This window comes from Nuphar pumila, chromosome 15, assembly GCF_984573655.1.
Source record: "Nuphar pumila chromosome 15, dmNupPumi1.hap1.1, whole genome shotgun sequence".
Classification (NCBI taxonomy): domain Eukaryota; kingdom Viridiplantae; phylum Streptophyta; class Magnoliopsida; order Nymphaeales; family Nymphaeaceae; genus Nuphar; species Nuphar pumila.
This window is the reverse complement of record NC_143263.1, coordinates 72,356,715-72,428,803: the sequence shown is the minus strand read 5'-3', so window position 1 is coordinate 72,428,803 and position 72,089 is coordinate 72,356,715. Positions and strand designations below refer to the sequence as shown.

The 72,089-nt window shown below is 37.0% G+C and overlaps 2 protein-coding genes across 2 annotated transcripts; both read left to right on the top strand.

Annotated features, from left to right (window-relative positions):
- Positions 1–8,915: 8,915 nt before the first annotated feature.
- LOC149815575 (uncharacterized) lies at positions 8,916–11,304 on the top strand. The gene has a single exon (XM_089988721.1). It carries the CDS (start codon positions 8,920–8,922, stop codon positions 10,318–10,320), a length of 1,401 nt encoding a protein of 466 aa, XP_089844847.1. The 5' UTR covers positions 8,916–8,919; the 3' UTR covers positions 10,321–11,304.
- A 24,193-nt stretch (positions 11,305–35,497) lies between these two features.
- LOC149815574 (phosphoenolpyruvate/phosphate translocator 2, chloroplastic-like) lies at positions 35,498–54,179 on the top strand. The gene is made up of 9 exons (XM_089990576.1): positions 35,498–35,875; positions 38,406–38,528; positions 38,645–38,797; positions 50,557–50,642; positions 50,938–51,022; positions 51,173–51,292; positions 51,382–51,450; positions 52,507–52,636; positions 54,097–54,179. Exons 1-9 carry the CDS (start codon positions 35,498–35,500, stop codon positions 54,177–54,179), a joined length of 1,227 nt encoding a protein of 408 aa, XP_089846702.1.
- Positions 54,180–72,089: the final 17,910 nt, after the last annotated feature.

The window sequence follows — 72,089 nt, the reverse complement described above, 5'->3', positions numbered from 1 at the left end:
TGTTCAATGGAGACAAAAGATGACAAATTTCTAGAGAGTGATGAAGAGCAGCTGATTCGAACCACCAACTGCAAATCACAATCAATGATGATTTTAGGCAAGAGGTCGTTCACCCAAGAACACTTTGATGAGAGCCGCTTAGTTACAAAAATGATCTGCTATGGCAAAGCAATGGACGTCACTATGTGTATATCCTCAACAAAAAATGGATTGCTGCAAGCATAATTGACCGATGTCCTTTCAGTGGATGACAAGGAGACAACTACCCTATGCCATAAGGTAGTTGCTAGTGGGAGAATAACACTGTTCTTGTGCACACCTGCATACAAATTAGTTTTGCAAATTTATTTGGCAGCTAACCCACTTGGATTTTATGAGACATTCAAGAACAACCTGACCATTGAAAAATAAAAAAATGACAAGAGGATGCTAGGTTGCAGTATGCCTATTTCAACAACTTCAACTAAGAATAGAGCAATAAAAGCGTTGGGGACACAAGTAGTAGCTAGAAGCAGCTGTGAGTTAGCAATATAGAGTTTATGGTCAATTGCATATCAGTCTGCTGAATCAGCAACAAGGTATGCAACAGAGCAAGTTGAAATATGCAAACAGAAAAGAGTCACAACAAGTTCGACCAGAACTGAATATGCCCAAACCAAATTGGTCCAAGATACAAAAAGAAGGTATTGGCGATTGCGAGAGTGCAGTCGCTTCAGATATCAAGGGTGAGTGCCCATGTGCATGACTTGCCACTGCACAAACAAACGTTGCATCTCAGTCTACAAGCACCCATAACTTGGGACCCGGTTGGACCAAAAGACCCTCAACTCCATCCCATTGCCCACATCGATATTGACATAGCCACTCCTACATTTGCCTTAAGGTCAAGAAAAATTTCAAGAGGATGGGATTGATACCATACTATTTTTCTTGGCATGTAATTGAGTGTTATTTTGGGTTCCCCCATGTAATGTTTTATGCCCATAGTCACAGATATCGATGATATTTTCAAAATATTGTGATATTATCGCTGTAAATTTAGCAGGTGATAATATAGGTAAAATAGTGTGATATTTTGAAAATATCACCAATTTGATAATATCACAATATTATCAATTAGTTTTATTGTTTTTATCAGAAGCAAAAGCGAGAAACAATGCATTTTAAAATGTATAGGAAGCGGAAAGTGAGGAATAAAATAAAAAAAACAATATAAGAATTGAAATGGAACATAAATAAAACCTAAAATAAAAGTGACTATTCTTATATTTCATGATTTTTTAGTGTAAGAATTAAAATTTTAAATAATGATTGCCAATTTAGAGAAAGCACAGAGAAGTGGGTGAGAAGCATGGGAGGAAACATATAAAAAAAATGAAAAGTAGAGTGAGAAAACATATAAGAAGAACAAATGAAGCATGTGGAAAGCATAGGAAAAGCATGGAGAATCGAGTTTCTCATTAAGTTTTGGAAGCGACGAGTATCGTGCTTCCAAAGCGAGTTTTCAAGAAGTGGGTTTCCCCTCTATCTAAGAAGCTTTCGGTAAGCAAAAGTGAGAAAATGAGAAACCTTTAGGCATCCAATAATGAAAGCCAGCGTAATACAAAAGGTTGCAATTTATAAATTAATTAAATCTTCGTTAGATGATCCCAACAATCTAACCATTATTGTTTAACGTTTACCTGTCCAAAGCTGGAGGGCATGGAACTTAAATTTACATTTGCCACGCTCCTTGATTCTCTTGGCCATAGATGGTGTAATATCCATTTTTTTTAATATTAAATAAATTCTAAAAACCAAGCCTTTATGAATCATGAACCAATGTAGATATGATTCGAATAATTATTGGATTCAAATATTGATTTGAACTCGTATCTGAACTTTTGACGAATCTGGATATTATCCAAACAAATATTTTTTAATAGATCTGGATATTTATCTAGGTCCATATTTTTGGGATACATTAGTAAATAATTAAATTATCAAGGGTAAAATAGTAATTTGCCACCCTAGTGGAATATTCAGGTAAATTCCCCAACCACAAAGGGATAAAAAGATAATTTTCATAACCTAAGTAGCAACCTGGTTATATAGAATCAAATCAGTGCTAGTTTAGTAAAAATAAATAGGATTAAAAGTATTTAATAAACAAAATAATAATAAATAATAATAAAATAATCCAAAATCATAAAATTTGATGGTTTTGGCCAATAGTTTTGGAGGTGGGCCTATCAAAACCATCAAAATTAATGGTTTTGACCCACAAATTTGGGAGTGAGCCCAACTTGGAGGAGATAAACTCCCCCTCTCCCTCTTTCTTTAGATAACACAACATATGAATGGATTAGCGCTATTGGCAAAATCTTTGAGATCCTAGAGGTTACCACAGATAGACGAGTTACTTTTAGCACTTACTATCTAAAGTGAGATGCCAATAGTTGGTGAGAGACCATGCGGGAGGTAAAATACATGTCAGCCCAATGACAGGCGCAGTTCTCAGAGGTGTTCATAGGCACCTACTTTCCACAATATGCGAGGGATCACAAGATGCAAAAGTTTTTAGCTCTCCAGCAAGGTAGCAGAAAGGTGGAAGAGTATACCACCTTGTTCAGACACCTGGAGAAGTATTGTCTGAACACCTATACTATTGACGAGGCCCTCATCAAGAAGTATATCTACAAGCTATGAGACAGGTTAAGGGCCCAAGTTCTGATGAGTCGCTCACATAATCTAAACCAGGCCATCGAGATGGCTACAATACTTCAGGTGGGAAAAATAAAATGTTTAGATTAATCCTATGATAACCCTATCAAATCGTAATGAGTACGTATGCATCATAGGCTAATTAAGAGTCTTCCAAGAAGACTCAATCTAAGTGGCTCGATAAGCCAGGAAGCAATGGAAACAGGTCCCAGAAACCCACTATACGAAGAAGAAAGGCACTGCCTGCTAAAAAGCCTAGAGTGCAACAAAGTAGAGCCGTCCGTCCATAGCCGACTACCAGAGTGTGTTTGAAGTGAAAGAGGTAGCATAAGGGCGTCTGCTATGGAGACATAGGAGCTTGCCTATACTGTGGTGAGATAGGACATTTCATCAGGGAGTGTCCCAAGAGGTTGGCACTAGGAGGAGCAAACATGGCACTTTGAGGACAACAATAGGCTCAACAACATCGATTATAGCAGCCCTAGCAGCAGCGGCAACAATAGTCTCAGCAATAGGGACATAAGAGAGCCATCAACCAACCTATGTTGAATATTATCTTTGATTGAGGATTTGATGAGTCTGACTGTAATATATCATACAATACTGAGTAGAAGGAAGATCCTTGCAATGACAGGACGTTGTGGCGGGCCTAGAGCCAAGTCTTTCATTTCCTGCAGAATTTTGAATTTTGAAATTTATTGATATTTGAACATTTATAACTCTTATCTTATTTTAAAACTATAGGACTAAATTTAATTAATTATGTGATTGTTAAATTCAATTTAGTACAGTAAATGATTTGATAAATATGTAACATGTCTAATCTATTTATCTGATTTTTATTATAAATAATTTTTGTTATGATTTTTAAACTATTTTATTATAAAAAAATCACCATGATCGTTGAGGAAGGAGTTTGGGAATTTAGATCAAGGCGAGGGTAGGGGTGGCAGCAATTTGCCCTGCAGTTTGAATCTGAAGTCGTGTTCTAATAATGCTTAGAAATCTGCCATATGTAGTGAAGATGGGATGAAAGGCAGGGATGGATTGGTAGGTGGTGGCGAATCAAATTGGGATTGGTTCCAGGCCCTGATTGCAGCAGCTCACTCGACGGTGGAGACTGCAGAGAATTAGTGCCAGAAACAGCGGCCAAGGAAGATCTCATAAGCTTGGTTATATATATATATATATATATATATATATATATATATATATATATATATATTATGTTTTAGATAAATTGAGAAAATTAGGAATGGGAGAGACGAAACAGAAAAAGGGTAGAGGTAGTAAAAGGATGATCTCTCTCTCTCTCTCTCTCTCTCTCTCTCTCTCTCTCTCTCTCCGTGGCAATGGTAACTGGTAAAGGTCGTGGAAATCTGACCCTCTAAAATCCCAATAAAAATATTTTCTTTAGATATTATAGATTATTGATGAGTTGGGAAAACAAAGTCAATGGGGGTTACAATATTCTCAGAAGACTGGAGGTCGTCATGTAAGAGAATTAATTAAAAAGAGAAGGGATAAAAAACAAAAAAATATGGCACATGGGTTGTCGTCTTCGAAAATGCCTTGTGCCTCGCTTTTTTTTCTACATGAAGCACAACCGATAATAGCATGACACGTATTGAGCTTGACCCTATAACATAAATATTTTTTATTATGAACCGACAAAACACAACTAAAGAACAATAGCCCGACGCCTGCCTACCTGCACCGACCGCTCACAGTGGGGTTTCTGCTTGACCCCGGCTATAGAGCTGCACCGAAAGTTGGTCCTTTCAGCTAACCTTCTGTCTCGGGCTTCTTCCACCACTTAGTGGTCCCGAAATCAGAAACAAAAAGGTAAAATCATGACTGTCCGAAACACTCTCTTGGCTCAAACTCAGAATAAAACTCCAGCGTCTTACTCTTCCATCGTCCTTAGATCCTTCTCCCCGTTCTCGAGTCCTAGCTTGGTTAATTTTGTATGATAGGATCCAGACCCACAGTAATTTAAAGAAGTGAGACATTCAACTCCCGAGTTGGTGTATGCTTTGTCAAACTGCAGAAAAATCTACGTTTCACTTGTTCTGGTCTTGCCCAATATTTGTGAAACTCTTTAGAAGGACCTGGAGGCATCCGAAAGTGTTTGTTAAGGAGGAGTCTTTTGCGATAAATCTGATCTTTGGCCCGGTTTGTATTAGGCGCAGCACAAGGTGGAGGTTCATCTGGCGAACATGGTTGCTTACTTCTTGGTGGTTTGTTTGGATGGCACGAAACGATGCTCATTTTTTGCCAAATTTCGGTTAACATTCAAAACCTGATGCATAAAATCTTGGTAGATGTTTATGCAATCTTGCGTATGCATCTTAGTGATCTTCTGCTCCCTCCTATTGACGCTACCTCTCTTTTGCTGCAATCTGGGCAAGCGGCTCTGACGTGAGCCCGTTTTATTTGTCTGATGTTCTTTTTCTCTTTTGTTTTTTTTATTTGTTTTGACTTTGCTCTTGTTCAGTTCATGGGTTCAACATTTGGTTGATCTTCATGAGTGGTAATGTTGAATTTCTTTCGGCTCAATCATCCTTAGAGAATCACCAAGCTTCGACTAGTCAAACGGTGAGGCCCTATGGCAATACTTTAAACTCCTTGGGTCACTCTCTCTCTCTCTCTCTATATATATATATATATATATATATATATATATATATATATATATATATATATATATATATATATATATATATATATATATATATATATCCTTTGACGCTTAAGAATGCAGATCTCATACATCCAGGAGCTAATTGAGTAATTTAATCCGTTAGTCCACAATAACGATGATGAAAAAGGTGGGAGGGAGGTTGGATGCAGCCCACACTTATCTGATTGCCTTATCTTGTGCTATTAATTAATTAGACAGACTCAATTATATCATAAACTGATCTCCACCAAGGCAATGCACTCCTTATTACTAAATTATGCACTTCGAGTTGACACTTATCTCTAATGCTCCATAGAAAGAGGGTTCAAGGTTTCATACTGCTTGAAACATCATTTTTTAGTAAAATAATGTAAGCTCTACGTGTTGAGGGAGTCAAACAACATGAGCTCAATACAAAAGCAATATGAGCTCAATACAAAGAGTGTTGATGTGGAATGAGGAAGTGGGAGATATTCATAAAAGAACACCTATGCAAAATCCAAATGCCTAGAGGATGTGAAACCAATGTTGTCAGTATCGGTACAGGCCCTGAATAGTTGCGCCACCGATTCAGCTGTATCGGCTGATACCGATACTCATGTGAATAGTTCGGTAAGGGCAAGAAAATAAATTTTTTTTTATTTTTTAGTATTTTTTGCATTTATTTTAAAAAATAGCTGATTCAGGGTGAAGTGTATCGATTTACGCACAGATACTGATAACATTGAGGTAGGGATGGCAGTGAAACCTGGGAAAAGCCTCGCCCCGTTTGGACCGAGGATAGAGGTTAAAATCAAAACCTGTGTGGGAATGGAGGCGGGGATAAACTTACTCTTTTTCCTGCCCCACCTTGCCCGCCCTGCCCTATCCCATCCCCGATTCCCATTAATAAAATGCTAAAATACTCTTTAGAGATGACAGTGGACGAGAGAAAAACGCCCCACCTCGCCCCATTTAGACGGAGGATGAAGGACATGAAATGGGATGAAGGTTAAAATCAAAACCCGTGTGGGGATGAAGACAGGAATGGAGGGCAGAATTTTGAGATGAGGCGGGGGTGGAGACCTTGTCCCCTGCCCCGGTCCACTGCCATGCCTAAGCTGAAGCGAGTCATAATGCCAAAAAAAAAAGAGAGGCAATAATTAGCATAGATGGCCTCACTTTTATTATAAATAATATTACCAACCAAAAGCTAGAAAATATAACAAACATAGCTTATTTCTTGTCCCCTGAAAATTTAGGAGGGGCGCCTGATTTTTTCTAAGTTATAATCTACATGTCACCTGATTTTTCCATACGAATACTTACATGTAGGGGTGGCAATCGTGTCGGGTTGGGGGGTCGACCCGACCGGTTGGCGGGTCAGCATACCTCAACCCGAACCCGACCCGTTTATTAAACGGGTCGGCTGTGGCAAACACGAACCCGACCCGTTTAATAAACGGGTAACCCGACACGACCCGCCAACCCATTTAATAAATGGGTTGGGTCGGGTAAACGGGTTCTCAGGTTCGCGGGTCAGGTTGACGGGTCGGGTTGATAGGTTGACGGGTCGGGTTGGTGGGTTGGGTTGGCGGGTTGACGGGTCGGGTTGGCGGGTTGACCCACCCGCCTAACCCGTTTATTAAACGGGTCAGCCGGGTTGGCATACCCCCAACCCGAACGCGGGTCGACCCGTTTATTAAACGGGTTGGCTGAAGCCCAATCCGAACCCGCCTAAGAGGCGGGTTGGCGGGTCGTGTCAGAAATTGCCACCCCTACTTACATGGCGTCTAATTTTTTCAGGTGACAACATAGACAAGTGGCTTGATCAAGGTGTCCATTATTTTAGGCGACGAAATGGTAAAACTGTCAAGAAAAAAAAAATCAAGTGGTCATTAACATATTTTGAGTAGTGAATTGGCCACGTTTAACATATTTCTCTAGTGTCAGCCAAAACAAGGTATATAAAAAAAATCACTAGAATCATTAAGCGTGAAGCATTTAAGAAGAACAAGGGTTAGCAAAAAATTAACATCAATGAAATGAGTAGACACTACACAATATTTTATTTTAAACACATAGATTTTACAATAAAAACATATAATTCTTTTTAACATTAGAAAGACATTATTTATATTTAATTTTTAAATTGAAAAACTGACAATGACACCATGCTTTGGCCGAGACTAAAAAATATATATCAAACATTGTCAATTCACTACTCAAAATATCACAAATCTAACTACTTGAAAAAATCAAGCACCATATAAGTTGCCACTAGCAAAAAACAGGTGCCATACGACCTGCCTAAGTTGTTCTAAGTGTCACTTGAAAAAATCAAGCGCCATGTAAGTTTGTCTCTAAAAATCAAACGCCATGTTAGTTTGTCTCTTAAAAAAAAAATCAAACGCCATGATTCAACCAAACAAAAGGGCAAATCTGTTAAAAAACAATAAAATGACAATGTTTATTATATTTTCTAATATGTGATCAATTGCAGTATTTGTAATAAAAATTAATGCCATTTATGACATTGTCTGTTAAAAAATCAAGGTTCTCATAAAGCATCCAAAGCATAAAAATCATTTTATGCTTTAGAAGCGCGCTTCCAAGGTTCTAATAAGGTTTTTTTAACTATAGAAGATACACTTTAAAGCAGCCAAACATTTATCTCGTGATTTATACCCTTAGTCCACAAACATTCAGACATTCCAAGCCTCACACAGACAAATGAACAACAAAGAATGAAGCTTATATAAAAAGTTAAGCTACCAAGTATAAATAGGGGTGTTAACTGGTTGGGTTTGGTTCGGACTCAGGTGGAACCAGACCTAGCTCTGATTTTCGGGTATGATATCGAGTCTGGAGTCAGGTCTAATTGGACCCACCATAAAAGAAACCATACCTGGATCCGATAAGAACTACATGAACTAAGACTCGGGTCGTACTCGGTAGAATCATATTTTTTATTAAAAAAATTGTGGGTCTTAATCGAAACTCATATCGAATTCGAGTATGGTATAAAATTTCACAAACTATACTTGGCTTCATGTATTCATGGGACCTTCGGATTTAGAACCAAATCTTCTTATTTATCACCATACTCGGACCCATAGTGTTTGGTATGGGTCGGGTAAATCCAACCCGTTAACACCCCTAAGTATAAATCACTGATTTCCAATTCAAGCTTTGACAATGTGAAAACGACGTGTTGATGTAAACAACAACAAAATTGGAGATAGAAAAAACACAAGGAGGAGAGTGGAATCGGGAACAGGGGAGGTGGGGGGCGGTGTTGCGGGGCCCGTATGGGTGGCGCAACATCATGGTTTAGTTGTGGGCAGTAGTTGGAGTGAAGCCAAAGTCATTAGACAATCAAACACAAAATACCGTGTGGGAGCCACACCACATCTTTTGCTGCCTATATATCTCCTCACGCTTCCTCCTTCACACGGCCACCCTCCTTTTGATACGATCCTTGATTGGTTGGGATCTTTCCTCCCCAAAAAAAGATCTAAAAGGCCTTCCCCAACTTACACATGGAGAGATTGATGGAGATGGAGAGGGAGTTGGGAGATGAAGACAAGACAGAGGAGAGCGCGACGGGTAAGTGTCATTCCAGGCCGCTCTTGAGCGAAGCATCAGAAGCCATGAGACCTCTTAAGAAGATTCGAAGTCCGGAAAGAAAGGGGAAGGCCGGGAAGGGAAGGGATCTCTCTCGTTCGCCCTCCTCCTCCTCATCGTCGTCGTCTCCTTTTCCTTCGCAGCATTCGACGACTAATTTCGTGACCGCGAGTAGTGGCTTGTTTCCTTTCGCTCTGCATGAGGATCCAAATCATATGGTTGCCGCTGTGTTGCCCACTTCCGCTTCTTTTTGTCCTCCTTGTCCCACGACGACCCCACATCTCCAGCAGCAGCAGCAGCCGCAAAAGATGATCTCTTTCGGCAATCGATCAGGGAACCAGAGCCCGTCTTCTTCTCCTGCTCCGGCAGTGGTGATGGCAATGACCAACATGCAGCGGGACCAGCAATATCAGCCGTTCCAGCATCAATACAACCGTTACCAGGAGCAACTCCTTCGTTACTGGAGCGACGCGCTGAATCTCAGCCCCTGCGGCGGCGGTGGTGGCGGTCAGCAGCAGCAGCAGCAACCGATGAGGATGACCAAGCTGTACAGGGGAGTTAGGCAGCGTCACTGGGGCAAATGGGTGGCGGAGATCAGGCTCCCGCGCAACCGCAACCGCCTCTGGTTGGGCACCTTCGACACCGCCGAGCACGCGGCACTCGCATACGATCGCGAGGCCTTCAAGCTCAGAGGGCAGAATGCTCGCCTCAATTTCCCCGACCTCTTCCTTGGAAAGAAGGACAATTCCTCCTCCTCATCGTCGCCTTCATCTTCCCAAACCCACAACCTACCGAAACACTCCCCCTCCTCTTCTGCCTCGTCCTCTACCCAACAATACCAGCACCATCAGCAAGTGCTTGTGCTCTCCAAAAAGGAAGGGACAGAGCCTTCCCTTGTTCCCAATGAGACTCTTGCTCTTCGGGATAAAGAAGAGGAGGAGGAAGAAGAAGACGATGGCAGAGAAGAGGTTGCGAAGAGCGAACCGGCTGCTTCATCGTCTATCTCCATGGAGATGGCAGCAACGGCGCAAGAGCTTCCTCCTCCATCCCCTGCCTTTTATTGGGGGAACTTGGATGAGGTAGACGCGGCTTGGTTCAACACCACCCCGGTGTGGGAATCCGAAGGTCTGTCCTCCTGGGACGTGGATGGTCTAGAGGCCCTTCACCTTCACCTTCATCCACCACCTCCACCTCCTCCTCCTTCTGCAACAAGTCAAGTTGATTCTATTAACTTGGACATTGCCACCACCAGCTCTGCTGTTCCTCTGTCCTTCCCTCTTCCTCCCGACTCTCCCTTCCACACTTACACATGGAGAGATTGCAAGTGAGCGGTTTGATATACCCTGTTTTTTGTTGGAGACATCAAACCCTCTTAGATTATAGAATAATTATCAGATAGGAATATGATTTGATATCTTCTGCTACCAAGTGTCCCCTATCTGCCACTGGTTAGTATTTAGTTCATCAGTTGTAAGAAATTAGGAAGCTTTTTCTGCTCGCCTTTGCTTGAACAATCTCTCTTGTTTAGGTTGTACAACTTTATCCTTTCCCTAGGAAAAATACCCACCTGCTTGCTTGGCTGCATATTTTTTTCAAGCCAGAAAAAGCAGGCTTCTGATGGCCTTCTCTCTGTATGCATTTCAAGACTTCAGGGTGGGCAGCCTGCCTCTTTTGTTTCTCTTTTCAGTGACAGCACGTGTAAGAAGGGTTGAGGGAGACAATTTTGGGATGTCCTTCCTTCCCCTCTCTAACTGTTGGTAATTTTAGTAACTTTACTTGCTTGTTGGTTTGTTCTTTTCAAAGCTTTAAAAGATCCGTTGTCATCATCTCATCCATATTGCTCATTTGTTCCTCTTTTCAATGGCAGTGTAACTTGAGAAAAAGTACATAAGACTCTGCCGACTTGGCCAAGCTAATGATCAAGCAAGTTCTATACCAGGAAAATAATCTTGTCCTCTCTAGTTTTCTGCATATGAGAATCAAAGCCAAAGAGGTCAATGGACATCCAAGAGTATGCCATGCGACATTGGTGTGTGGGTGGAGATGGTGCTCTCAAAAATTGAAAACGTACATCGGAATTGAACGGGCTCCAGCCATCCCTATCATCACATACATACCCTATTCTCACATACATACCCTATTCTCATATCCTTCTTGGCAATGCATTTTCACAATTTGTTTTGATTAAATCTGTCCTTATAAATGTATTCAGCATGGTTGATTTGTTATGAACCCGAGCTGAGCAACATGTGGGTCTGGTTTGGGTCATTATTTTTGCTGCCTACCTGACTCTAGTATTATATATATATATATATATATATATATATATATATATATATATATATATAAAATAAAAATTTTAAATTATGTGGGTCTGGGTTTGGTATTCTATTTCCGTGATCTGACAAAACCCACTTGTCCCTTGTTTCCTCATGTTTTTTGTGTTTTTTTATGTTAACATTTATATTTTTTTGTTTTCCCCTACCGGGGGAACGGGACCCTACCCTGTCTCGCCCCGGGGATGGAGGACATGATACGGGAATGGAGGCGGGGATGAGGGTTAAAATCAAAACCCGTGCAGGGATGGAGGCGGAGATGGACTTAGGCTTTCCTCCGCCCCGCCCCATCCCCATCCCCGTCCCAATCCCCACCCCACCCCGTCCCGTCCCCAATCCTTCTTTAGGGATGGCAATGGATCGAGAGGAAACGGACCCCACCTCACCCTATTTGGACCGGGGATGGAGAAGGTAGGGATGAAGGTTAAAATCCAAACCCGTGCGAGGATGGAGGTCCGGATTTTGAGACGGGATTGGGTCGGAGACCTTGTCCCCCCCCCCCAGTTTACTGCCATCCCTAAGCTCAAAGCAGTTGTGCTAGCTGTTGACAGGTTAGGATTGGGTCTGGCATGTCCATCTCTATTGGTTATCAGGTCAGACATAATGGAGGTAGTCCATTGTCCACCTTTAGATGAGTTCTTTTTATCTCCTTGGGGAATTAGATAGCCAATGCTTGGTTTTATGATGGAGTGAGCGAGAGAGTGGGGAGTGCAGGAGCATCTCTGTGAGTTCCATCTATGGAACGAGCATAGTTAAAAAGCCAGCTCATAGAGCCTACAGAAAGGCCATCTATGGAGAGAACACCATAGAGGGGCCAAACCAACCCCGTTGCTTTTCTTGCATTTGGGTTCTTTTTGTCTTCCTTTATCAATGCGAGTGTAGAATCAATGGCGCAAACAGGTGGCTTATGGGTGAACCATACTAGATCTGATTTTTGAAGAGTGGTTCTAGAGTTGGTTCCAGGTGTGACTTAGATCACAAATGATGTATAGATCATAGTGACAAAAGTTAAAAAAGGCAACATATCTGCAGTAAAAAAACTTGGGAGATTTTGAATTTTTTCATAAATCTCGCATTTTTTTGGCAAAATCTCATCAATAAAAAATAAATTAAAAATATAAATAATATAAATAAAAACATTTAAAAATAAAAAATTTAGGGTTTTCATGATAAATATCTGCTAAAAACGTAAATATTGCGACATTTGTCATAGTTTGAAAATCTCTCGAGAAATCACCGTTTTAAACTTTAAGACAATTTCTAGAGATAATATCGCGAGACTTTTATAAATCTTGCGATATTTGTCATAGAGGTATGGATTTAGGTTAGTGGATGAGACCTTGTGAAACTGGATCCAGTGAAAGTGGGTAAAACCATTGCCTTTATGTGAAAAGATTAAGCCTTTGGACAGACCCAATTCCAAATCTGACAATGTATGCTTATCCACTTTTTACCTAGACCGACAATGCATGCTTGTCCAATTCCAACCCGGATCTGACCCAGAGTTGGATATATACCGTTCGGATCCATGTCAGATTGGTGTTTAAACTCTAAGCCACTTCCGTCCCTAGATGTACGGTGCTAAGAGGTTCCATATAATCATTCTTTTTTATTTTTAAAGCTATATTTCAAATATGCAGCTATATATTGCGTGATAAGAAAACAAATGATATCATCAATACTACTTTTAAGAGTTTTATCAATGCAATAATCCCAATTTTTTCTTCTAATTGTATAATTGTTATATCCAAATACTGCGATATCATTAAGTCAGACTACAGCCAATTCGTTTCTAATATTATTGCTTAATTAGTGTGCAACTAGAGCTTTTGAGTTTCTTTGTAAAGATAACTAGAGTTAAATGCTTAATATATTGAATTTTATTTTAATAATCATGTAAAGAGAGAATATGAGGAAAGCAGTTTATTTCTTTTTAGATGCATATGACGTATATACAACAATAAGAGAAGGATAAATGTATCCCTTGATTGAAGGGATTGAAGGTTACTACAATCTTTCAGACCTTATCTTATCTACAAGACATTTCGTTTCCTAATACTCGCCCCCCAAAGGGGGAGTGTGAGGATTGATCACGCCCAGCTTGCTTTTGAGATGATGGAAAAAAAAAAAAAATTGTTCTTCGCCGAAAACTTTGGTGAAAATATTTGCACATTGTTGATTAAAAGGAATGTACTTTCTGCCAAGGAAACCACTTCCATTTTTTTCATGGACATGGCAGTCAATTTCAGTGTGCTTGGTTTGCTCATGTAAAACATGATTGGCTCCTATGTGTATAATGTTTCTTGATTGTCAAGATATAAAGTGATAAATTTGGGATGAGATACTCCTAAGTCTCTTTTTTTTCTGGGAGATTAAGTCTCCCCTACTTTACCAACAGTACACAAGTCTTACTGTGGTTACAATCTATTTAACATAACCCAATCTGAAGGTTTATCTTTCTAAAGTACATAGTTTCCAACCCTTGAGATATGTTTCAATATTGAACACGGTTTGGGGTCAAGTCCTCTGTATCGAAACTCACAAGAGCTTAGTCTGGACCAGCTATGTCTCATGGTGTGCACCCTACCTCCTTGAACAGCCTTCATCCAGTTCACCCATCCTTTGTTATTTGAATGTACCCATATGTTGTGGTCTGCACTTTGAAGTATTTCAATCATATCTTCAAGGATTTTTATGGAAAGAAGTGGTCTTTCTCTCCTCCCACAGCAATATGAGTGTCTGTGGCATTTTTCACATCAAATCCAATCTTAGTGCTGAGATTAAAGGTTTGAGGGGGAGGGAGTGGGGGGAATCCAACGTTGAGGGATGAAATCAAGGTTTATCCAGCATTCAATGAATGATCTTTGCTCATCTGTCCATTTCAATTTGAGATAATTTTCTCTACATGAGTGTCATTGATCCTGATTTTGCAACAATTGACAAGTCTATAAATTCATGAACTACACCATATCAACAAACAACAACAACTACGCCTTCATCCCAAAACAATTGGGGTCAGCGATATGAACAAAAAAAGAAATTCATTTTGGGTCTTCCACATGAATCCTTTTCCTCCAATCATTTCTATCCAATGCCATATCCTCGGTGAGGTTCAAAGCATTCATATCCTTTCCTATCATCTCCATCCAAGTCTTCCTAGGCCTACCCCGACCTCTTTTAACTAATATATTTTCCCATTTCTCCAACCTTCTAACTGGAGCATCATTAGGCATTCGCCGAATATGTCCAAACCACTGTAAACGATTCTCTCACATCTTATTTTCAATGGGTGCAACACCTACCTTCTTACGTATCTCCTCGTTCCGAATCTTATCTTTTATTGTATTTCCACACATCCATCTAAGCATCCGCATCTCAGCTACACTCATTTTTTGAATATGATGTCTCTTGGCAGCCCAACATTCCGTACCATATAGTAAAGCGGGTCTAATAGTCGTCCTATAAAACTTTTCCTTCAACTGCAATGGCATTCTACGATCGCACAACACTCCAGTTGCACTTTTCCATTTCATCCATCCAACCTTTATCCTATGATTTACATCTCCATCAATTTCTCCATACTTTTGAATGATGGATCACAAATATTTGAAATAATCATTCACCGGTATTTCTTGCTCACCAAGCTTCACTACACTCCCATCACTACTTTGTTGCTTACTAAACCGACATTCCATATATTCAGTCTTACTCTTACTCAACTTAAAACCTTTAGCTTCTAATGTCTGTCTCCATAATTTTAACTTAGCATTAACCCCAGCTCTAGACTCATCAATCAAAACAATATCATCAACAAACAACATACACCACGGTACATTTTCTTGAATTGGTCTCGTAAGCTCATCCATCACTATCGCAAATAGGAAATAGGAAAGGACTTAAAGCAGATCCTTGATGTAACCCAACCGCTATCGAAAAATTGGTTGTCACCCCTCCACAAGTGCGAACATTGGTTACTACTCCTTCATACATATCTTTAATTATACTAATGTACTTGAGAGAAACACCATATCACTAAATGAAAAGTTTGTTGCCAGCATACTTGTAGCCAGTTGTGTTTAAATTTAACCTAAAACAACTCTTGAACTATGGTTTGAGATAAGCGCATGGATCTGCCAAACCTGTTCATAATGCTCTTCCATGTATTGTACGAGGCAAGACATGATATAAACAAGTCTTGGTTACTTTCCCATACTTTTGCAGCACAGAGGTCATCGATTCACCATGGTAATGCCCATATACTGAATCTTGTCTTGGGTTAGTAATTAATCTGTTCTGGTTTTCACAAGCCAGATATAAGAACCATGCTGCTCGGGGGAGATGATGTTTGATCTAATATGAACTGTCTCCTTTCAGCTATATTATGTTTTTCACGAGAATCTTTCCAAAGCTTCTTTCGGGTGATAAGAAAGTAGTCTTTTCCTTGCCATCAAAGTGTATCCATATAATTGAGTATTGAGAGTGGAGACATTGGTACCTAAGGGAGCTTTTATTGTCTTCCCTACGTCGATACAAGGAGGTTGCTTTAAAAACCGTAAGATATAAATCAAAGAATATTTGACCATATCGCTCAGGAGTGATTAGGGATGGCAGTGGACCGGGGGAAAGCGGGGGCCCTGCCCCGCCTCGCCCCGTTTGGACTGGGGATGAAGGGTATGAAACGGGGGTGGAGGCGGGGACGAAGGTTAAAATCCATCCCCGTTCGAGGATGGAGGCGGGGATAGACGTATACTTTTCCCCACCCCGCCACGATCCCCACCTCATTCCCGCCTCGACCCATCCCCGTCACTTTTCCCCGCAACATCTCCGTCCCGCCCCGCCTCATCCCCGTTTGAGCCGGGGATGGAGGATGTGAAACGGGGATGAAGGCGGGGGTGGAGGTTAAAATCCATCCCCGCCAGGGATGGAGGTTCTAATCTTGAGGCGGGGCGGGGGTGGAGACCTTGTCCCCCGTCCCACCTCACTGCCATCCCTAGGAGTGATCGATGACGTCAACAAGACTATGAGTAGTCTACGGTTTTGTCCAGAATTTTGCTTTCGCCCCATTACCAATATGGCATGAAACGTTGTTGGCAATGCATTCCAGGCATAGGATCCTCTTGAATTAGATTTGGCACACCACATGCTTCTCTTTTTAAGATTTTTGCAAGAAAAAATAAAATATGTTTTAAATTGTACAATGACATGATATTTGTCAAACATCATGATATATTTGACAAAATATAATTTTACTTAAGATATTTATGTTCTATATATAAATTTTAAAAAATCTAGATAAGTAATTGCATGAGAATTATTTAAGATGCATTAAAATAATATTATTTTCATTAAGATCTCTATTTATTATCATTTAATTCTCTCTCTCTCTCCATTGAATGGTTATAAAGTTCTTCTCATCCACTGATTACCAAAATTATTTTAAAGAAAACCTAGCTTTGAAAAGTGTTGAGTATAAAAAACATTTTTCAAAATCAGCTTTGGAAAATTAAGAAGCTTTAAATGATTTCTGTTAGTTGTTTAATTAAAATAAAATATGTAAGTTCAAATGCACCTCATGAAAAAGAAGCAAGACTCCGTCGAGTGAATGGTAAACTCGGCCGATTCTTGGCTGACTCGGCAGAGTTTGGTCCTAACCGAGTCATATGTTTTTTTCTAACTCAGTTAGGGCTTGATTCTAACCAACTTGTTAGTCAATTCAAAATGATTTACTTGAGAATCCATAATGGCCGATTCACGCCTAACGATTCAGAGCCGATTAACTCAGCCAGATAGATAGTAGATGTCCACTCTACAGTCCTGTTCAATCACAAATGTCAGCAATATATAAAAAAGTATCATAAAAAATATAATGAATTAATTAAACAACATATAAACTTTTAAATACAATATTTTTAAGATATCATACAAAATTTTATTCAATTTCATCAAAATTTTATTCAATTTTTTTTTTAATAGTTGAGAAAAGTGTCTACTCCCTCCACTCTCATCGATTTATAATTAAAAAGAGAAAGGCAGAAAGGAGATGAGACTGGAGAAAAAAATGATAGATAATTAGACTGTAGTTGTCAACTATATCCTTACTAAGATGTAGTTCAAAACTAGTAATCTCTAACTCCTTCACTCCCAACACCATTCTCATATCCCAAAACAAGGTTTCCAAACACCAGTTAGGGTAGGTGGTATTGACAAACCCTCGTTAAATACCATTGCTCCTCCGATTTTTAGTCAGTTTTGGACAATGTTGTTAGTATCGGTATCGGTATCGGCGCTGAATTGTTTCGGCCATCGATTCAGCTGTATCGGTCGATACCAATACTCCCTTCTGTATCAGCCCAAAACAATAGAAATTTATTACGTGTCAATCATAACATTACATATGTGTTGAAACCATTAAAATAATATTAAAAATTTATTTTTTTATATTTATTAAAAAATAGCCAATTTAGGCCTGCAACTAGGGATGACAGTGGACTGGGGCGGGGCATAAGGTCTCCACCCGCCCCGTTTCAAAATCTGAACCATCATCCTTGCCTCCATCCCGGCACGGGGATGGATTTCAACCTCCACCCTCGCCTCCATCCCCATTTCATGTCCTCCATCCCTGGTCCAAACGGGGGTGAGGCGGTGCTCCGTTTTCCCTTAGTCTATATAGTCATCCCTTAAAGGATTGGGGACGGGGCGGGGCTAGGCGGGGATTGGGACGGGAATGGGGAGGGGCGGGGCAGGGAAAAGCTTAAGTCCATCCCCGCCTCCATCCCTGCACGTGGATAGATTTTAACCTTCATCCCCGCCTCCATCCCAGGTCCAAACGGGCAAGGCAGGGCGGAGCTCCGTTGTCCCCCGGTCCACTGCCATCCCTACCTGCAACTTATCAAATTTCTGTGGAGACGATGGTTTTAGAGCTGCATATACCAAATCCAAGATTTTGGCAAATCCAGAATTTTAAAGCCATGGGATTTGCCAAATCACATAAACTGACAGGGAGCCAACCACTACCAACTACCAGCTCTCAAACAGCAAAATACACAATGAGTTGCCAAATATAGGTGCAAATGGGTTAGATTCTGGATTTAGGCCCTTCAAGTAAGATCTATCAAATTTGAATCTATGAAAACAGGTTGATTTTAGATTCACATCCAGATTTGGATCAATATTGTAAGTGGATCAGACTAGGATTTTAATTAAAATATGATCCATTGCAATTTTGACATGCAAGTAGCTTTGTTATTGTATGTTTTTACTAGGTCCAATATTACACAGTTTTTGGATCTGGATTCAACCTTAACTCATTGGATCTTGTTTTGATCCAAAATTAGATTCAGATCAACTCCATGATCGGGCCTGAAATCCAATCGAATGCACCCTATAAATACCAATAGCTGCTCCTCGTTCGCAGACACGTTCATAACCACCTACCTGTATGTGTACTTTTAAACATCTCTCTCTCTCTCTCTCTCTCCCCTAATTGCTCTTTTTTTTTATTTAATTGCTTAATGACATTTTAAAAATGTATACAATTGAGATTTTCTTGAATTTTTTTGAGATAATTTTTTTTCCAAAAAATATGTTGATATTTTTCATTCTGAATAAAACCCGAGAACAAGATTTGTGATTATGGTATTGTAACAAATATCACAAGATTTATAAAAATCTCAAGATAATATCGCGAGAAATTGCCTAAAAGTTTGAAACAGAAAATTCTCGCGGGATTTTCAAACCGTGACAAATATCACAATATTTACCGTTTTAGCAGATATTTATGGTGACCCCCCCCCCCCAAGTTTTTTATTTTTAAATGTGTTTTATTTATATTTTCTTAGAAAATTATTTTTATATTTTTAATTTATTTTTTATTGCTGAGATTTTGCCGAAAATAATGCGAGATTTATGAAAATTTTCAAAATCTCCTGAGTTTTTGACTTCCTAGATTTTTGCCATTTTTATCTTTTGTCACTTCGGTTCCGACCTTCATGACAGACTGAGCTCATGTCCAACCTCAAGATAGAACTACCTCATTCCCCAAAATAACACATAAAAGAGTCGGACCCAGTTCTGGACCCAAGTCAGATTTGACACAGTTTAGAGATGCCAAAGCTAGGATAGTGATGCAGTAAACAGGAGGGTCTCCCTTGATTCCTTGAACCTCCACATTGATACCCTAGCTAAAAATATATTTATCTATGAATGAAGAAAATTGATGAAAAATAACAAGAAATTGCAAGAAAATTAACTAGAAGAACATCAATGATTTAATTATGAACCTCTCTTTCTCGTTCTCTACAATGAATATTTATAGAAAACTAGATGAAACCCTAATCTTACTTCAGATCTAAATTAGATCCGATTCCAAACTATGATCCAAAACTAAGATCTAAACAAAATAATTAGAAAAAAATGACAAATGATAAAAAATAGATCCAAATGGATCCTATAACCCAATGGTTTCTCGCTCCCCCTTCCTGTATCAGATAAACTTCCAACTGCTGTCTTGCATCCCAAGGACTTGACCCGGTAAACCCGATGAATACTTGAACTCGCATCAGTGGGGCAGGTCCAAGTCCAAATAGGCCGGTAACAAGTGTCACAATAACTAATAGGTAACGGTTCCTTTATTAAAAGTGGATCGGTTCTCTCTTGTGGACCACATATCCCAATTGAAAATACTACCAATAGGATACGTGTCCATATTTGGCACAGCTGGAAACCGTACTGTCTAAACCCATCGAACCAAGCTGGGAAGTGGTGCGTAAGAAATTATTTTAGGCCCAAGCATACATTGAGCATGGGTAATTTCCTGATTTGGACCCACATTTTACCTGATATTCCATCTCGGGTACCTCATTTTATGAAATTCCTGATATGGGCACAACTTTTTCTGACAAATAAAACCTTTTTTTTTTTAAAGGCAAGCTGAGGTTAGGCAGACCCCTACCAGATATCTCTTAAGCCTCATGTGGCAGAGGGATTCGAACCTGGGCCTTCAGCTTGGCACATTACCCCTTTTGCCACATGGGATACCAGCTCAGTGGTCACATAAGGGAAAAAACCAAACGGTTTGGAAACGTTTAAAAGTTATAAAAGTTCCTATTATGCACATGCAAATTCCATAATTATCCTTACTAACCCGTCCTTATGGTTTATTCTCGGGTCTCAAACGGATCTGACCCATATCTCAGTTCTAAATATTATCCAAATCTTATTCAAACCCTAGACCCAATTGAAACCAAATAATCATAGCAGTCATCTTTGGGTTGGAATCGTGGACCCAACCGATTTTTTACATGAAAATAGATTGGTGTAACTTGTCTTCAATGGATCTTGTATCTTGGGTTCTCATTTTTTAACTGGATCTTCAACTTATTGTAAGATATGAGTTGGATCTATATCTAAAAGAAGACCAGTTTTCGAAAACCAAATCTAGAATTGGATATGATACGATCTGGCTCGGGTTAAGTGGCTGGGCTCAAAGAAGTTAGGGTAGGTAGGTCTGGTAGGTTTGGTTTCATTTGATTATAAGAGAAGAAAAATTGGTTCTCCCAAACATATTCATAGCAAAATATGAAAATTTAGATGTAGGATCTAGACAAGTTAAACTAGATCCTGTACACAATTCGGGTTTAAACTCCTGGGTTGGGGAGATATAAGCTATGTAAGTGACGTTAGGTTTTCAGCAGATTTCTAGTTTTGGACTGCGTTTTGGATTTGATAGGGTTGAATAAAAGATTCATTCTTCTCTAATAGTTTATTAAAAAATCATGAAATTTTAGGGGTAAACAGAAAACACGTGGAAGAGTCTAGCATTAAAATTTTAGCCTTAGATTTCACACAGTTTGAGAGATATGACTTGCACAAGTTTGACAAAATTCTGCTATTAATAGTGAACAAAATTTGGCCAAGTTTGGTCTATTTCAAGATAGGCTTGGTATTAGAGTGCTTCTTTAGTTTGGGATGAGTAGGTCTGGATCTCTAGATTGTAATGACTCCAACTTATTTTGGTTGAAAAGTAAATTTTTTTTAAACAATTACAGAAATCATACCTGGAGATCTGGAGCCTTACAAACATAATACAATACAAACTACAAGAGATTTTACATTAACCCAACAATCAACTAATTAACTTTATTCATCAATAATTAAATTTAACAACATATTCAAATAAATATCAATAAAAACGAAGCCACATTGTCCCAAAGAAAATATCAGAAAGTAGTCATGATGTCTCGTAAGCCCCATATAACAGACATCCTCATCACTAGGCTTCAGGTCCTATGAAAAACATAATTTTTTTTCTAAAGATCTAAATAGGAAAAAAAAACATAAATCAAATCTATGCAGTATTTTTAGGGAAAACGTAATTACAACAATCTCACAACTCAATAGCTATTCAGGCATTCAAGATTAAATATCATGCATTGACAATAGCTAACAAGGAAGTAAACAAGTACAGTTGCATGAACTAATGCAAAATAATAAATATGCATGATATCAATGCACATGCATGGGTAACTTATTGAATTATTATCAGACTTTTCTTTTGTATAAATATCCCTATTAAATGCACACAAATTTAGTTCTGCTTTTTATTAAAACCCATGAATACTCACAATCAGATACAAAGTTTTAGTATCATCATGGTTCCCCAAAACCATCATCTAGAATTCTCACACTATAGAAGGAACATCCAGAAAGAAACATTAATTACACTATTTTTATATATTTTTTTTATCAAAAGATATGTTTACAAAAACTTCATTTTTTAAATCAACATGCAAAACATAACATGAGACCTTGGCCCGTTATAAAATGGAACAATGCAATTAATTTAATGTATTTCAAATAAATTTTTACAATGCATAAAATAAAACTTATAGCAACATATGCTCGTGACCCACATAACCTACAGTGGTTCACATATGACCATTGGCACATCTGATGCAAAAACTACAGTTAACATGTGATCACACAATTATCCAAACATGTCCACAAATGCATATTCATTCACACACAATGCGAATGTACATAAATAACAAATTTCATATGCATATGAACACATGCTTGCAATATACAGTTTTGTTTTCATGGTTTATCTCATACATAATATGCAAACATATACATGATCATGTTAATGCAACAACATTAAAACTTTAGAACTCACGTGTTTATAATATGCATATCTATGCCATCATTGCATTAAATCTCATGAGCATATATAAACAAAAAATATTTTTGCCAATTCGGGCAAGTTCAGGATATAACACATACCTGCCAAGCCGAAATGGTGCTGCCCTACACACATGACAATACTAAGTGTAACGCCCCCAAAATTTTAACCTTAATTATTGTTCAAATTTTGAAATTTTGAGGCAATTTTTTTTTATAAGTATAAGTAAATCAAATCTTATAATACAGAAACAATTTTAAAAAATGGTTAAGACTTTGAGCGAGGTTATACTAAAGATAACAATCAAATCAAAATATATCGCATATACACATTTCAAACTACGTACAATATAAGACTGAAATATGAAGAGTTTTAATTTTATTTCAAATCAAAGTATAAAAACAACACTTCAGTCTCTACATTATCAAGTACTTAAACCAAAAAAATCATGAATACCAAGATCGCAAGGTAAGAGTGAACCCTCGAGGATGCAACTCGATCGACCCTTTGCTCCAACTACTCATTATACTTTACCTGCATTACCTGACCCCCCATAAAACGATGTCAGACTCGCTAAAGTCTGGTAAAGCAACCTAAACTCAAACTTAAAGAAAACATATGAAGCATTTAAAGGTAAAGACATGATACATTATTCATCAATCGTCAGGTGATAGACAAAGGAACATCCTATGAGTCATTCATTTCAAGCATTCGAACATAAAGCATTTCATTACTTAATATTCTATTCAATATTAACTCACACAATAAAGCATAATCTATATGCATTCAAGTCATACAAGTCATCGCATATATATATATATATATATATATATATATATATATATATATATATATATATATATATATATATATATATATATATATATATATATGCTTCTAAGACATTCAGATCATTGCATCATTTTCATATGCATTCATAATTCTTATAAACAATAAGTCAAATCACATTTGACCATTCAAGCGTGAAACACACGCACATATATTCTAAGTAATTTAGTTAGATATTTATGATACACATCAATCATGATACATAAGTGTGATATATTCACTCAGACAATCATTTGCAATGAAACTATGTAGGCGTGATGTATCATTCACCTAATAAGTCAAAACTAGTCATTTGTAGGTGTGTCACCTATACGCTAATATAAGCGTCACAATCATAACCTCATATCAAGATCTAAAATCAATAAGGATCTGATTCTCACATCTGAGTTCAACATATAATCATGCTATAACAAAAAAACCAAATCTATAGATTCATAACTGACTATCTCATCAACTCAGAAGATCACCACAATTCATCATAATATTTTGTTTAATCATAATAAAGATTTATAAGATCCACGCTGGATCACCTGGTTTGGGAAACGTACAACCTCACAAGGAGTTACCGCCCTAGACGGATGGTTTGCCTAGTCTTGGACAATGCACTTTCTCACAGGAATATACCGTCTTCGCGGGCTACTCGCTCTTGGACAATGCATTTCTTCACAAAGACTTACCGTTCTAGCTGGATTACCTGATCTGGTCATGCACACCCTTACAAAGAATCCTTTGTGAACAGTTCCTCAATGGGTACCATATCTAATAAAAACCATTGTGATATATGCATCAATATAATTGACCACTCTCAGGGTCGATAGCCACCAACACGGCACAAGCATGTATACAATCAATATGCATCACATCATACATCACTTCATATGACACTTAAATCATAAAATCACACATTTAACCAATAAGGTTCCATGAACCATAGTTCACTATTGAACATAAACATTTATCGTATGCCTTCATAATTTTATATCACATGGCATTTAAATCATATCATACATAAGCATATTATCATTCGCACCATATCATCGCCACAAGAAATATTGCATTTCATAAATTGAACATCGAAGCATGTGCAAACAAAACATGAGTTTTATGCATGCATACGTGAACATGCACATTTCATAATACAAAATAACTAAACCTAAACATACATAACTCCTACATAGTTCAAGATTTGCACACACGGTAAAAGTCATATGCATTTTTTACCACATGAATCGATATATCACCTTAGATATAATTGTATAAGGGTAGGTCAAAATCTCATTGACCATCCCACCGTACATCATACACATATATTTCTCAAGCAAACAAGACATACAAGTTCAAAACAATTTATAACATTCGCAGTATGCATCAAACACGACTTACACACATTCATAGTAATTATATGTGTACCATGTATCAAATTCATACAAACACATAAAGCAATATAGTATGCACAAACCAAAGTATGATGACACACATTGCATACATATTATACATTCATAAGTGCACGGGCATTCAAACCTACACACAGGTGTACCTGCAACAAACACACTCCATATTTCGCTAACTATAATCATGACAAGCATGATCTCCAAACTACAATCACAAGAGTCCTAGATATCCACAACTAAGTAAAGTGTGTGAACATAACTTGTATTTACAATTCATTTAGATATTCAGTACAACAACATCATGCTTACACAATTAGTGGCTAAAGATGCTCTCTATAAGTTCAGTTAAGGTATCTTACCTTATTAATGTGAAGAACAATTAATCCATACCCAAAAGACCGAGGGGTTTCGAAGTCTGCAAAGACCGCTACTCAAGCAATACAATGAACTCTTCGTGTGTGATCGCAAATGCCAAAAACTAAAAAAAAAATGTCAATTATAACAAGATTAGCCAAAAATAGCAAATTACCCTATAAACCATTAGCATGAGCTACATAACACACAAATACACTCCAATAATTTATAAACTCTATCAAAAATATATTTAAATATAATATATATTAATAGTAATTTATAGTCCAAAATAGTTCTATAAATGCAAATTATGCCCTGATTGACTTGAATAAACAAATGAACATGTAATATATCAATAAATAAAATTCAAAGGTAGAAAAATATTTCTAGTTTAGAGAAAAAAATGAGTTCTTTATTTATTAATAATCCTTAAAAAATATGGGTTTTACTCTAAGACACCATTGACAACATGTTTCTCATGTATAAACATGTGGTCAAATAGTGTTGAGCAGCAAACAATGCTGCACTAAAAAGATATAGTGATGTACCACCCAAAAATAGCCTGCAAACAATTTTGATCAGAACATATTTAATAGTATGGAAACAACTCATGTAGCAACAACAAAAATGAATACATGCTCAATCCAATCATGGTAGTATATATAAAATTTCTGATAATGATGTTAACTTAGATCACAAGATGAAGTTTAGAGGTTGTTTGATGTTGGCCTAAATGGCAACATCAAACAAGGTTGGTTAGGGGTCCTAGCCGATGACAATCAGTTGGGCAAAACTCAATGACATCAGCCCTAGCCGATGTTAGTTGGGCTTGATGCATTTGCCCACAACCCCATTTCATTTTTTTTTCTGTTTGGGTCTACCTCAACTAATTACAGTCGGCTGGGTTTAATAACTTGAGGTCTGCCTAGCTGATTACAATCAGCTGGGCATAACAGGCTTAGAAACTGCTCAGTCAGCTGTGCATGACAATCTTTAAAATTTGCCTAGCTGACTTCTGTCGACTCGACATATCAGTTTTTAAAAATCAACCTAGTTGACTGCAGTCGGTTGGGCTCTTTTTTATATATTTTTTTAATTGTTTGATGCGTACACACAAACAATCCATATTACGTATCAGAAGTCTAGTAAGAATATATAAGTGGACACAATTAAATTTCCAGATTCATGAGAACATAAAAACCACACTGAGAAATAGCCAAGACCAACATTGTTGATTAGGCTACCACACTATGAATTGAAAATCTTGACATGCACTCTGCAACACAACATAAACATAATTCTAGAAGGTTGTTAATTAACAAAAACAAATATCAGATCAAAAAGAAATTTTATTAGCATGCACATGCAAAGAAACTCCATTATACTAAAGTGCTGAACACTTTGTTTTCTGTTGATATAAGAAAAAAATATCTATATGTGTAACTTCGTTCTAAATAAGCCCAAATATTCGTTATCAAACTCAACTTTTTATTATTAAATATTTAGCACAAAAGTATGGATCAAATCTAGTTTGAATTGTTTTTTTTTAACCAAAGACTATTTAATTTTTTTTTTTGCATAAGTGTTTCCTCACTTGACATATCCAATTCAAGTCGACTATGCTTGAACATTGTATGGTCAGATTCACATAAAATAATAATTGATCTTGACCATATCTGTACACCCTCTCAAAATCGACAGATCTGTCTACACGCACAGTGGGACAGATCTATCCAGATCAGTCCTTTTGAATAACAAGACAAGTTTCACTAAGTGTTTAGAGATCAACAACCTGTACAATCCATGATGGAGAACGATAAGGGCTACATCTTCACACTCAAATGCATGCATTTTTATAATTTTTTAAATAATTTCCCATGCATAGTACTAGAAATTGCATAAAAGAGAATTGAGGTCAACAATATAATTTTGGGTTTTGGAGCACAATTTAGGATTTAGATCTCAGTAGATAATCTAATTGGTACAACCCAGGACCCAAATTCATTTGGATCGGATCGAAGGTGTAAGGTGGATTGGATATGGGATCCATAGAGTCAACACTTTCCAGAAATTCAAATTTTTGAATTTCCTTTTTGCATTTGGCTAAGGTGGCAAGCAGGACTTGCCAAATTTCAAAATTTAAGGCAAAAAGGAAAGACAAGGAGGGGGAGGGGGGCGAGATTCTCAAAACCTCTCCTTCCTTATTCATCCCATGTTCAAGGAAGGAAAGAAGGAAGGAGGAGGGCGTGAATCTCAAAACTGCCCCCTCCTTTTTAGAAGTTTTGAAAAATAAGAAAAAGAAATAAGAATAAAAGAGAGAAAAATTTTAAAAAGTCAAAAATTTCTTATTTCTCTTTCTTGCTTTTTCTTCTTTCCTCTTTCATGCAGGATTCAAAAGGTGCAAGAGGTGGAGCAGATCCACTAAACTAGCTCTTTTTGAATAAAAGTCTCAAAGAAAGCGAAAGCTTTCATTCTCTCCTCTTGTAAATCATGTTTTTTCCTGTTGCAACCGTCCTCCTCCTCCTCCTCTGCTCTAGGTTGTGTACCAGCCTCTCCGGTAAGCCTTGTGTTTCTTAACCCTTCTTCTCTCTTCTCCAACCCTCTTCTACATTTGAGGCAAAGTTGAAGGAGCTGGTCGGCCTAACCCCTCCCTTTACACGGAACCCACCATTGAGGTAAGAATCATCACCTTGTATCCCCATCTCTGATTTATCATAAATTCAACAACCTTTTACAGATTTAAAAATCTTAAAAAATTCATTTTCTGTTAGAGAAGGTTTTCCTTGACATTCTAATTTTTTTTAAGAAGAAAAGCATTTCGGATCAAATCAAAATCATTCAAATATAAAATGAGGTTTTTGGATTCGCAACAGGCCTATCCAATAAAAAACAACCAAGTTCAGGAAGTTGTCTACTTCCGATCAACTTGATTTTTGGATATGTTGCAAATAACACATCCATCTGATCTGTGTTAACTTTTGGCTTGATTTCATTCATGGAATTTGGACTTATAAAATCCATAAGTTGAGGGGCATCCCTGATGCCTGGCGCAATCAAGATCTGTTAGACCGATCTTGTGCAACATATATTTTCTTCAAAATTTTGAGTTTTTCTGATTTTTTTTTTCTTTTATATTGAAGCTATGTGTGTCTACTTTGTACTCTGATTTTTTAAGATTTTTTTCGACATCAGAGCATGGAGTTTTAGACATCACAAACCGATCAGCCAGATTATGTCAGGAATCTGATTGATCGACATTGTGGATGTCATTTTATGCTCATTTTTTGGTCAAATCAAGCCAAGTTTGAGGCTGTAATTTGCTGACAAACATAAGAACCTACCGTTAAAATTTCACAGCCACTACTATTCAGAGTAGTCGATGGCATAGATTTTAACATACCAGTTCTTTTGGGTCTGTCGAAGGACAACATAGGTTCAAGTAGGCTCGATGCACGAGCTCGGGTGTTAGTTGGCCTCGGTCCACTTTAGTTGTTTTATTTCATTTTTTTTGTTTCAAGTTGGTTTTATATTATCCAGAGTTTGATTAAACATCCAACTAGGTTAGGTTCAGTTCTTGCATTCATCTAGTTGACCTAGTCTACCCGACTCACTCGGCTAGCGCAGGGAAGGGCAACTTCATCCTTTCACTTGGGTAGAGGTTCAAAGCGAGCCCCAACAACATTCTAGAGGAGGTCTGAACACGTCTGATACAATATACCATACGCTGATTTTCGTCTGAATATCAAACTTGGTCTGTTGACAAACCCAATCCAATCGGCTAGACTCGAGTCTAGTTGGTGGTGCGGTCTAATCAAAGTGTTGGACTAGACCGTGTGTATAGTCGTAGTCGGTCATCTTAGGCTACATTTAGGTCTGTTTTTAGGGTTGGTTAGGTTTGCATTTTCTGTGTCTTAGATTGCATATAGGTCTGCATTTAGAGTCTAAAGTCTAGATTAGGTTAGGTTGTACTAATTCTTGCGCAAGCAAGTTTCTTTTTTGGGTTTTGTGTTTTGCAAGTGAAGTCAACAATCTCATGCACATTCCCGCGACAAGAATACAAAGTTGTTGATTCCATTTGTTGTTGTTTTTATTATTCAATTTAGTTAAGTAGGGCCTTAAGCCAAATTTTAAATCGGGTTGTATTAATTTTAATTTCGCTTGAACACTTATAATAGGTTTGGTGCTCGATTGTTTTCGCATTTTTTTTAGGCAATAAAGAAGTGTGAATTGTGTGGAATACGTAGTCTTACTTCGTTCCCTGTGGATTTGACTCAGACTTCACCACTTTCGTGTGTGAAACGGTTATTAAAATTCGGTGTAATGTTTACACTTACATTTTATCAAGAAATATTTCAAAAACAAAAGCACACCAATCCATTCTAAAATTTTATTATATATATATACATATTTCAAATCAGATTCTCATTCATTCATTGTTTTTCCTTTTCACCAAAAACATTACATAGAATTCATTTACACTATTTCTTTTTGTTTGAGCCGAGAGAAAAACCCGTACCTTTTTTTTTAAGTTTGAGAAAGAGACTAGAAAATAGCAGATGACTGGAGAGGAAAAGCGCCTTCTTCTCTTTCTGCTTTTCTTCTCTCTCTCTCTCTCTTTGTTTCTTTTTTTTTTAAGTTTTATATTAGGGGGGGGGGGGCTCTAGAGGGTGACACCCCTCTAGGGCTTCTCCATATGGGTTGAAGATAGAATTTTACATATGGGATTCTATGTCTAACCTCCTTTCCTAATCGATCTAGATTTTTTTTGTTGACTCTTCTAACTCCTTTTTGTTACTAATTACTTATTTTTTTTAAAGCAACCGAAGGGGCTCTTCTAGTGATCCCACTATTTGGTAACTACTATATTAATTGGAAATTGGAATTTAATAATTTTTAATATTATTTTAATTAATTATTATTTATTTATTTATTAAGTAATAAATATCTAGAAAATTTCAAAGGGTGCCTTATCCCTTTGGGAGTCTTTTTAACCTTAAATTTTCTTAAATTAAACCTGTATTTTGAATTTAAAGCTTTAATTTTGTCATACCTGGATTTTAGATATGAATCTGGATCAAAGATTCAAGATCCAAATCTATATCTATTTTTCATATGGATCTTGAATTTGGTTAGATTATAATTAATATAGGTCTTGGACTCAGTCCAGATCCATATTAACTTGGACCATACGGATCAGATCCGGTCTCATCCAACCCAGACCTGGTCTCATCGAGACAAGCCTTTTTTAAAAAAAAAAGCAATTTTTGGGCCAACCATAGCCCAAATTTAGGAAAATAAAATATCGTTGAAATTAGCATTTTGAGGCACATCCAATGATGTATAACTTGAAATTCGCTTCTGAATTTTGCTTGAATTTAACTCAAATTTTGTTTGATTTTAAAGGTTAAAAATAAAAGTTTTTATCATATCTTGTTTGGCTCATTTAGGTCTTGTCAATGAGACATAAGCCAAACCCAAACTCAAATAATGCTACCTAATATCAAGTATTTTATCGATGTTTCTACAATACTTAGCCAAGTTTTTAAAAATTCAAAATTGAACTTAGTGTAAAAACACAGGATATTACATAAATGGCTTGAGTTCGGTTGGTGAAGGTATTATATGATCATGGAATTGAAGAAAAGATAGAAAAAACAAAGAGAAAAAAATAGAGACGTGGGATAGAGAGATGAACACGTTGGAAAGAAAAATAGATATATACTGAGAGCTTAGTTGAGGATCTTGATTTCATTCAATAACATATCTCAAAAAGAGAGATTATATGCCTTTATATAGAGGAGAAAGAGATGTCCAACAATCCTTTCATCTTCCAAGACTCATAAACAACTCTCACAAAATTAGACTAGGTCTTTCTTAGCATTTTCTACTCTTAGATTTTTCAAACTTAAACTAAGCTTAATTTAGCATTTTTTACTTTCAAGTCTTTTAGGTTCTTTCAGCTCCTTCACTTTGGACAACTCAAAGAGGAGAGAGTACGAGGAATGATGTCAGCATGATGTCATCTTTCTCTTGGGTGGCATTTTACTAGGTCTCCAATTGAAAGGTCCAAACCCGGTTTGTATGAGGATATGACCCATATTTTGTACCTGATAGTGTGTATGAATTTGGGTCGAATTAATATCAAATATATTTGGGTTTTATTTGAATCTAGATTGACATAAATTACATGTTATAGTCTGTTTGGGTCACAATTGAGTTTAACCCATTTCATTTTTTTCCCTTGAAAGTGAATGCATTTAACTCGTTTGGGCATACCCAAAATCATAAAGGCGGCATTTTGTAATCAAATTTGGAAGTTTACTGTGAGATGATGAGTTCCAAGTCGGATTGGATATGTGTTATTGTTGGGTTTGGGATTGGATATGTACAATCATACTTCAAAACTTAAAAGCTTTGACTGTGGTTGACCGTTGCTGCAAAATTAAGTTATTTACTTGAAGATCTGAAGTATGTTTATGAATTTGGTTAAAACATAACATTAAATTGTATTTAACTATTGTACTGCTAAAATTTTTTAAGTCCTTTAGCAGAATCCATATTAATTTGTTTTCAAATATACATTGGATTAAGGGTGCCTTAAGTCCTTGGTTTGTGACATCTGGACTGAACCACTTTTTCTTTTTTTTGACAGAGAAAACTGGGGTTAGGCCACCCCTTACCAATTATACAACTATATCATTGGGATTTAAACTTGCAATGTCCCAACACAAGGTGACCTTCATGACAAGCGGAGCCCCCATTGGTTGGATGTGTTCACATACATGAAAGTTTGAGTCCTCCTAGAAACATTGCCTATTAGATTTAGTGACAAAAAAAGGGAGAAGAAGAGGTGAACGAAAATCCTCTTAACCGGAAAAACAATTTATCGAAAACCCATTATCGAAAAACTCAAAAACTGCCAGTTGTGCCCATCTGCAGGTAGAGAGCCATTCTCGCCGAACACCATGCTCGGTGCCAAGGGAAAGATGCTGCAGTGAAAGGGGGCGCTTGTCGGAAGGCCATCCTTGCCAGACATTGGAGGGCAGAGGCTGTTGAGGAGAAAGGTGGCAGTGCAAGGAAGGATGTGCCCCAACTATTCTAGCTTATCTCTAAGTGTGTAGATCCTTCACAAGAGCTCCCAGATTGCTCTGTTAGTCTATTATGGTGTGACCATGGTCTTATATAGAGATTCATGGAGGAATGAATTAATTTCACCAATAACTTAGAGATAGTGCTCCATTAAACTCAATAGCTCCATCTATAACCAATAAGTATGTTATACATGCAATTGTAAAGTAATATTATTATTTATATTAATTTTACCTAATAGGCCTCATTATAATTCTTAATAAGCTCACCATACAAGGGCTCTTGAATTCCATTTGTAAGACCCTAAGGCCACACTAGATTTAGTATCAGGATCCATCAATATCGGGCAAAAGGTAGGTACAAACTTATCCTATAAAATATGGATTCCATTCCATAAAGGTGTTGGGGAAGGGCTGTTGTGCCAATAACGTCATGATCCAAATTCCCAAACCATGAGGGTAATTAGTCGTCTTCCCGGTCCGGTCCGGTCAGGTCTCATTCTGAACTTTTTTACAAGTTTTTTGTAACAAGTCTTGGTATCAGATATTCAAATTCAACTAGAAGAGCTTTGAATGGTTGATCTCTACTCCCCAAACTGAACAGAATCACCACGCTACTACTAGGATCCAGGTCCATCTTGAAGGTGGGTCCATATCCGGCCCTTTTATGATCGACCCTACTCCATCCAGCATTTAGCTGAAACCTCAAGATAAAAGATCGAGACTCACCAGAGAAAGAACCACATAAAGTGAAGTTAGCCATCCAACCGATTCGGCTCCCTCACTGGACAATTCGGCTCTTTTCATCTCCAAAGTCATCCCTATCTTCATTCCCCTGTTTGAGATTTCATTGATTCAAGCTGTTTTGATTGACTACATCGTTTATTTAGTGAAGATCAACAGTTAAATAGCCAGAATCAGACTTAATGCAGTTTTTTTTTGGTGTTTCAACATTCAACGGTTGACAAAACACAAATTTTTTATTTAAAAAATAATATTTGTTGATGAAAAAAATGATCTAAGGGTCGATTCTTATTAAATCTACCTTGCTGAATCCATCTATGATTTAGATTTGAACAAAACTTGATTTCCAAGTGGTACGAACACGGGAGATGACACGGGTGATATCTTAGTACCCCTGTGGTTTTTAAAATGTTAGCCAAATTGAAAAGTGCACAATGGGATCATGCTGAATTTTCTGTATGAAGGTAGAGGCGAACTTAGCAGTATGACATTGGTTGCTTGGTCATATGTTGGTTGATAGGGGCGGCTTGGGTATCACAAAGCTTTCTCTGAAATATAAGGCACTTATTTCAAAGTGGTGGCGGTCTGTTAGTCTGACTTAGCGAAGTAGGTTATGTCCCCCCCTTCCCCCAAAGACGCAGGTGCGTGTTTGGGGTCCGAATGAGCCTCACCTATATAAGCACGTGGGGCTTGTATCCTTGTGTGTGTCGGCATCACTTAGTGTGGGAGTTCGATGCAGTTGCAAAGACTTAAGTACCTTTTTTCGTCATTTTCACTATGAAACGATGATTCGAGAAAAGAACAAAAATGCTCTTTATCTAGAAAAGTGAAACGTCAGTTCGAGAAAAGGGAAAAAATATTCTTCATTCAGAAAATGGAGGATGATGTTAACTCTTCAAAATCCAAACGTTTCGTTTTCGCCCTAAGCAGTTAAGGTTTGCACCATCTGCTGTAACAAGAGCTCTATCTGATGACGCACCTTTTGCCATCGTCTGCTGCCGCCGAAACAACCTTTGTCATCGTCTCTGTTATCGCTGAAGCACCCTTTGCTGTCGTCTGTTAGCAAGACTTAGCAATATACTTTAGATCCAAGTACTTTTTGCAGGGTCTACCTTGGGAGTGATCACCGCTTGGGAGTTCTTGCTCTTCTTCATGGGTTTGAAGTTTATGGTGCAATATTTGGTCAAAATTCAGGACTGATTTGGAGCCCTCGGTGGATGACTGTGTGCGTTTGGTGCCATTCAACTTCAGGACTGTTTTCAGTTGCCTCTTTTTGTGTAGCATTTGGTGATGTGGGTTTGGATCCCTTGCCAAGGCATTTGGTTTGGGCAAGTGGGCCTTCACCAAGATGACACATGTTTGGATGGTTGGTCATAATGGATGAGGTCCTAACACATGAAAACTCTGTAAGGAGGAGCTACTGTATGGTGATCGTATGTAGCCTGTATGGTTCACATATTGAATCTTCTCCGCATCTTCTATGCTCTTGTTCTTATTTTCAATCAATATTTTCTACATCATGATAGAATATACATCTTCTAGTTCGAGACAAGTCATTTGCATGAGACTTATTATTGGGCCTGGGGTTGTCGACTACAAACTGTTAGGAAAATCGCAAGCAAAAAACAATAAGCAAGAAACGATCAAACCAAACACATCAAGAACACACATATTTACATGAAAAAATCACTCCTCAAATCCGAGAAAGAGTAAAAAACCACGGCCGCCCAGAGAAAATCTGTATTGCTCTTCTTTGACTGTTACAAGAAAGAAAGAAAATAAAGAATTTATATAAAGCAAGGGCGACAACCCTAACCTTAAACAAATCGGGTCTGATCCATAAGAATTCAGGACCTGCATCGGGGGAGGCCCCATACCTCCTTACTGGAAGGGAAAAACTCTGAATCAAGCTTCACAACTCATCAAAAACTGCAAATTGTATTTTGTGTGATGACGCTAGCTACTCACAATTTGGTGGGTGATGAGCGCAATTGCAGGATATTTGACCAGACCTTCAAGGGTGGTCACTAGGCATATCCTCTCCAATGTATTCTTAATGGTCAAACAAAAATGGTCAGGGATGGACATCTCTTGGACTCGTCCTATTTTTTATGATTGTTCTTCTGTTCTATCAAGGCTGTGGACGATCTCTCATCGTCCCAGGCCTTAAGCTTTATTCATAAATAAAAATTATTTTACTCTTTAAAAAAAAAAAAAATGAGCGGGGAACCAAACTGCTCACTCACTGGAACCGACATCCGGGTCTCGGACCTGATTCGGGTCCTTAATTGGCAAAGCTGGATCTCAACTAAGTCAGCCCGCCACGTCAGCACGTCACCCCAAATCCCTCTTTTGATTCGTTAGCAGAACAAAGACAATGATATTAGAGACAACTCCAAGCCAAAGATCCTTTCTCTCTCTATGTCCCCGACCAAGTACCAACCCACATACGATAGAGAGAGAGTGATAGAGAGAGAGAGTGAGAGACTTCATTTTCAGCTCTTGAGACTCTGAGAGGGAGGCGTTCTTCCTTCTCACACTCGCAGCGAGAGAGAGAGAGAAACATGCAGAGCAAAGTTCTAGAGTTGTCTCCCTGCCACCCTTTCCTCAGAACCAGACACCCACCGAGAGGCCTCTCACAGAGCCACCACCCCACCAATCCACTCCCTCCCTCCCCAGGACGCTTCCGTTTGAGGGCAAGCCATGCACAGCCACTTTTCAGCCCTCCCGTTTCCACTTTTCCGTCCGTTTCTCCGATCGAATGCGAGAAAGGAAGGAGGATTGTCACGGTTAAGGCCGCCTCTGTGCCGGAGAGCATCGGCGGGAGCTCATCTTTGCCAGCGAAGGAGGTATCCAATAGCATGGTTGAGACCCTGATTCTCGGATCTCTCTTTGGTCTTTGGTATCTCTTCAATGTCTGCTTCAATATCTACAACAAACAGGTGATTTTTTTTTAAACTACTTTTTGGTTTCTAACGATATTTTTTTGGTTTATTTGATGGCTGATCTTGATGATTATATGATAATCTCTGATGGGTACTGAACAAATAGCATTTTTTGTCCCTTTTGGTGGTGGCGCTTTAACTGTCTAGTTTGATGCATGTGTGATTGTTAGGATTTTTTCTCCTTCCTTTTGAGGAATTTGCTCGGTGATGTATCGAGAATCAAATCGTTTCAACATGTTGTTTTGATAAATCAATGGTCAGAACCATGTTGTTGCTGTATCGTTTTTTTTTAGCTCTCTGGGAATCTGCTAGATTACTGGAAGCAGTGGCAGATGCCTATGCATCTTAACTTCATGAAAGATTTCTCAGTGAAATCCTTCTATGAATGTTCAAATAAGTTGCTGCTACAACCATTCTTTGTGGTCTATTCAGAATCATCTAACTTGACCTTGCTACAATACAATTTTTTGTTGTGTGAAAAATTCTATTTTTTGTGTTAATGTCTCCCGGATTCTACTTTTTTTTCCTGTTGAGAATTTGACATTTTTTAAGTTCTGTAACTATCTTCATCAAGTCACTCCATTTGCATGTCTGTCATAGAATAGGGCCTATATTTCTCAATCTCATGACATGTCATGACTGGTTATTGGAAATGTATAACCATTTCCTTCCAAAAAGTCCTGGGGATGATTTAAAAGTTACTTAGTACATTAGTACTCTAGGATGATTTATATTAGATGAACTTGCTGAGCTGATTATGGATGTTGGCATTGGAGGACCAATAAAAGAAAATCTCATGGTTTAGAATTCTATGCATGACTCCCAATAGTCATACTATTAGGTGGCACCATTATCATGATTAATGACAGAGTTCTCTCAGCCTTTTTATTGTGTGTTGTGTGGTGTAAACAAATTATACTTGGTTGTTTCCTCAAGTACCTTTCTCTCAGCAACCTGACACCATATCAGTTACTACCCTTAATATATTTGATTCAGGAATGTTCAACTATGCTAACCTTAGTAAAATAACTTAGTCAAATATGAAAATGCAATAATAGCATGAAGTTGCAATGTTTGAAACAGTTCCACATCCTTGCAAGATCAAGCCTGATGGAGAATTGGGTTAGTCCCATATGTCCAGGAATTCAATACCTGTGATTGTAAAAAGCTTGGGATCCTTTGAGCTTGTTTGGAAAACATGAGAAAGAGAACCCAGATAACTGAATGAAATAGGAAATTCACATGTTGCCAGGTCTTAATGCAACAAATAGTTTTCCTTTTAAAAATGGCTTATCAGGTGCATGATCTATAATAGTGAGGGCTTGGAAATCTGGACTACTCTTCGGTATCTAAATACAGATAACATATAATCATCCATAGTGAAAATAACTACTGTGGTTTGTTTTTTCTTTTTTAACTTGCAAGCACCAGAGTTAGAATTTTCTAGTGCCTTATATTTTTAGATCTTCCACCTTGTTCATTTTTCAATTTGATGATTGTGTCTTTTCATTGATACAGATTTGTGAATTCTCAGCATAACCACTGTTTATAAGGCAACTTTTTTCATGGGAACTTTGTGTAGTTTTTCATTCTTTATTTGTTTTTTTTTTACAGGGAAATGAGTGATTGTGAAGCTAACCATACGGAAAATAAAAAAAACATAATGTGAAATTGTTAAAGGAAGGTACAACGTTAAAAACATGTATTCTTTTTAGAAAGTGAGTACATCTTGTGAATGGAAAGAGAACATTTTCTCTTCCTTTTAATTGATGAGAAGAAAATGTTAAATTCTTAAATAATATAGGAAAAGAAGGACATGAACTTTTCGTTCTTGACTTCAAAAAAACAGAAAAAATACTGTTTCTGTTCCTAACACCTTTGCATCTTATAGCATGTGTGGGCCATTGTAACATAGGAAATGGAAGAGAGACTAGCATGACATGTTCAATATCTGATCTTGTTATTCTTTACCAGCAATGATATAAATTTTGGCAGGATTTGGTTCAAAATGATAGGAGAATGCAGAAGAGAAGCAGGGACGGTAATGAAGGAAAAGAAAAGAAGTTAGAAACGCTTAGGGCTTGTAATTATATTCCATCTCACTGCAAGCTTATATTACATGAGAATAATGTTTCTAAGACAAAAATAGCCCTAAGAAATATAAGAATGACAAGAATATATGAATGATAAAAAAAAGATAAAAATGACCTGGAACAGTAGACTAATTAAATACGACTATTCTCCCCTCTATCAGTTATTCCATTTTTTGTAAAATTGTTTTGGTGTTGATCACAATGATTATATTTAGTAATAGTAATTTTGATGAGCATTCCAAGTAATATGAAATACTTTTCTTTGTCATGGTTTTGATTGGAACTATCTGCCTTTTTCTGTTCAAACAATTTGTTTACTGGCTGAGTGACAGCTAAGCATGATTTTGTTGGGACAGGCTAGTCTGTTCGGAGCAACATCCATTCAGTTGTATAATAGCATGGAAATGTATTAAAGGATATGGGGATTTGCACAGGTTTTGAAGGTTTATCCCTTTCCAATAATGATCTCAACTTTTCAAGTTGCCATTGCAACTGTGATTATTCTCTTGATGTGGACAACGGGCCTGTATAAGAAACCAAAGATTAGCTCCTCACAGGTAAATGGAAGATCTATTTACTTCTGGCAAATTCTAGATGGCTAAGATGTATATTTGGATCTTCACTTGTTTAAGTGTATACTGATGCTGTTGTTCTGTTAACGTGTTGTATTCAGCTCCTGGGGATTTTACCTTTGGCAATTATACACACATCAGGAAATCTTTTTACCAATGTGAGTCTTGGTAAAGTTGCTGTTTCCTTCACGCACACAATCAAAGCTCTGGAGCCATTTTTCACTGTTGTCCTTTCTGCAATGTTCCTTGGAGAGGTAAGGTTGCCGTCTCCTCTTTCATTGTAATTGTTGTACTTGATTGGTGCAGTTGATGGAATTCTTTCCCAGATTGATCTACTATTTTGTTCCATGATTTGGAGCATATTATAGTTACCGTGAATGGAACTTTTGTTTGAAGTGGTCAACGTGTTTTCGCAGCTGGGATAGTAATAAATCTTGAAAATAATAATCTTGCATATTTCTACTGTATGCTCATGCTATGTTGTAAATTCACTATATTCACAGATTACCCTGGTAGGATACATGCTTGAAGCAAGACCATACGAGTCTTCATTAATCTACATGCAGCAACTGAGTTACACTGCTATAAATAGGAGCTGCTTCCCAATCAGGAGCTTCTGAAAGCCCCAACCGTTTCCCGGGAAGCTTGAAAAATAAGAAGCATGGGCCCATGGATTTTTTTAACGCTTCTAAAACCAGGAGAAGCTTAATGCACCCTATACTTTGGGTTCCCAAATCCTAAATTCACCAACATATGTACATGTATCCTAAACATACAGAGTGCAGTTCAAGCTCATAAAATAGCAGATGCAGAATACATCTGACCGAAACTATAGTGTAGAAATTTTACATTGTGGGGGAGGCTTACCTCTTGATTCACATTGTGGGCACACTTGATCAAGATACCAAAACTTCAGCACCGTGACAGCAAGGAATCTAAGAGGGCACTACACTATCAGATAACTTACCTCTTGATTCACATTGTGGGGGAGGCTTAACAGTTAGGTGATACCATGGACCATGTGGCCCACTTGGTTCATGGGACCCACGGGATCATTCCTATGAAACAAAAGTAAATTTGGTCATTTACAACATAACAGTAAAGTTTCCATCTTCCTCTTGATTCATGAAATATAATCAACAAAATAACATAATGCAGAAGAAATGCGCTCTTTAGTCACTTGATATATATTCAAGAGAGGCGTCCCTGCTAGGGTATGTAATGAAGTATGCGGAAGAATCCAAGAATGCCAAAGCATTCACTATGTCCAACACGGACAAATGAAACAAGCATAAGAGAGGAAATCCACCAAGGGATATACGAAGGGCCTTATAATAAGGCTACACACATAAAAATAATATCTCTTTTATTGGAGAGAAGCTCTCAAAAGCAAATACAAAATACAAGGGGGGTTCCCCCTATTTATAAGAAAAGGGAGACCAAAGGGGGCTCCCAATAGAGTCGTTGGGAGCCCCCAACGACTCCATTGTGGGGCCCCTTTTGATATCCCAAATTACATTTAAAAAATAAAAAAACAAAAATAAAAAAACAGCAAAATAAAAGAAATAAAACAAGTACCCCTATTGGGTACTTGTGAAAAGACCATAATACCCTATCGGGTATTATGGTGAATACATCTATATTTATATATATATGGATGTATTATTACATATGTCTTAACACCCCCCCTCAAACTTTACGGGGAGATGACCGAAAGTTTGCCAAGAAGGAACAAGAAGCGAGGAGCAGGCAGGGCTTTGGTAAAGAAATCTGCAAGTTGATATTCTGAAGTGACATATGACAGTGTAACTGTCCCACGAAGATATTCATCACGTACATAGTGACAGTCCATTTCAATATGTTTAGTCCTCTCATGAAAGGTGTGGTTGCTGGCAATATAGATGGCACTTTTGTTGTCGCAACAAAGCTTCGAAGCACCGATAATTTCGACTCCCATATCTTGAAGAAGACTTCGAAGCCACACAAGCTCCATTGTAGTAGTTGTCATAGCCCTGTATTCTGCTTCAGTAGAAGACAATGAGACTTTCTGCTGTTTCTTGCACCTCCAAGCAATTAGCGAATCTCCTAGGAAAACACAAAAGCCAGTAGTTAAGACTCGATCATTTGGGTTTCCTCCCCAGTCAGCATCAGTATAAGCCAGTAAATCTAAGGAAGAGAGTGAGGATAGGAATAACCCTTTAGTCAAAGTATTTTTGATGTATCGAATGATCCGAAGCACAACACTCATATGCACAGATGTAGGGGCATGCTGAAATTGGCTTGCAGAGTGCACAACATGAGCAATATCAGGCCTGGTGATAGTCAGATAGGTGAGGGAGCCAATGAGTTGCCTGTAGGGCGTAGGATCATCCAGCAGAACTCCATCCTCCAGTCGTAGTTTAGCATTGATAACCTCGGGAGTCTCCACCTTTTTGTCATCTGAAATCCCAGATTTGGAACATATGTCTGCAACAAGCTTCATCTATGGCAATATATACCCTCGAGGAGAGTATGCTACTTCTATACCAAGAAAGTACCTGAGAAAACCCAGATCAGACATATCAAAATTATGTTTTAACATATTTTTAACATTAAAACTCCGCCTGTGTAGTTATACACTGCCGGTCCCAAGCCCGGATAAAGGAGGAGGGTTGCGGTAGGCCTGTGACAGCCAGCATAAAAACTTTGTCATATCCTATGAAAATGAACCAATATGAGAATTTCGTTGGGGCGTTCCCTACTGAGCGACGCGCTGTACTCTCTAGGCCCAGAGGCAGTGATAAATGTGCAAGGGTTGCTAGGTCGTCGCCCAGAAGCGACGCGTCACACCGACGCCCGGGTGTGGTGTCAAATAGGCAAGGGTTCCCTCACTTTGTTGGACGGGTGGGGGTAAAGAAGTTAGTCCAAGACCATAAAATTAGGTTAGCCACTTGGAACATAGGGTCTTTAACTGGTAAGTTGGTAGAGTTAGTAGATGTTATGTGTAGGAGAAAGATTGATATTTTATGTCTTCAAGAGACCAAATGGGTAGGTGAGAAAGCTAAAGTGATAGAACCTTGGGGATATAAGATTTGGTATACAGGAATAAATAGGAATAGGAATGGAGTAGGGATTGTTATGAGTCGTCAGTTTATAGATAATGTAGTTGAGGTCCGTAGGAAGGGTGATAGAATTTTACTTATTAAATTAGTATTAGGTACGGATATTATTAATATTATTAGTGTTTATGCACCTCAAGTAGGTTTAGATGATTCCATTAAGCATCAATTTTGGGAAGATTTAGATGGAGTAGTACAAGAGACATCCTATGGAGAAAAGCTTTTCATCGGTGGTGACCTTAATGGACATGTAGGCATTAGTAGGGATGGATTTGAGAATATCCATGGAGGCTATGGTATAGGAGAAAGAAATGAAAGTGGAGAAAGGATTTTAGATTTTTGTTTGTCCTATGATATGATCTTAGCAAACACTTGGTTTAGGAAGAGGGAGTCTCACCTAGTAACATTTAAAAGTGGGGTTAATACGAGTCAGATAGATTTTTTCCTACTTAGAAAGAGAGATAGGGGTTGTTGCATCGATTGTAAGGTTATACCAGGAGAAAGTGTAGCTACACAACATAGAGTCTTAATTTTAGATCTTAGAATTAGACAATGCCGCAAAAGGGATAGACATAGGATAGATCCTAGAATTAAGTGGTGGGCACTGAAAGGAGCTAAACAAGGAATGTTTGTAGAGCAGGTAGTTAAGGAAGTTGATTGGTGTCTCGAGGAGGATTCAGAATCAATGTGGAATAAGATAGCGGGTGGTATGAGAAAAGTAGCTAAGGAGGTATTGGGTGAGTCTAAAGGCGGTGCACCACTAGGTAAGGATACATCATGGTGGAACGAGGATGTCAAATTAGCTATTAAGGTTAAAAGAGAGTGTTATAGAAATCTAAGTAAGAGTCGTGATAATGAGAATTTGGAGAAGTATATGATAGCAAAGAAGGAAGCTAAAAAAGTTGTTCGAAACGCGAGGGCTAAGGTATATAAGGAGGTTTATGACAAGTTGGATACCAAAGAAGGCGAGAAGGATATTTATAGGCTTGCAAAGATGAGAGATAGGAAATCGAAGGATTTGGGTATGGTTAGATGTATCAAAGATGAAACGCAAAGGGTTTTAGTCAAAGATGAGGAGATTAAGGAGAGATGGAAAGATTATTTTGATAAGCTATTTAATGATAGTCATGCTCAAGATCTTGGAGACTTCTCCATTCCTTTTCATGAGATAAATCGTGACTTCATGCGCAATATTCAAAAGAAAGAAATTGCAGAGGCTTTGAAGAAAATGAAATCAAGAAGGGCAGTTGGCCCAGATGGTATACCTATCGAGGCTTGGAAATGCTTGGGAGAGAAAGGTTTAGAATGGTTGACAAATCTTTTTAACTTGATTTGGCGAACAAATAAGATGCCTAATGAGTGGAGGAAGAGTACTTTTGTGCCTTTATATAAGAATAAGGGTGATATACAAGATTGCACAAACTATCGTGGTATAAAACTCATGAGTCATACTATGAAACTTTGGGAGAGGGTGATTGAGTCTAGGTTGAGGAAGGTTGTCATGATATCGGAGAATCAATTTGGTTTTATGCCTGGAAGATCAACTATGGAAGCTATACATCTTCTTAGACAACTTATTGAAAGATATAGAGAGAGGAACAAAGATTTGCATATGGTTTTTATTGATTTAGAGAAGGCATACGATAGAGTACCTAGGGACGTTCTCTGGTGGACAATGATGAAGAAAGGTGTTTCTCTCAAGTACATTAGTATAATTAAAGATATGTATGAAGGAGTAGTAACCAATGTCCGCACTTGTGGAGGGGTGACAACCAATTTTTCGATAACGGTTGGGTTACATCAAGGATCTGCTTTAAGCCCTTTCCTATTTGCGATAGTGATGGATGAGCTTACGAGATCAATTCAAGAAAATGTACCGTGGTGTATGTTGTTTGCTGATGATATTGTTTTGATTGATGAGTCTAGAGCTGGGGTTAATGCTAAGTTAGAATTATGGAGACAGACATTGGAAGCTAGAGGTTTTAAGTTGAGTAAGAGTAAGACTGAATATATGGAATGTCGGTTTAGTAAGCAACGAAGTAGGGATGGGAGTGTAGTGAAGCTTGGTGAGCAAGATATACCGGTGAATGATTATTTCAAATATTTGGGATCCATCATTCAAAAGTATGGAGAAATTGATGGAGATGTAAATCATAGGATAAAGGTTGGGTGGATGAAATGGAAAAGTGCTACTGGAGTGCTGTGCGATCGTAGAATGCCATTGCGGTTGAAGGAAAAGTTTTATAGGACGACTATTAGACCCGCTTTACTATATGGTACGGAATGTTGGGCTGCCAAGAGACATCATATTCAAAAAATGAGTGTAGCTGAGATGCGGATGCTTAGATGGATGTGTGGAAATACAATAAAAGATAAGATTCGGAACGAAGAGATACGTAAGAAGGTAGGTGTTGCACCCATTGAAAATAAGATGCGAGAGAATCGTTTACGGTGGTTTGGACATATTCGGCGAAGGCCTAATGATGCTCCAGTTAGAAGGTTGGAGAAATGGGAAAATATATTAGTTAAAAGAGGTCGGGGTAGGCCTAGGAAGACTTGGATGGAGATGATAGGAAAGGATATGAATGCTTTGAACCTCACCGAGGACATGGCGTTGGATAGAAATGATTGGAGGAAAAGGATTCATGTGGAAGATCCAAAATGAATTTCTTTTTTGGTTCATATCGCTGACCCCAATTGTTTTGGGATGAAGGCGTAGTTGTTGTTGTTGTTGTTTTGTTTTATATTTTTAACATTAAGAATACCACTTTCATCATTGCCAGTGATGATCATATCATCAACATAAAGCAGAAGGATGATGATACTATTATCTGCACGTTTAACAAAAAGAGCAGTGTCAGTATAACATGAACGAAATCCCAATTGTAACATGATAGCACTAAATCTATCATACCAAGCCTTAGGGGCTTGTTTAAGGCCATATAAAGCTTTTAATAATCGAAGAGTTTGACCTTGGTTAACACTAATTCCCGGCGGAGGGTCCATATATACTTCTTCATTCAACTGACCATTAAGAAAGACATTTTTAACATCTAATTGAAATATAGGCCATTTCTTAGATGATGCTACCGCTATTAGAGTTCTAACGCTTGTCATGCGAGCCACGGGGGCAAAAGTCTCCTCATAATCGATGCCATATTCTTGTGAATATCCCTTAGCAACTAATATAGCTTTATAACGTTCTAGGGAACCATCACTTTTTGTTTTGACTTTGTAGACCCACTGATATCCTATAACTTTTTTATTTGGGGGAAGTTGAACTATTTCCCAAGTTTTAGCCTTATTTAAAGTATCTAGTTCAACTTTCATTGCTTCAACCCAATGAGGAATATTTTTTGCTTGATTATAATGGGAAGGTTCATAGTAAGAATGTAAGGCTATTAGACAAGCTCTATAGTTAGGTGAGAGAGTTTCATATAAGACAAACCTATTAGGTGGAATTGATTCTCTAGAAGATCGCCTAAGGGAGGTTTCTTCTAGGGGTTCATTAAGCCGCAAGAATTTTTCTAAAGCACTAATAGGTTGTGCTTCCTCACGCCGAGTGTATACTTGGAGATTGTCACCATTAGTTGGTGATACATCATTATCATGAGAATCATGAGTATTTTCTAAAAATTCTGGATGACTCAAAGAGTCATCATTTGAATCTTCTAAAAGATCATTGATAAACATATAATCAATTTCATTTGGTTTTTCCAATATTTCAAATCCATTTTCATCTTCTAAAAAGGTCACATCTTTGGAGACAAATAATTTATTGTTTTTATAGTCAAAGCATCTATAGCCCTTTTGATTTTCACCATATCCTAAAAATACACATTCTATTGCTTTAGGTGACAATTTATCTCTTTTATGTAAAAGAACAAAGCATTTACATCCAAAAATACGAAGACGATTGTAGTCGGGTGTCATATTGAAAAGTTTTTCATAAGGAGAGATATTGTTCAATTTTGAAGATGACATCCTATTGATTAAATAGGTGGAGGTTAACACGGCTTCGACCCAAAAACTTTTAGGAATATTTTTAGAAATGAGTAAAGATCTAGTGGTTTCTAAAATATGTCTATGTTTTCTTTCCGCTAGACCGTTTTGTTGAGAAGTTCTTGGACAAGATTTTTGATGACAAATGCCATGTTGTTTTAAATATGATTGAAACTCATTTGATAAGTATTCTCCACCCGAATCGGATCTAAGAATGGATATTTGACTTTAAAATTGATTTTGAACTTTTGTATGAAATTCTTTGAAGAAGTTAAAAACTTCCGATTTAAGGTTAAGAAAATAAATCCATACATATCTAGTATAATCATCAATAAAGGTAACATAATACGAATAACCACCTTTGGATAGAACCGGAGATGGTCCCCATACATCGGAATGCATCAATTCAAAAGGTCTTGTTGTCACAAAGGTTCTAATAGGAAAAGGAATAGACTTCATTTTTCCAAAAATGCAATCTTTGCAATTGATATCTTTTTCTTTACAAAACTTGTTTCCAAAAGGAAAAAGATACATTTTAGAGTAACTTGGATGTCCAAGCCTTTTATGCCAAGTTTCAATATTTTTGTCTTGGACATAAGTACAAAATGAGGTATTTGGAAGCATTAAGTTATCCATAAAATAAAGATCTCCCTTTCTATGGCCTTGCCCAATCCGCTTCCCGGACCGGAGATCCTGCACAAAGCACCCTTGGGATGAGAAAGATATTTCACATCCATGGTCGGCAATTTGAGAAACAGAAAAGAGGTTAAGATTTAATTTAGGAACTATTCTAACTTTTGGAACAAGAAAATTTTGAACATTTTTAGAATCAAGAGTTCCAATACCATTTATTTTGAGAAAAGTTCCATCGGCCGTAGAGACACAAGATATTTTTGAATTGGTGTGCACGTTGGTTAATGCATTTTCATGAGGAGTCATGTGAAAAGAGGCTCCAGAATCTAAAATCCAAGAGTACGTACCGGGAGGTGATGATGAGGCAATGGCGGCACCAGAGGTGGAAGAAGTAGCCTTTAGAATTTGTTGGAGAGCCAAGGAGATTTGACCAAGAGTATCTTTGAGATCCTCGTTCTTGCCGTCATCTTCTTTGGTGGATGATTCTTCAACGGAAGCCACCTTTGGCTTGAATGCCCCATTTAGCTTTGGGCAAACGGGTTTAATATGTCCCGGCTCATAACAATGATGACATATAATCATTTTTCTTCCACCACTCCCTTGCTTACCAAAATGAGGTGGTTTGTATGTTTTAACATGATTGTCGGGTTTAGATACGGCAAGAACTTCATCTATGCTTTTACCCATGCTATGCCTAGTCTCTTCTTGAGTAATCTCGGCAATAGCCTCTTCTAAGGGAGGAAACGTAGATCTATGGAGAAGTGAGGATCTAACTTGTTCAAATTCGGGACGAAGCCCAAATAAAAATTGAAACAATCTATCTTGTTCCATTTGTTTTTGTCTTAGTACCACATCCTTCATAGCCACCCATTTAGGCTCTAAAAGAGCCAATTCATCCCACAAAGGATTTAGAGCACTATAATAGTCTTGTATGCTCATGTCACCTTGTTTTGTGGTTCTCACTTTTTTCTGCAAAAAATAAGCTCTTGCAAGATCCTTTTGGGTAAACATACCCTTCATAAAAAACCAAGCTTCATTTGCCCGACGGAATTTTGCAATATTTGCACATACCTTAAGTTCGACATTATTCATAAACCATGCTAGGATTTTTGCATGGTTGCTCTCCCAATCTTCCATTTGGTGATGATAATCTTCTATGGCCTTGAGACAAGCATTACCTTCAAGTGCTTTCTCTTGATCTTCTTCTATCTTTGTGAGCTTAAGTTGGGGTTCTGGAACGATTCCCATTACATAACCTCAAAGCTTCTTGCCTTTGAGATTATTCTCCATTGCGGATGCCCACATCATGTAATTTTTTCCATTGAGCTTGAATGATAGATCGATCTTGACTTCCATTGCTACAAAATGAAGATGTGAAAAAGAAAGGAAGTAGAGAGAGACACGATTTTACCTTAGAAGATCGTATGGCTCTGATACTATGTAATGAAGTATGCGGAAGAATCCAAGAATGCCAAAGCATTCACTATGTCCAACACGGACAAATGAAACAAGCATAAGAGAGGAAATCCACCAAGGGATATACGAAGGGCCTTATAATAAGGCTACACACATAAAAATAATATCTCTTTTATTGGAGAGAAGCTCTCAAAAGCAAATACAAAATACAAGGGGGGTTCCCCCTATTTATAAGAAAAGGGAGACCAAAGGGGGCTCCCAATAGAGTCGTTGGGAGCCCCCAACGGTCACAATTGTGACCGTTGGGGGCCTTAACGACTCCATTGTGGGCCCCCTTTTGGTATCACAAATTACATTTAAAAAATAAAAAAACAAAAATAAAAAAACAGCAAAATAAAAGAAATAAAACAAGTACCCCTATTGGGTACTTGTGAAAAAACCATAATACCCCTATCGGGTATTATGGTTAACACATCTATATTTATATATATATAGATGTATTATTACATATGTCTTAACAGGGTATTATGGGTATTTCTCTGTGTTGTAAATCAGTTCATACCAGTGTTATCAAAAATGCGCCTTGAGGCACAAAAGGCGCACCTCGTCTTGAGGCACGACCCTCTGTGTGTGCCTCAAGGCGCAAGCCTGAAGTGCAAAAAAGTAAAATAAAATTTTACAGCAAGACTTCTGAGACATAATAAAAAAGATTTTTGTAGGTTAATCTCATATATTTTCCAGTTATTTCAGTTATGTAATAAGTTTCTTAGTATATTACTATATTTTAACTTTTGTTGGTTAATCTCATATATTTTTCAGTTATTTCAGTCATGTAATTAGTTTCTTAATATATTTCAACTTTTGTTGGTTAATCTCATATATTTTTCAGTTATGTAATCAGTTTTTAGTTACTTTTATATGTTAATCTCATATTTTTTAGAATAATCTTATATATTTTAACTTTTGTAGGTTAATCTCATATATTTTTCAATTATTTCAATTATGTAATCAGTTTCTTAGTATATTTTAACTTTTGTTGTTTAATCTCACATATTTTCCAGTTATGTAATCAGTTTTTTAGTTACTTTTATATGTTAATCTCATATTTTTTAAAATAATCTTATATATTTTAACTTTTGTTGGTTAATCTCATATATTTTCCAGTTATGTAAACGGTTTCTTAGTATATTTTTTCTTTTATTGGTTAATCTCATATATTTTCCAGTTATGTAATCATTTTTTTAGTTACTTTTATATGTTAATCTCATATTTTTTAGAATAATCTCATATATTTTAACTTTTGTAGGTTAATCTCATATATTTTCCAGTTATTTCAGTTATGTAATAAGTTTCTTAGTATATTTTAACTTTTTTTGGTTAATCTCATATATTTTCCAATTATATAATCAGTTTTTAGTTACTTTTATATGTTAATCTCATATTTTTTAGTACTTATTTGATATTTTCTATTTCTTATTGGTTGTTATTTCATCAATAAAGCATTTCTTTATTTATTTGTATTTTTAGATATTTTTTTTATAATTTTTTTAAAGTTTTCAAAAAAAAAATTTGAGGCTTACGCTTTACACCTCGAGGCTTACGCCTCGCCTTGGTTTTTGGTGGAGCGCCTCACTACGCCTCAACGCTTTTCACAACATTGGTTCATACCAAAAGGTATTATTGTATTTTGTCATGTATTTTTCTCACTTAATATATATTCAAGAGAGGCATCCCTGCTAGGGTATTATGGGTATTTCTCTGTGTTGTAAATCAGTTCATACCAAAAGGGTAATGTTGTATTTTGTCATGTATTTTTCTCACTTAATATATATTCAAGAGAGTCGTCCCTGCTAAGGCACTACCTAGTTCATCTCCTATTCTTTTCTTTCTTCTCTATTTTCTTTGTGCAGCAGGAGACACAAACCGAGGGACACATCAGTCTTCACATCTTAAAGTGTGATCTTTTTGCCAACCTCTACTAGTTAGAATTGTTTACTAGTTCCAATGTCCTTTTGTTTTCTCCTATACTCATGATGCACTTATTTCTACCCTGATCTTCAAATGTAGAGCTTGTAGGCTACCAAAGGATGCAGTCAATACAGAGAAAACAAGGAAGCAATAGTGCTATGACATTTACCACTTTTCTGTTTCTGATACTGGCATGTTTGCATATTTGCAAGGTGGTACAATGTGAAGGGACTGTAGCAATATTCACTAGACTACGCTTATAGCTTTAGCGATGCTATGATGCTTGAGAGCAGTAAGCATATATTTGTCTAGGTTGCATAGGTAACAGCCAATAACATGTCATTTACTGGAGCTTTTTTTCTAAGCAAAAGATGCATCCATTAAACAGCTTGATCTTGACCACATCCTTTCACAGATGCAGCAATTTATCTTCAGCCTCGGAAGCACCATATCCACCTATATATTTATACCTGAGCAGACTTAAGCCATCTCTCTTTTTTTTTTTTTGAGTTTTAGAAACACTAGGAAAGGCCCATCCACAGGATTGTATAACATTAATCTCAAACTTATATACACCAGCCCACCCTTATGTTCATCTTCGTTCCATGATTAGCATCCTCGTCAATGTATGTTGTTGAATGTGCCAATGATATTTTCTAGCTTCTGCCTTTATGCTATATAACATTAATCTCAAACTTATATACACCAGCCCACCACAGAATTTCATGCTATATAATTTGCCAAGTATGGTATATATTAAGCCACCAAGAATTTCCATTTGTTCATTATGTTGCTGCTCCAATCCTGTAGAGATATAATTTTTAATATTTAGATGTTCACTCCATTTATGCTTTAGAATTTAATGACTATTTGTTACCGATTTCTTGCACATGCAGCATCCAACTCCCTGGGTTGTTGCTTCCCTCGTACCGATAGTTGGTGGAGTGGCATTGGCGTCAATGACTGAAGTCTCTTTCAACTGGTAAACAAACTAAACATTTAACACCCTTGTGTGTGTCTATGTAAACGCATGTGTTGGCCTTCCTTTATTTGCTCAAGGTCTTTCTGGCACTTGAAACTAATCGTTGGCCTAACCGACTGCAACTGAGCCTCAACATGATCTTCTCCTGAAGATAAAACTACCTGATGGAATCTTATACAGATTTTATTATCTAGCATGGAAAGCATGTGGAGTCTTTGTCATGACTATGTTGGAAAATATTGGTTCATTCTTAGTTCTTATTCTGTTCGTATTTCTTGTCTGCCATCGGAAGCAGGGCCGGTTTTTGGAGTGCTATGGCTTCTAACCTGGCAAACCAGTCTCGTAATGTATTGAGCAAGAAATTGATGGTGATTAAAGAGGTAATTCTTATTTAATTTTCAAATTGCTAATAGCTTTACAGGTTATAGGTGCAAGTTCATGTCACTAGGTAATTGATCAATTTATTATCATGCATCTTCCCTTCAATTGTTTAATTAGAAACTTTTGAAGTAGTGAATCGTCTTTGACAGGAATCTCTTGATAACATAAACCTCTTCTCAATCATAACGATCATGTCATTTTTCTTCTTGGCTCCTGTGGCCATATTTACTGAGGGCATTAAGTTTACCCCAGCATATCTGCAGTCATTTGTAAGTGTTTCAAACATCACTTTCTACCGGAGACTTTTCTTTCTGCAAGTTCAGCAGACAAGGCCAGTTGACAAACTTTAATGTTCCAGGGTTTGAATGTTAAAGAGGTATGCATAAGGCTCCTCCTGGCTGCTCTCTACTTCCATGCTTATCAGCAGGCAAGCCTTTTGCACTTGTGTTTATGCTTTTTCTTCTATTTTTTGTATTCTTTTGGGACAATGATCCTCACGTCGCCACATGCTTTGAAAAGGTTAGCTTGCTAGCCTTAATGGAGCATGATGTCTCCTTGTTGCCAATCTATGGATCATATACCTGTTCAAAATTGAGAATTAGTTCTTCATTCCCAAATTGGAGTGTAACAGGGGTGGGGTGGCAGTCCTAGAAGGCTTTGTACTTTTCTGGATGTTTTGGGCCTGTTTTAGCCCTGGTGTGGGCACTCCCAAATTTGTGCATGGATCATTATATAGGGATGGAAGTGAACCGGGGCAGGGGTCCCCCGTCTCGAAATTCCACCCTCCATCCCCGCCTTCATTCCTGCACAGGTTTTGATTTTAACCTCCATCCCTTCCTTCATCCCCGTTTCATGTCCTCCATCCCTGGTCCAAGACTCCAAACAGGGTGAGGCGGGGTGGGCCCCGTTTTTCCTTGGTCCACTGTCATCCCTAAAGAGTATTTTAGCATTTTACTAACGGTGATCAGGGACGGGGCGAAGCGGGGCAAGGCAGAGCGGGAAGAAAGCGTAAGTGCATCCCTGCCTCCATCCCCTCATGGGTTTTGATTTTAACCTCCATCCCCGGTCCAAACTGGGTGAGGCAGGTTGGGGCCCCATTTTCCCCCAGTCTACTGCCATCCCTATCATTATATCCTTAATTTAACCTCTCTCTCTCTCATGTTCACCCCTGCCACATGCACCACACGTCTGTGTGTATGTGTTTGGGTCAGGGGAGGGGTTGAATATGAGAGAGAGAGATGCAAATTTGGAGTGTGCCCATACTAGGTCTAAAACAAATCCAAAATATCCAGAGAAGTACAATACTTCTGGGACTGCCACCCACCCTTGTTACATAACACACACGCCCGTTCTGTTCACAACTTTTCCCCATGTACTGTTGCATGCTTATATCTTATTATTTTTCTTCGCTTTACATTGGGTGGTCTGGTTAGTTTTCTTTGGGAATCTCCTTTGACAAGAACTCTGCTTTTGAAATGTGCAGATTTCATATATGATACTTGAAAGGGTATCCCCTGTAACTCATTCTGTCAGCAACTGTGTGAAGCGGGTTGTGGTTATTGTGGTCTCAGTCCTCTTCTTTGGAACCCCAGTCTCTCCACTCAATTGTCTGGGTAATGCTTTTTATTTTTCAGTCAAATTCCTGGATATATATATATATATATATATATATATATATATATATAGGAATTGTATGTCCTATCCAATTTATCCTCCTAACCACTTCATAAAGTCACCGTTTCATGTGTTTTTTTGCTTGAGATGTACCTATAGATGTGTTGTTTTATCATTGCTTATTTACTAAAAACATGTTTTGAATTGAATAACGGAAACTTGATTGTTTGTAACATTTTAGTGCAGTGTGAGTCGTTGATTTTTTATCCCTCTGAAAATGTATCTTAACAGGAAAGGTACCTAATCTAATATATTTTTCTACTAAACTATAAAGACATCTGCATATCTGCAAGTTCACATTAAGCAAACACCGGCAACTGTGCATTTTGGAAGTTAGGAGATTAAATTTGTCCGGACCTACTCATCTCTCTCTCTCTCTCTATATATATATATATATATATAACTTACTACTCTATGTACTAAAGTTGTAAAAAGCGTATTGGCTGAGCTCAAAATAAGATGCGTGTTGTATAGTAAAAAATCGTATTTTTTACCAAAATATGAAATTTTTTCAAAAAACAGAAAATTCTAAACAATTCATAATACAAGAACCATTAATATTAGCTGTAAAATAAAAACATAATATCACATATCAAACAATGAACTATATAAAACATCGAGCATCCAATAACCAAGAAAATATGTTATTCATGGCATATATATTTTACAAGATACAAAGGTGTATTGTATGCCTTGTATCGTACTGTATCATATGATATTGGTGGTGTACAAACGAAGCACCTGATACTGGTGCCATATGCACTCATATCGTTGTATAAGTGTGTATAGCGTATGGGGCCATAGCTACTATACATATCATAGCATATTGTACAATATTTTATGATGCAACACTGATATATACAATCTAGTTAGAAAATTATAGGTGCATGTTGTATCCACTCAATCTGACCACATAGATCTTTTCAACATGGTTTCTTTGCTAGGTATTGCACTTTGGATCATCTTTTTTCAATGTAAAAGAAAATGTTTTTTTTTGAGTTATGAAATTTTTGTACATTTTGAACTGTTGATTTTTGAAGCCTTTGGAAGACCAACTTAAATGTTCCAAAAACAATCCAAAACCTGTTTTCTATTAAAGAAACTGTACAGATCACATCTATAAGGTCTCAAAAAAAGTGAAAAATGGTGTTTTCTATTAGATTGCATGTAACCACTCTAGCGCACGCTCACACACACACACATATATATTTTTTTGTTTGAACCAATTGCTCAATACATATTTTTCCGAAAATATTTTGGGGATTACAGAATTTTGAACTGCTTAACTTCTAGGATATCTGTAATGCATAAATAATCTAGCCAAAAAATAGCTGATGCGGTTGTACATTTTTTCCTTCTGGCATGTCTTACTGATTGTCATTTGTCGGGCTCATTGCAGGAACTGGGGTGGCATTGGCTGGAGTTTTCTTGTATTCACGTATGAAACGGATAAAACCAAAGCTGAAAGACAAGGCTGCCTGACTTTTGTGCCATTTTAATTATGAGAATTTAGCTTTTGGCTGAAATGCCATGTTATTTCGGAATAGAAGAGTATGGTGTCTGATCAATGTTCGTAGTGTTCTTTTGCCAATTTTGGCTGTAATTTCTTTGGCAGCTTGCCAATTTACCAAACTTGTGCTTTTAAGTGTTCTCTTCATTCTTGCTGAGAAAAAAAAGAAAAAGAAAAAGCAATCCCAATGTTTCTTGAAGTTTTGCCTCAGCAACTTCTGTCGTTGATTTGGAGAAAGATTGGAATTCTGTGAAATGATAGAGATAGCTCAGAATTTCTGCTTGTTTACTGTGATAAAATCTGAGGTATAAAAAGGTGTACAGGATATGGTTACAAGATATTAAAATATAACAAAAAGAAAGGAGGCCATATGCGTTTAACTATTCCTGAATATACGAAAATGCTGTTATGGACAGATGGCCTGTGATATGCGTTAACTCTTCCTGGATATATGAAAATGCTGTTATGCATTAACTCCTGGATATACGAAAATGCTGTTATGGCCAGATGGCCCAGTCCAAGATATTCGATAACCGATCCTGAGGTGAAGTTGAGATAGAGATAGAGTGTGCCATACTCCCCCTCAAGTTGGAGTCGGCAGTTCTTGGTAGAAACGTGATGTGTAGAGATCAGTTCATTTTGTAAATTTTCACGACAAGATTGACAGCTATGTGAAGAGCAGACTAGTTATCACAATAGAGCTATATGGGTTATACATAAGAGAAACTAAGATCTTGTTGTAATCGTAACCAAATTAGCACACAGGTGGCTATAGCCATAGCTCGGTATTCCGACTTGACAGAGGATTGAGATACTGTATTTTGCTTTTTAGATGGCCATGAGATGGGATTCTAACCTAGGAAAGTGAGGTATCCAATAACTGATCAACGGGTTGTGGGGCAGGTGGCCCAGTTCGAGTGATAATAAGCCGATAATTGTAGAGTATTACTTGACTAGAGAAAAATTCCTTTTGCTGGTGGAGACTTTAAATATCAAAGGATTCTGAAAGCGACATCTTGATGTGTCATCCATGGGGCTTGCATGAATTGACTTAACAGTTGAATGAGATAAACAATATCTGGTCGTGTCACAGTTAAGTAAATAAGTCTCCCGAGTAAACGTAGATATGGAGTTGGATCTGGCAATAGGTCTCCATCATCGGGTGTAAGTCTACATTTCTGATCCATAAGAAATTCTATGGGCTTTGCCCAAAGAAGACCGACATCAGACAAGATATCCAAAATATATTTTCGCTGACTGAAAAAAAAATCCAAAAAGAGTACGTGTGACCTCGATGCCAAGAAAATATTTAAGTTCACCCAAGTCCTTAAGGTGAAACCGGGTATGAAGAAAATTCTTAATTTGTGTGATCATCAAATTATTATTACAGCGATAATAATGTTGCCAACATAGATGAAAATAAGAATGAAACTATTGGATGTTTGTCGTGTAAATAATGTGCATTCAACTCAAGATTGAATGAACTAAGCATCCTTAAGAGTAGAGGTAAGCTTCGTAAACTAGTTTCTCCGGGATTGCTTCAATCCTTAAAGGAATTTATGAAGTTGACACACTTGATTTTCTCCTTGAACTCAAAAACCAGGGGAAAGTCGCATGTAGACCTCTTCATGTAAATCACCGTATAAGAATGCATTACTAACATCAAGTTGATAGAGGAACCAACCTTTCATAGTTGCTAAGAAAAGTAAGCAACGAACAATGCTGAGTTTGGCTACTACCACAAATGTGTCATGATACTCGAATTCTTCAATTTGCGTGTACCCTTTTGCTACAAGTCTCGCTTTGTAGCGTTCATTCAATTCATTGGCCCGATGTTTGACTTTATACACCTAATGACAACTGATAGAGTGCTTGTTAGGCAATAAGGTAACTATAGACTAGGTGTAATTGTTTTTCAAAGCACAGATTTCATTGGACATAGCCTCACGCCAATGCAGATGTTTGGCTGCCTTGCCAAAATGTCTAGGCTCTTCATTGAAAAGAAGAGATGACAGGAAAGTAACATGGGATGGAGAATGAAAAGGTTGAAAAATGTCAATGGGGTATCGACACTTGGAAGAAGCGGGTCTCGGAGTTGGCGATAGACTATGTGATTCTGGTGTGAGGGTTGAACATACATAATCTTTAAGGTAAGATGGTGCAAATCAAACTCATTGAGAGTGCCACATGGGTTGTGAATCAGTCGGATCCGGATAAGTAGGCAATGGTGGATTAGCTGTTGAATTGGGAACTGGATCATAAGGTATAGTGGGCGGATCCAGATCGTTAGTGTCAAGTAATGGGAGAGGCATATCAATGGGTATATCATATGTTTCAATGTGACCTTGGAGAGGAAAAACATTTTCATAAAATAATACATTGCGACTAATGAATAATTGTTTTGTCTCAAGATCAAAAAGTTGATAGCCTTTTTGGTCGACTGGATATCCAACAAATAAGCAATGCCTAGTGCGAGAGGAAAACTTATTTTGATGTGAATTAATATTCTTTGAAAAACATAGGCATCCAAATACTCGTAAATGATGGTACTGAGGTTTATTTTCAAAAAGTAATTCGTAGGGTGTTTTATTGTTCAAAAGCGGAGATAAAATATGATTGATCAAGTAGGCGGAAGTGAGAATACATTCACCCCCAAAAGAGGTTGGAAGATGAGATTGAAAACATAAAGCTTGGGCCACTTCTAAGAGGTGTTGATGCCTACGTTCAACCCACCCATTTTGCTGAGGCATTCCAACACAAGAATTTTGATGATCTATACCATTTTATTAAGGAAATTTTGGAAACAATGAGAAGTGAATTTAGTGCCATGATCACTACGAATGCATTTAACAGAAATTTGGAAAAAATTGTGAACTAAAGCACAAAAGCATTGAAAACAATAAAAAGTTTCAGATTTGTTTGCATTAAAAAAACCCAAGTGAAGCAAGAAAAATCATCAACAATAGTGAGAAAAAACATAGCACCCGAATGAGAAGGCATGTTATAGGGACCCCAAATGTCACAATGGACAAGATCAAAGGGGTGAGCATGTCGACTTAAGCTAGTTTGAAATGGAAGTTGTGTTTGCTTAGCACAATGGCAAATATCACAAACATGATTATGATAAAAAATAAAATCTGAGACAAAATTATTTAATAAAGAACTTCGGTTACGTGAAGGATGACCCAATCGCATATGCCAATGAATGCCTTTATTTGGTGTTGAAATTGTCAAAGCATGATGGGTGTTGGGAAGATGAGATGATAGAGGCCATAATATAGTCTACCCGCTCCAATCATAGTCTTCTTCAAAGGGTCTTGAAAGAGACAAAAAAAGAAAAGAAAGTAGTTATACAAGGAATAAAGGATACTAGCTTAGGAATGGATAAAAGATTATAATGAAAGTTGGGTACATATAAAACATCAACAAGATTAAGATCAGAATAAAGTTTGACATTTCCCATATGGGTAATGAGAATTTTTTCACCATTAGGGAGACTAATAGGACATGGTTTAGATAAAACCGTAATATTGGAAAGAAGTTGAATATGGGGTGTCATGTGATGTGAAGCTTCTGTGTCAATGACCCAAGGAAAAAACTAATGGAATGATGAATTACCTGCCAAGTTGGCAGAGGCTGGTTTGGCATCTTCATTAAGTCAAGAAGCAATTTGTCCAAGTTGATCCTCCATAATCTGTGAAAGAATAGGAGTTTTGAATTCATGTAGATTAGGAGGTGGCACAGACTTCTATTAAAAGACTATATTAACCGATCCATGATCGGCTCTTTTAGTGTTGAAGTTTGCCTTTGGATGATGTGGCGGGTAGCCATGAAGTGAATAGCAGCGACTATTGACGTGACCTAATAGCCCACAATAATTACATTTTGGCTGGGACTTATTAGTTTTAAAAAAATGATTGACTATCGGGTGTGACAGATGATATTTAGCTGAAAGTGCTAAATTATCATTAGTGCCCCCACTTAGTGGCACGAGAAGTCATTGGGTTTCTTCTTGAAGAATCATGGTGTAGACTTTACTAATATTTAGAAGGGGTTCGTTAGTCAAAATGTGACTTCAGATTGCGGCAAACGTATCATTCAACCCCATGAGAAATTGATATACTTTTTTTTGCTCAAGACATGTATTAAAGTCTCTGAATACACCACATGTGCATGTTGAAAGAGTAGAATATGAACCAAGTTCATCCCAGAGCATTTTGAGGGTGGTGAAATAAGCAGCAAGTGAATTCTGCTCTTGGCGGTGCTCAGAAATAAGTTTCTTCAATTGGTAAATTCGAGTAGTATTTCCTTGAGAGAAACGTTCTTCTAAATCTACCCAAACATCCCGAGCTGTATCCGCATAGATGACACTATTGGCAATGTCTTTGGAAAGAGCATTGAGGAGCCAAGATAGGACCATATCATTGCATCGACACCAAGACGAAAAATCAGTTGATAAACTTATTGGATTTGGGAGAGAGCCATTGACGAACACAAACTTGTGTTTGGCACTCAAAGCTATCAGCATAGCATACCGTTAGGCTGAATAATTATCGCCTATAAGTACAGAGGAAACCAGTACGGTTCCAAGGTTGTCAAAGTGATGCAGTAAGTACGGTGACAAGGCATCAGATTGTGTTTCAGTATGGGTTGTTTGAGCTTGATCGGTCATGGTAGAAAAAGAAATTTGGGATCGTTTGCATGTCTCTGAATAGTGTCAAGTCATGACATGACCAACTAGTACGATCATGACTAAAGAAAATCACGATGACTGCGACCAAAGAAAATCGACTAAGGCTGAAATAGAATGAAATGATTGGTTTAGCAATAGAGACTGTAGCAGACGGTAATGGCTGGCTCTGATACCATGTGAAATGAGAGAGATAGCTCAAAATTTCTACTCATTTACTGTCATAAAATCAAAGGTATAAAAAGGTGTACAAGATATCAAAATACAACAAAAAGAGAGGAGGCCAAATAGCCCGTGATATGTGTTGACTCCTCCTGAATATACGAAAATGTTGTTATGGTCAGATGGCCCATGATATACGAAAATGTTGTTATGCGTTAACTCCTGCTGGATATACGAAAATGTTGTTATGGCCAGATGGCTCATACCAGGATATTCAGTAACTGATCCTGAGGTGAAGTTGAGATAGAGATAGAGATAGAGATAGAGATAGAGTGCACCAATAAATGAGATATATACGCTATAACCTTGTCATTCTGCATTAGAACACATCCTAAACTCGTGCCAGAAGCATCCAAGAAAACCACAAAACCACCATTGTTAGATGGCAAAGACAAAACTAGAGCTGAAGTGAGCTTCTGCTTAAGCATCTAAAAGTTCTCTTCGCACTTATCTGACCACTCGAACTTGACTCCCTTCCTCAGAAGTTTTATCATCGGCAAACAATATGAGAGAAATTCTGAATAAAGCGTCGGTAGTAACTCACAAGACCGAGAAAACTCCTAATATCTCAAATATTCTACAGTTGCTGCCAATTTAACATTGTGAACACTTTGGTAGGGTCTACGACCAAGCCATCTGCGAAAATCACATGGCCAAGGAAGGAGACTTGTCTGAGCCAAAACCCGCATTTAGAGAACTTAGCATAGAGTTGATGCTCCCTAAGAATCCCCAAAACAACACGTAGATGCTCCTGATGCTGAACCTCATTCTCTGAATAGATCAAGACGTCATTGATAAATACAATCATCAAAGAATACAGGAATAGTTGAAAAATATGATTCATCATATCCATAAATGCGGCTGGAACATTTGTGAGTCCAAATGGCATCACCATGAACTCATAATGCCCATAACAAGTGCGAAACATAGTCTTGGATATATCCTCTGTCTTAATTCGCAGCTGATGATACCCAGATCTCAAATCAATCTTTGAGAAGACCTACGAAAAAACACAAATAACACATATATTATAACAGTGATCACACAAACAAGCAACACTACAATTATACACACATAGTTATAAAGTAATCTTCACCTTTGCCTTTTGCAACTGATCAAAAAGGTATTCGATACAGGGTAATGGATATTTGTTCTTAATAGTAACCTGGTTAAGCATTCGATAATTGATGCATAACCTCATAGATCCATCCTTCCTATTTACGAAGAGAACATGCACTCCTCAAGGTGACACGCTCGATCAAATAAATTTGCGCTCTAAAAGCTCTTGGAGTTGCTTCTTGATCTCCTCCAATTTAGATGGTGCCATACGATACGGAGCTTTAGAGACTGGTGCAGTCCTCGGCAAAAGCTTAATGCCAAACTCAATGTTACAAAGTGGAGGAAGTCCTAGTAATTCATCCGAAAAAACATCGGAATAGTCATGCACTACCTCTAACTCCTCTAAAGCTGCGACCTTAGGCTCCTCAGAAGTCAAACACACCAGAAAGCAATATCTCCTCAGCTCACATACCTTTGAGCCTTCAGATATGAAACAACATGATGTCTCAAAGAAGGTCTACATACACGATAAGAAATCTCAAGACAATCAGGTTGTGATAAGACCATTGTGCTTTCACGACAACAGATAATGGCATAGTGCTCATAGAGCCAATCCATGCCCAGAATAACATCAAATGTTGTCATGTCAAGCACAACCAGATTGACAGGCAGATTTTGCCCACTCAACTCAACTGACAAATGAGATAAATAATAAGCACATATACAATTATTGCCTACAGGATTACTAACATCAAGCACATGCTTCAAAGATTCTACAGGCAATTGTAACTTATTAGCAAAATGAGCGGCAATAAAAGAATGTGTAGATCCACTATCGAATAATACCAGCGCGGCTTGACCTGCAACCAAAATACTACCTTGGATCAAATCATTATCCTGTTGGGCACTCTCAGATGTTGCAAAGACACTGCCTTTTGCTGCTCTCCCTGATGCTGAGGTTGCTTCCCTTTCGCTACCTGCCCAACTGCTCTCTTCTCATCGTTCTGCTTCTTAAAGCAGTTCTGAATGAAATGTCCACCCTTGCCACAGTAATGGCAAGTAGCTGAAGTTGCAGGGAATGACTTGCCTACATGAATACGAGAGCACCTACCACACCTCTCGTCACTAACCGGGTGCTTCTGAGTTTTCTACTGCTGTTGTTGTCCTCTAGTTCTCTTAAATGGCTTCTTTACAGGTGGTGTGAATCTCGGCTTACCATAATGGTTGATCTTTTTGCAATGATATTTTTAAAACATATTTTTCAATAAAAACTTTTGAAAATCGTCAACCAAAATTATAAAAATTGACTTTCCACTTTCGTGGCAAGTACGGGTCGAATCCTCAGGGAACAGGACAATATTCAAATTAAATCTAACAATTTCAATTTATTAATAGAATAACTGTTTATAATGAAATCAAAACAACTATAATTAAGTTACAAAATAAAAATTAATCAAAACAAATCCTAAAACTAAGTTGCTCAAGCCTTCCTCAGATCACGGGAGCAATTTTGTTATTTCACCAATTCAAGCTTTCTTGTGCTTGACGAAATTACCCTTTAACCTGTAGCTGCTTGTCAACCTAAAACACAGAAAATAACAAGTCAGTAAACAACTATAGTAATTAATTCAAAAATTACACTTAAACTAATTCTAAAATTCACTACTAAATCTAAATTGCAATTAAAATAAAAATAAACTAAAATGTAACATCTAATTAAACTAACTAATTATATTAAATCTAACTAAGCGAACTACTGTAAATACACTAACTATTAAGCAAAAAAAAAATTACTGAAATTTAATTAATTAGCAAAATGTCGGTTTTGCCCTTAAAATAATGCATGAACTACCTTCTGATAGGTTTTAAAAAATAGACGTTTTGGAGGAGCAAACGAAGTCCAAAATTGATGAAAACTGTTTTGTTCTATTCTTAACAGATATAAAAATCTGTTAAATTTTACAAAAGTAGAAAATTCATCCAAAAACTTTGGATATAAGCGTTTTAAAACCAAGAAATTTTTGGAAATTGCCTATCCTGAAATTAGAAATCCTGAAAAAAATGTTTTTGAAAACTATTTTAAAACCTAACCAAATCAACTTCAATTAAGCTGATTTTTGGTCTACTGGCAGACAACACACAGATGAATAGACTAGAATTAGTTTTTCCAGAGAAAATCGAAAAAATGAACATAAAATAACAACTGTAATTTGTTGCAATTTCCGATTTTAAAATTCAATTCACTATTCACTTGCAAGCATTCAAACAATGCACTGTCGAAGGTGGACTTATGCAAAACAAACCTACAGACCTACTGCTAAACTAAATAACAGTAAACAACATCTAATTATGCTAAAAAAATTAAATATACAATTAGAACCTAATTTACCTTAAAGAAACATGAGTTAATTCTAAAATAATCAAGTAGGTAAATTCTAATTAAGCTACCATTGCAAGCTAATCCTAAGGTACCTAACTTAAAATACAATACTAACTTAACTGTAATTGTAAAACTAATTGAACTTGAAATTAAAAATTAATGTAAAACTAGCTAAGATTAATTTAGTCAATTAGGGCACAAGGGGGCAGGTTTGACTTGACTTGAAATTAGAGGCTCACGCCCCCTAGGTGGGACCTACTTAAAGATTAAGTAAAACACAAAATGCAACAAAATATACTTAACTAAGATGCAATGATACTATTAAAAGATATGCACTAAATTAAATGCCTAAGTCAAATGTTTCCTAAACTAAAAATGTATGCAATTAACTATACTAATATATGTAACTAATTGAAAGAGGCATTAAAACAAAATTGACTAATTTGGCATTAGGTGGGCCCCATATCATACTTACCTTAAGGAGTCTTGGCTTCTTCAAAGTCAAAATCACCAGCCCTATTGGACCACACAATTTTGTTCAAATGCTTTCTAAATAAGAAAAGATATTTCCTTTTAATCAATTCAAGATTGAAAACAATTTTTGGTAAGAAGTTCGAATTAAATGCACTTGCCTAATCTATAAAGAGGGAAATATTATTTAGGCTAGATCTTTAAGCAAGATCCAGACCTTCCAAGGATAAGACCTCACGAATTTGGGAAATCCCCATTAAATGCCAAATTTGCCTCCTATGAAATTTCTAAATTGCCCTTCTTTCAAAATTCAAAAAACCTAAAATGCTACTATCCTAAACTCACTATTTATGTACTAACCTAATCAATATCTAAATTGAATGCAGGGTTAGATTTGGAATGCAATGAAACTCGTGAACCCTTGCTAAAAAAAGAAAATTGAAAAAATCAAATTAACTAACTAAGGATTAGGACTTACCAAAAACCTAAATGCATTGAATCTGGACTAAAAGAGATGACTAACATTACCTTCCTAAACTAACCTAAAGCTGTAACCTTCAGCAATGGTTGTCTTCCCCTATGAGGAAGATGACAGCCCCAAAACAAAATAACTAAATGAAAGAAAAATGATTTTTACGTAAAATGCCAAGAAAAGATTTTCAGTAAAAACGATTGCAACAATCAACCACTAACTATCATTCAATCTAGACCCTTGACTACACTCAAGTTAAGAAAGGTAAAATACAATTTTTAGCTGACTGTGATCTGGAAAAGATTAGAACACAACTTATGTACACTCACAAGAATCGACAAGACATGATCTAGCCGATTTTTGCAAACTAACACAATCCAACAAAAGGACATAAACCGACTGCTCAGTTCTGCTAGACTCGATCTTAAACTATATAAAAGTTTGTATTTTCAAAGATTATAACAAACTAAACCACCTCAGACCTGAATGTGTAAAGACCAAAACCGGCTAGACTATGTCTAGCTGATTTTCCAAGTTAGTTAAAAATGCTAACACAAAATAAATTACAATCTAAATTAAAACAAGATTCAATCTGAGAATCTGGAAAAACAGGAATTATAGACACTCATGGTTTTAAAAAATCAGAGAAATAAAAATGAAATTGGGTATTTATTGGACTCGACACGGGTGGACTTGATTTACTCTAGAAGAAAGAGGTGAAGAAGACCAACCTCAAGGGAGATTCAATGACTGAGGAGGGAGGAAGAGCGGTCAAATGGAGTTGAAAAATGCACCTAGCACGTTTCTTAATGGCCTGTCACGTTCCCTTCGTTGCATCACTCAATGGAGAACAAATTTAGAGAAGGGGTTGAAGAAGAGAGGAAGAGAGTCGCGATAGAGGAGGATCATGGCTAACCCACTTTGGTGTAGACGGCACACCACTGAGGATAAGTTTGCCTTTGATCTGCAGCACATGCAAGAGAACACAACAACCAACCAAGAAAATAAACAATACAAAAAAGAAAGGAGGAAGAAGAGAAACCCGTCAATGGGGCATGTGGAAAAGAGAGAGAGAGAAGGAAGAGAGGAGAGAAAGAATATGCGATTTTCCAAACATCCAAAAATGTCCAGCATGTTTTTTTCAAAACTATTTATATGTCCTAAACTACATCTAATTCAAAAAACCACCTAAAATTAATTTTAGTTCTGACTAATTTCTAAATTATATGTTATTTGCAACTAAGTACCAAAATGCCTTAGAAAGATGTGGTTTTCAGAAAATATTTATTAAAAACACTTTGGATCACGTGGTTTAAGGATATGTAAGGTTTAGATCTAGTCCAAGATCTAAATTTAAGTTCTAAAGAGAGAGAGAGAAGAGGGAAGAGAGGAGAGAAAGAATATGCGATTTTCCAAACATCCAAAAATGTCCAGCATGTTTTTTTTTAAACTATTTATAAGTCCTAAACTACATCTAATTAAAAAAACTACCTAAAATTAATTTTAGTTCTAACTAATTTCTAAATTCTATGTTATTTGCAACTAAAGATGTGGTTTTCAGAAAATATTTATTGAAAACACTTTGGATCACGTGGGTTTAAGGGTATGTGCTCTAAGGCATTCAAAAAACTGTATATGTGATTCTATCATGCTCATATGTGTTCTAAGACAGACAAAAAACTGTATATGTGATTATATCATGCTCATATGTACTCTAAGGTAGTCAAAAAAATTGTATATGTGATTCTATCATGCTCATATGTGCTCTAAGGCAGTCAAAAAACTTTATATGTGATTCTATCATGCTCATATGTATTCTAAGGCAAACAAAAAACTATATATGTGATTATATAATGCTCATATGTGTTCTAAGGCAGTAAAAAAAACTATATATGTGATTCTCCCATGCTCATATGTACTCTAAGACAGTAAAAAAACTATATATGTGATTCTATCATGCTCATATGTATTCTAAGGCAATAAAAAAACCATATATGTGATTCTATCATGCTCATATGTGTTCTAAGGCAGTCAAAAAAACTTTATATGTGATTCTTTCATGCTCATATGTGCTCTAAGGCAGTCAAAAAACTTTATATGTGATTCTATCATGCTCATATGTGTTCTAAGGCAGGCAAAAAATTGTATATGTGATTATATCATGCTCATATGTGTTCTAAGGCAATCAAAAAAACTGTATATGTGATTCTATCATGCTCATATGTGCTCTAAGGCAGTCAAAAAATTGTATATGTGATTCTATCATGCTCATATGTGTTCTAAGGCAGGCAAAAAAATGTATATGTGATTATATCATGCTCATATGTGTTTTAAGGTAGTAACAAAAACTGCTCATATGTGTTCTAAGGCAGTCAAAAAACTGTATATGTGATTTTATCATGCTCATATATGCTCTAAGACAGTAAAAAAAATGTGTATGTGATTCTACCATGCTCATATGTGCTATAAGGCAGTCAAAAAAATATATATGTGATTCTACCATGCTCATATGTGTTCTAAGGCAGTTAAAAAACTTTATATGTTATTCAATCATGCTCATATGTATTCTAAAGGCAGTAAAAAAACTGTTTTTGTGATTATATCATGCTTATATGTGTTCAAAGGCAGTAAAAAAATTGTAGATGTGATTCTATCATGCTCATATGTGTTCTAAGACAGTAAAAAAACTGTATATGTGATTCTATCTTGCTCATATGTGTTCAAAGGCAGTAAAAATATTATACTGAAATATTATATAAAAGGCCAGTATTGATAAACAAAATATACTGAAATAAATTATATTCAATGCACCTAAGTTAAGGCAAACAAAGTTATATAAAATCTAATGACATGCAATATATCATATGAAACTTTCATACCTGAGAGGCAGCTGCAATCGAAGTTCCCCTATTCTGCAAAAAACTGTTGAACTCATCTAGGAGAACGTTGGCAATTGTTTCATGGAAGTAGTCAAGCATTGTGTCCTTAACGATCTGGCGTAGATCATCACCGAAAAAAATACGATGCTTGAGCTGATGCTGACGGGAGAATTCTGTAAGCCGTGAATGGAGGAAGAAACGACTGGTGAGGTGTTCATATTACTCCCAAACTCGAACACACGACCCTTTTTGGGTTCACCTGCTGCAGTCACCCATATTGCAGGATCAAATGATGGATGCTGAGTAGAGTCATCACCATATCACTCTATCATCTATTGCTCATATGCCTCCTACAAAATAATGTTTACAGTGTGTATTAATAATTAAGAATTACAATGTTTATAATAACTTGTATATTACAATGATTATTAATACAATAAATACATGTCGTTGTCATTCTCGTCTTCTCTGATACAAACTCTCCCGTGATCTTACGTTTATGTGTTTCAACAAACACATCCTTGTATGGCATAATGCCTCTGTTTTCTGCTTTCTGCGAAGTGAAATGATAAAAGATTTAGTTAACAAGTTTGCAACAATACTCATAAAATTGACAATATATATATATATATATATATATATATATATATATATATATATATATTGATGAGTTACCATTTTCTTCAGGTGGCTTCCAAAAGTCCTAGATCCACCTGTGTGTAGATGGGCTTCGGGCATTTTCACTCGATTTTGTGCAGCCTTTGCTGAGCGGTTTCGAAATGCATTCCTCGCCGACTTATAGCACATTCCCTCCCAATAATCTCTTCTGATAGTAATAGGGTCATGGCTCTTCCACTGTAGTGGAACATCTATTCCGCCAGATGCTTTTTTTGCTGCAGTCTTTATATTATGCAGCATGTCTGCAAATTGATTGACAACCACCTTCTGCCACACCTTCCTTGCATCATGTTCCTCAATCGTAGTCTCGAAGCGATTCGAAGCCTATATATATTTTCAGAAAGTTAGTAGACATGACTATAACAAAAAATTAAATATAAAACACATTAACTATGACAAACAATTATATACCGTGAATGAGGACCACAATCTGTCTAGCATCTCTTTTGGATACTCTTTCCATTGAGCGACTGGTCCTGGTAGATGTTGAAGAAGTGAATTTCTAATATCGCGTATAACTTCTTATGGCTCAAACCTCGAGCTGCACATGAATTGGTATACAGTAAATATCAATATACAATATTTATAAGATATGCAATAAGTGAAAATGAAATACTTAAGGTCGATTATCGATATACACTATTCAAATGAGTCTTCTTGTACCAGACTGAGAAGACTTTGCATCCTGTGTTGGCTCCTGACTTGTATGATCAACTGGTGTAGGTGGGTCATGTACAAGCGAAACATCATCTGTAAAAAAATACGTTAGAAATTCTCAGAATGTGCATTTCAACTAATCAAGCATTCAATTAGTTAAATGATATACCTATCAAAGGAGCCCGTGAAGATGAAGGTTGAGCTTGGCTACTACTGGATGAACGACCACTGTAAGCTCTACGAACCATATTCTAACAAATAAAAAATGTCATGCAATACATTCAAATTGTTTCAAATCATTCACATCAATGCAATACATTTTAATACATTCAAATAATTCAAATCAAGTATTGCAATACATTCAAATCATTCAAATCATTGAAATACCTGCAAATCATTCACATCATTGCAATACATTCAAATCATTCACATCAAGTATTGCAATACATTCAAATCATTCACATCAAGTATCACAATACATTCAAATAATTCAAATCATTCATATCAAGTATTGCAATACATTCAAATAATTGGAATACCTGCAAATCATTCACATCATTGCAATACATTCAAATCATTTACATCAAGTATTGCAATACATTCAAATCATTCACATCAAGTATTGTAATACATTCAAATAATTCAAATCATTCACATCAAGTATTGCAATAGATTCAAATAGAGGTTTGTATTACAAGATTTTGCTCACTAGCTTGAGAATTCTTTCTCATCACTTGTTTGACTTTCATATTCTTCTTCTTCTTCTTCATATTCTTCATCTTCTTCTTCATTGTTTGCCCATCCACTTGGTATATCATTTGGATCACATTCTTCTATGAATGTTTCATCGATCAATGGAGATATGACATGCATATCATGCACAACATCGTGACCATAAGAGAAGTCATAGATATCATCTGATTGATAGTAATCACTCTCTTCAGTTAACTTGTCTTCCTGTAACTGATCATACTCAGGGTATAGTTTGGACTTCACCTTGCAAACTACCCACTATTCATTTCTATTTGACTTTTTTGTACTCGGATATGAAGTATAATAAACTTGTTGAGCTTGCGAGGCTAATATGAATGGTTTATATATTTCAAACATTGATTTATGATTCACCTCCACAATGCCTGAGGCTTTGTCGACTCTTGTTGCAGTTGGATCAAACCAATGACACTTGAATAAAGTTACCCTATTATTTATGCCTAAGTAAGTCAACTCCATTATTTCCTATATAATACACTAGTAATCATGTTCATTTTCACCATAGCAGCTACCCTTGACACGAATGCCACTATTCATTGTTGATTTGTTTATACCGTAATCTTTTGTATGGAACCGATAACCATTTACGATATACTCATTGTAACATTGCACAACTTTGGTCAGACCATTTTGTAAATCACATATTCCTTGATCTTTAACATCACCATGGCGGACCTATACACAAACATAAACAATGATTGTGATCACGACCAATTAAGTAACTTAGTGTTGTTTACAAGTATACAATTTATATGAGTGTCCTTACCAACTGTTTCAACCACTCCACAAACTTATTTTCATGTTCTTTTTGTACTTCTGCATCAGTGAGATGTGAAACTTCTCTTCGCAACTCCAAATCAAATTGTCTGCAAACCATAAATATTTATATTACTGAGCCATGTATGCACGTATAGAACATAAAAGGATTTAGAATTGTGTTGCATCTACATATACTTACTCGATGTATGGGTCGATTGTTGAGCAATTAAAAAGAATATAGATGTGTGTTGCGTCTTGCTCTTGATATGTCAAGAGTCTTGATCGGCAACTACCAAATGCATGCCCAAGTGATTGAAATATGGACAGCTTGTCAGCGATAGTTATTTTTTCTCCATCATTGTTATGAGGCAGGCATGTGTAACGTGTTGGAATGTGAGGTTCAAAGTATATAGATGAGAAATTTGAAATCTCTTCTAAAGTGTACGTCTCACAAATAGAGCTTTCGACTCTTGCTTTATTACGAACATTTTTTTGAGGTCAAACATGCATCTGTCAAAAATATACATTTCAAATTTGAAATATCTATCATTGAAAAGACAAATATAAGAAAATATATACCTTTCAAATGGGTACATCCACCGATATTGCACAAAACCACCAACCCTTAGTTCATATGACAAATGTATGATCAAATGTTCCATAACATCAAAAAATGTTGGCGAAAAAATCTTTTCTAGCAGACAAACAATAGTGATGACAGAGTCCTCGAGATTCTTTACATCAGATACTACGACTTCCGATGCGCACAATATTCTAAAAAATCCACTCAACTCAGACAATACCCCCCATATAGGTTTGTCTAACATATCATGGAATGCTAGGGGTATCAATCATTGCATAAAGATATGACAATCATGGCGCTTCAACCCATATAATTGTCCATCGTCAATCTTCACAGCCCGAGCAATGTTAGAGACATATCCATCTGAAAATCTCAACTGTCTCAACCATTGACATACCTGCTTTATTTGATCAGGTCCAAGCACGTACCTTGCCTTTTGTTTCAGTACTTTGTCATTCTACTCTTTGAGTTCCAATTCTGGTCTTTTACATATTACTTTTAAATTCATATGGGCCTTCGGATTATCCATTGTTTTTCCTTTAACATTCATTATTGTATTTAACACATTATCAAACACATTTTTCTCCACATGCATCACATCCAAATTATGTTGTATCAATAGGGTCGGCCAATATGGTAGTTCCCAAAAAATAGATTTCTTTGTCCAATTGTGATTCTTCCCAAATTCAAAGAAGGGCGTCGAACTACGGGCATCTGTTTATGCATCTGAAAAGTATCACAATCTTCTTAAAATCTCTATGTCAGACAATCTTGTGGGTGAACCTTTCATTTCAGTTGTGCCTGCTCGAAACACATTCCTTTGTCGTCGGAACAGATGGTCGCTGGGTAGAAATCGACGATGACACTCAAACCAGTAAGGCTTTCTTCCATGCGTCAATCTAAAAGTTTTTGTATCCTCCATGCAGTACGAACATGCCAACCTCCTATGTGTACTTCAACCAGATAACATACCATATGCAGGGAAGTCACTAATTGTCCATAGAACAACGACCTTCATATTGAAATTTTATTTTTTGTAGGCATCATACGTAGTAACACCGTCATCCCACAATACTTTTAGTTCATCAATCAATGGCTTTAAATATACATTAAGATTTTGGCCAGGTGAGGTCGGACCAGGGATCAATAGAGACAAGAAAAGATTTAGACGCTTCACACACAAGCTTGGTGCAAGGTTGTATGAAGTTACAAATACTAGCCAACATGAGTATGGAGTTGATCTACCCCCAAATGGGTTAAATTCATCTGTACATAGACCGAGTCTAACATTTCTCACTTCTATTGCGAAGTTCTAATGAGTACGATCAAAGTGCTTCCAAGCTTCCGCGTCAACAGGATATGTGATCTTGTCTTCATCATGTCGAACTTTATTTGCATGTCATCTCATGTGTTTAGTTGTCCTTGAAGACATATATAATCGTTGCAATCTAGGAGTGATAGGAAAGTAGTAGAGCGACTTGTATGAAACTTCTTTTGATCTCGTGCTACCATTGCCTCTTGTCTTTGGCCAGAACCGAGGATGCCCACATGACGGGCATGATATGTTGTTTTTCCGATCCTTGAAATACAACATGCAGTGATTTGGACAAGCATCTATCTTTTTATACCCCATACCTAGAGCGTTGACCATAACCTTCGCACGATAGAAATTTTATGGTAATTTCTCATCTTTGGGCAACATACTCTTCACAATCATGCGCAAACAGACAAAACATGATTGACTCAAATTATACTCGGATTTCAAATTCATTAGTTAAAGAACTGCAGACATGATAGTGTAACTCTCGCAACCGTTCCAAAGTGGCTCATCATCATCTCTAAGTAAATCATAAAATCTACTAGCTGCATCGTTTGGTGATTCTTTATCTACTGCAGTTGTTACATCACTAGGACATATAACAGAACCCAGTTTTGTTTCTGCGACATCAAATATCAAATCCATATATGGATTATCGTGCATCACATTCACCCGTGCATCAAAATTGTTTCTAAATTCTTCACCATGAAACATCCAATTCTGATAATCGCTCACAAAACCCTTTCTGTATAGGTGATGTCTAACGCCATGAGGTTCTATAAATCGATTGTTCTTACAAATCTTGCAGAAACACCTAATCCGACCTGTAGGATCCACTGTACTGACACTTGCTATTGCAAATTCAATAAAACTTTTAACATCATCCATATATTCATGCGATAACTCATTGTCAACTATCTGACGGTACATCCATTCACGGTTT

Bases quoted from the DNA above. Each gene is read 5' to 3' on its own strand.
- LOC149815575 (XM_089988721.1), top strand. From the start codon at position 8,920: ATGGAGATGGAGAGGGAGTTGGGAGATGAAGACAAGACAGAGGAGAGC.
- LOC149815574 (XM_089990576.1), top strand. From the start codon at position 35,498: ATGCAGAGCAAAGTTCTAGAGTTGTCTCCCTGCCACCCTTTCCTCAGA. The intron at 38,798-50,556 runs GTAAGGTTGCCG...TTGCACATGCAG, and splicing joins CTGCAATGTTCCTTGGAGAG to CATCCAACTCCCTGGGTTGT. The intron at 51,293-51,381 runs GTAAGTGTTTCA...TTAATGTTCCAG, and splicing joins CAGCATATCTGCAGTCATTT to GGTTTGAATGTTAAAGAGGT.